General features: G+C 31.2%; 22 non-coding genes across 22 annotated transcripts; 21 read left to right on the top strand and 1 right to left on the bottom strand.

Moving 5' to 3' along the window:
* Positions 1 to 40125: 40125 nt before the first annotated feature.
* On the top strand, positions 40126 to 40198 carry Trnaf-gaa. The gene has a single exon. It is a non-coding gene; the product is annotated as a tRNA-Phe (tRNA).
* An 83-nt stretch (positions 40199 to 40281) lies between these two features.
* On the top strand, positions 40282 to 40354 carry Trnaf-gaa. Its single transcript has one exon. It is a non-coding gene; the product is annotated as a tRNA-Phe (tRNA).
* A 154-nt stretch (positions 40355 to 40508) lies between these two features.
* Trnaf-gaa lies at positions 40509 to 40581 on the top strand. Its single transcript has one exon. It is a non-coding gene; the product is annotated as a tRNA-Phe (tRNA).
* Positions 40582 to 40783: 202 nt separating this feature from the next.
* Trnaf-gaa lies at positions 40784 to 40856 on the top strand. Its single transcript has one exon. It is a non-coding gene; the product is annotated as a tRNA-Phe (tRNA).
* Positions 40857 to 41169: 313 nt separating this feature from the next.
* On the top strand, positions 41170 to 41242 carry Trnaf-gaa. Its single transcript has one exon. It is a non-coding gene; the product is annotated as a tRNA-Phe (tRNA).
* Positions 41243 to 41611: 369 nt separating this feature from the next.
* On the top strand, positions 41612 to 41684 carry Trnaf-gaa. Its single transcript has one exon. It is a non-coding gene; the product is annotated as a tRNA-Phe (tRNA).
* Positions 41685 to 42746: 1062 nt separating this feature from the next.
* On the top strand, positions 42747 to 42819 carry Trnaf-gaa. The gene has a single exon. It is a non-coding gene; the product is annotated as a tRNA-Phe (tRNA).
* Positions 42820 to 43214: 395 nt separating this feature from the next.
* On the top strand, positions 43215 to 43287 carry Trnaf-gaa. The gene has a single exon. It is a non-coding gene; the product is annotated as a tRNA-Phe (tRNA).
* Positions 43288 to 43593: 306 nt separating this feature from the next.
* Positions 43594 to 43666, top strand: Trnaf-gaa. Its single transcript has one exon. It is a non-coding gene; the product is annotated as a tRNA-Phe (tRNA).
* A 639-nt stretch (positions 43667 to 44305) lies between these two features.
* Positions 44306 to 44378, top strand: Trnaf-gaa. Its single transcript has one exon. It is a non-coding gene; the product is annotated as a tRNA-Phe (tRNA).
* Positions 44379 to 44755: 377 nt separating this feature from the next.
* Trnaf-gaa lies at positions 44756 to 44828 on the top strand. The gene has a single exon. It is a non-coding gene; the product is annotated as a tRNA-Phe (tRNA).
* Positions 44829 to 45895: 1067 nt separating this feature from the next.
* Trnaf-gaa lies at positions 45896 to 45968 on the top strand. The gene has a single exon. It is a non-coding gene; the product is annotated as a tRNA-Phe (tRNA).
* Positions 45969 to 46182: 214 nt separating this feature from the next.
* Trnaf-gaa lies at positions 46183 to 46255 on the top strand. The gene has a single exon. It is a non-coding gene; the product is annotated as a tRNA-Phe (tRNA).
* A 362-nt stretch (positions 46256 to 46617) lies between these two features.
* Trnaf-gaa lies at positions 46618 to 46690 on the top strand. The gene has a single exon. It is a non-coding gene; the product is annotated as a tRNA-Phe (tRNA).
* Positions 46691 to 47076: 386 nt separating this feature from the next.
* On the top strand, positions 47077 to 47149 carry Trnaf-gaa. The gene has a single exon. It is a non-coding gene; the product is annotated as a tRNA-Phe (tRNA).
* A 284-nt stretch (positions 47150 to 47433) lies between these two features.
* Positions 47434 to 47506, top strand: Trnaf-gaa. Its single transcript has one exon. It is a non-coding gene; the product is annotated as a tRNA-Phe (tRNA).
* Positions 47507 to 47967: 461 nt separating this feature from the next.
* Positions 47968 to 48040, bottom strand: Trnaf-gaa. Its single transcript has one exon. It is a non-coding gene; the product is annotated as a tRNA-Phe (tRNA).
* A 1734-nt stretch (positions 48041 to 49774) lies between these two features.
* Trnaf-gaa lies at positions 49775 to 49847 on the top strand. The gene has a single exon. It is a non-coding gene; the product is annotated as a tRNA-Phe (tRNA).
* Positions 49848 to 50258: 411 nt separating this feature from the next.
* Trnaf-gaa lies at positions 50259 to 50331 on the top strand. Its single transcript has one exon. It is a non-coding gene; the product is annotated as a tRNA-Phe (tRNA).
* Positions 50332 to 50513: 182 nt separating this feature from the next.
* Trnaf-gaa lies at positions 50514 to 50586 on the top strand. The gene has a single exon. It is a non-coding gene; the product is annotated as a tRNA-Phe (tRNA).
* A 213-nt stretch (positions 50587 to 50799) lies between these two features.
* On the top strand, positions 50800 to 50872 carry Trnaf-gaa. Its single transcript has one exon. It is a non-coding gene; the product is annotated as a tRNA-Phe (tRNA).
* A 381-nt stretch (positions 50873 to 51253) lies between these two features.
* On the top strand, positions 51254 to 51326 carry Trnaf-gaa. Its single transcript has one exon. It is a non-coding gene; the product is annotated as a tRNA-Phe (tRNA).
* Positions 51327 to 64598: the final 13272 nt, after the last annotated feature.

Raw genomic sequence — 64598 nt, 5'->3', positions numbered from 1 at the left:
ATGAGTTTATTAAGCAAAAGTTTTGTTTTAAACACCTGCCTTAAAGTCTGTGTGCATTCAAACTTTTTGTTACTTGATATTCTCCTGTTAACAATACATTTTTTGGCAATTTTCTCATCATTTAACCAAAGATGCTGGGATATTAATGTTTGTGTGACTATGTTGATCATAATGTTTAAATTGTGCAGTCAATTGTTGAAATTTAGGCAATTTTTTCGGGAGGTCAATATAATTTGAGTTTCTTATTTGCTTATTCGTTGTTTTTGTTGTTCTTATTCAGTTTTTGGAAGCTGTGCCATATGTTCTGCTAATGATTTTCTGGGTTGAAAGAATTTTATGAACTGGAAAATGAAGTGTTAAAGTCAAGGATATTATAACACTTGTGGGTGAAAGGATTTATTGGTAGATATTAGTAGATTTTAAAGTGAGCTATACAAATATACATACTTAGATATAATCTTCATCATGTCGATGAAAATTTTATACATAGAGGGAAATATCTGTTATTTTTTTTAAATTAACAGCGATTTCGAATTTTCGAAAATTTTCTATAAAGTACAAATAATTTATGAAAATTTTTTATAAAACAGAAATAGAAAGATTTTCGAAATTAAAAAAATTTTTATAAAATAGAAAGAATATTCGAAAATTTTCTATGAAATAGAAGGGCACATATTTTTATAAAATAAAAAACTTTCTAGAAAAAAGAAAAAATTTTCGAAATTTCAAACATTTTCTATAATATAAAAAGAATTTTTGAAAATTTTCTATAAAAAAGATAATTTAGAAAAATGTTTATAAAATAGAAAGAATTTCACAAGTTTTCTAAAATAAAGAAATAATTTTCGAAATTTCAAAAATTGTCTAAATAGAAAGAAAAATAAATTTCTATAACATAGAAAAAATTTTCATAGAAAATGTTGTATAAAATATAAATATTTTTTAGAAAATTTTCTAAAATAAAAGGAATATAATTTTCTATAAAATAGAATTTTTTTTTTGAAATTTCGACAATGTTCTAGAAAACAGAATAAGCTTTTAAAATTTTCTAGAAATTAGAAACAAATTTTAATATTACCAAAATTTTCTATAAAATAGCAAAAATTTTCGAAATTTCGAAATTTTTTTAAAAATAGAGAAAATAAAAAAAATTCTATAAAATTAAAAAAACAATTAAAAAAATCTATAAAATAGAACAATTTTTCTGTAAAAATATTCTATTAAATAGAAATAGTTTTGAAATTTCAAAAATTTCTTATATAATAGAAATAATTTTTGAAATATCTAAAATTTTCTGTAAAAAATAAAGAAAATTTTCTATAACATTGATAAAATTTTCAAAAAAAAAAAAAAAATATATATATATATTTCTATTTTCTGTAAAAAAGAAAGAAATTTGGACATTTACAATATTTTCTATAAAACTAGCTATACCCAGCGTGCTTTGCTACCATTAAAGCAATATAAATTAAAAAAAACTCTACTTAACAATTTTGAAGATTCCAACTATATAAGTTTTTCAAACGTTAATTAAGATTTTAATGTTGCATATGAAAAACATGAATAATATTATACATATATTGTATTTAATTCATATGGGAGGTACCAAGCCTCCCGTTAAAATTACGCCCATTTTTCTCTAAATGTTAACATGAATGTCAAAGTTCTTCATGTAATATTTGAAGATTCTAGCTAAAATAGTTTCTCAGATATACGAATTTTTCTGTTTAATTCATATGGGGTTCAAAACAAACCCTATTGTGAAAATCCGCCCTTTTTTTCCTAAAATATTCATATGAATATTTAAGTTCTTCGTGCAAAATATTAAGAATCTAGTTCTATTAGTTTCCCAGATATACGAATATACGATATTCCGCTCCCCCCATTGGCTGTCCGCCAATTTATTACCCAAAATGTTTACAAGGATGTTAAAGTTCTTCGTGCTTCGAATTTTTGAATTTTATTCATATGGGAGGTGCCACGCCCCCTGTATCTAGTCCGCCCACTTTTTGTCTTAAATAATCATATTGACACTAATGTGGCTCCGACAAAATTTGAGCAATTTAACTGTTATATTTTCTCAGATATACTGCTTTAATATTTTATTAATATGGAAGGTGTCACGCCCACTATAGCCTTTCCGCCCATTTTGTTCACAAATATTCTTATGGATGTCAAGGTTGTCCGTAAAAATTTTTAGGACTCTAGTTATTGCAGTTTCTAAGATATACATATGTGGGCATGGCTCCTTGCCCACTTGAAATTTTGAGGTAAAAATAGCCTATAGTTCCTTCCAGATATAGAGGAAGACACTGTGAAAATTTAAGAACTATCAGTACAATCGTTTAGCTGCCTATATACATATGTATATATTTTATTAATGAAAAGTTTTCATAAACTAGTCTTAATCCGAATCTGTTTTTCTTTTTTTGGAAATTCTACAGACTTTGTCAATTTATTGTTATATCAAGCTTTAGGGAAAGATAACTCGAAGAATAAAGTAAATATGTCAGATGTTAATTTAAAGTTGACAAAATGGACTTTCCGATGGTATACAACATTTTATAAATAAAGTTGTCTTAGCGCTGTTATAACGTCTTGAAAAGGACCATAAATGGCGATTTTTCAAAGATGTTATGGAGCAAATCTCTAATAGTCATATTCGGACTTAGCACGGCCTTTGAAAGGTCTAACTTGGTTTCAGGTTTTCGACATTTTTCAAATTTTGACGGCCTGTGTAATCAAAAAATAATCCTTTAATTAAAAATAACACATTATTTCAATGTACACAATCAATATTAACCATCTAACCAGTGTAGGACAAATTCAAAACAAGGATAATATTTCATAAAAAAATAAACATGAATTCATTCATAAACGACAAAAAAATCGAAGAATCACACGAAGAAAAAAATGCCCACACAACAACCTGAGAAAGTTGCATGCCACAATATACAAAAGATGAAACAACGAAATATTAAGATGTTTTAACACATAATAAAGATAAACAAAAAAAAATTCTGCATAAACTCATAAATATTAAATATGAAACAAAAGGAAACGAGCAGAGGCTTGTTAAATTAGGCGCCAATTGAACAAACATTTCCCACAACAAGACAACCTAAAATTGTATGAAATGACTCTTAACAGTTAATAAGCAGCAGAGATAACAATGAACAAAAGTAATATAATGAATAAAGGTGGTCATGGTCACGAGAAAAAAACACTTTCACCTTTTAATTTCCCTTCAAGATCATGAACCATGAACTTAAATTGTTTTCAAAATATTGTGTTCCTTTTTTAATGTTGTTTTTGTTTAAATCTCGTGGAGAAATTTGTTCACAAATTGTGTCACAAACAATTCAGCTCACGTTATTTTAGCAAATAAATACCTACAAGTAATTCTTTTAAAAAATACATTTATGATTTGACAAGTCATAAATAAAAAATATATTTTTATTTTCTTTAACTCAAGGATGCATTTATGAATGTATGAGAAATGTTCAAATAAAAGATAAATTATGATATTTTCATTAAAAATGTTAAGAAGAAGAAACATAAAATAATACAAATTGTATTACAAATGATTTTGTTGTGGGCTTATAAACATTTTAAAAAAAAATATTTGTGTGTTGAATCTGGTGTAGTGTATGCAACAAAATACAATAATATATAATGATTTCTTATTTTTTGATATTTACTAGGTGGTATTTGAAGAAAAGAAAAAAAAAATCAATATTAAACTAAAGGCGATTGGTGGCATACAATGTTGTACAATACAATAGTTGCAACTACACTTAGAAAATGAAAGTGAGAAAATTGTAATAATTCATTATTCAAGATGTGTGTCTTTTATTAAGAAATTTAGTTGTATGTGCGACTAGAATGAAATATTCTTTTTGTGTGATCTTTTACGGATTTCAAGATCCTGCTGAAGAATCACGAATATGATATTTGCACTCAAGGGGTTTCGGGTTAATTTTAAGTGATTAATGTTATGAAAACCGTAACAAATCCTTTTCATCAAATTGTATAAAGATCGTTCCAAATTGGAATTATTTGACATGGGGTCGAACTAGAGCACCATATAATCTGGCACTATGGGTGGCCAGTTGCCCGCAGGACTTGTTCTGGCTGGTCAGTTGGTTGGCGTTCCTTCGGGAAGCACGTAGTGACTTAAACCCTAATTCGCGGGGAGAAAATTATGGATTAAGGACTGATATATCCTATGCCATATATGTCTGGATTCTCTCTTCCGTCACTGGGTGATGTGGCAGAGCAACTTATGCTGGATTCCTAAATCCGTTGAGTATCTCTTACTCTTCGCCTTGTAGAGCGCCGTATAGGTTGGAGAATTTTCAGGTTGACCTTTGGTAGTTGCCTGTCATTCCGTAGATCGTTTTTTATGATCTGAGAATGGAACTGATGTAAGTTCGTAAACGATCAGGAAAGACTCATCTGCCCGACAGCAAACTAGTACTGATTTAGTAGACCTTTTACTTCAGGGAAGTTTTAGGTGCTGTTGCCATCTCAACAGGATGCATATTGTTTCATGCTACGCGACTTATGGTTGAGAGCTGCCACTCAACTTGTCGGGGCAATTATTGGGTTCGAATTGACTTTGGAAATTCCTACATCCCTTGTCACATTATCTGACATACAGAGGGATCCTGATTTATTGGCTGAATATTTCGGACTACCAAATACGTATCTAAGTGCTGTCACCGAATCAACAGGGCCATCTCAGTAGTGTGGTTGCGCGGGCTTTAAAAGGTTAACGCACTGGAATGGCTCATTAGATGATGGGGATTGCATTTTAAATAATGCAATCTTTCATGACATCATAAGGGTGGTCACCTTCCGATTGAATTCACCTGATGTTTTTTGGGGTTGTGTCCCCTTCTATTGACTTTATACCGGTGATTGTTTTTTCCTTGTCGGGATTTGCATTGGGATTGATCCCATGCTGTTTTTCATTCCGCAACGGGGCTACTATGGCAAGAGATTAGAAAGCTCGAGTACTTCAATAAAGTGCTTGTACAAGAACCGGCACAAAAATTGCCACCTGAGTTCTTCATAGAAGGCAAGTGTTCACGTTAAGCACTTAGACATCTTTCATTAGTAATCGGAAAAATCGTCCGAAATGATTGCTTTTTTTCTTTTAGCCAATTTTGAATAAAAAACACTAGATTTTGATATAATTGGCCAATTTGAATGGCCCATATAAAAGAAATTTTAAGCAACTATTAAAAATAAACCTTTACTAGTTCTAAACTTTACCAATTTTCATTAAAGAAACAATAATTCCAATAAACATTTTTCACACTGTACAATTCTTCAATCAACTTAGACATCCATCGCCTTTACTGTAAATTTTCCAAAACTTGTTTGGCTTTTTTACCAAGTTAAACTTTTGGAAAATTTTTGAGGTTATTTTCATGACGTTGAAGGAAAAAGCCAACAATAAGCTTAAGAAAAAGAAAACAAAATATTACTATCTACTTTTTTATTTATTTTTTTTTTATTGAGGAAAATTTTCTATTTGCTTTTCACGAAAACTGCAAACAACACCACAAAAAAAAAAGCCAAAAACCCACTCGCGCTGTCACTGTCGCCGCACGATCGTTTTTGACATTAACCTCGCTTTTTAACTTAAATGCACTTACATACATTTATCCCATATACTATACTCGACTACAAACACACCCTGACACTTTTAACAAAAATTCAATGCTGAAGCCAAGGTACCCACCAACAATTGCAATTGCATCAAACACTAGCAGCAGTTGCAGTTACTCGTTGTTGAAAATTTTGTTTGCCATTTTTTTATGGTTTATGTCTGTTTTATGAAATGTGAAAATTATGGATTTTTTACTTTCACCACATGATACCTTTTGAAAACAATCATCTATAGTGTATTTTTATTTTTCATTTATTTATATTTTTTTTGCTTCGTCTTCATATTTCTTTTTCTTTAAATGGCACAAAGTAAAAAAAATATTTGGTATTTTATATAAATATGTATATTATTATTAGTTATCTATTATTTACGAAAGTATAAGTTTGTTTGTTTAAAGTCAGTTGTTTGAAAGACTTGATTTATTTTTATATATCGATCATCATAGTTTGAAATTATTTAAATTATTCAAATCATTGACCTGGCACTTATGTTTTAATTTTGCAAAGAGAGCACCATTAATTCATAGTCATTCCTCTTGAAAATTCGCATATTAATATATTCGATCCCGACTTCACTGGATTCGTGAAAAAATCACCTGAATACTGAATGAAATATAATAAGAGGTCTGAATGTACAAGTAGGTGTATAAATTCCGAACACAGACTTTAGACCGAAAGATTTCGGGTATATTAATTAGACTATAATTTTACTCCTGAAACAAAAGAATATAAGCACTTCAGTTGCGACTAGATTTGTAGAAAAATCTCTTGAAAATATTATTTTTCGAAACTTTTTTGTACTTTCTGCTCTTAGAATTCTAATTTAAATATCCAAGCAACAAGAAGGTCCAACTAATGTTCAACACAATAGTTTGGAAAATGAAATTCGGTAATACAGGTTAGGATGATGCACTAGTTTTACTCAATGAGTCATGATCAGCGCTACGAAGCACAACACCAAGAACATTACTGGACTGGTTTGTAGGTAACTTTGACGATATACTCTATAAGTGGAAGTAGTTATGTTTCTAGAATGCTCCGGAAAACTCCTTCGAAACATTTAAAGTTTGAACCACCCTAATTTTGCATTTGATGACCATCAAATCTGAAGTTCAATAAGACATTCTAAAAATTAAGTTATAGATTGATAATCAAAAAATTCTCCTAAATCGATACCAGGCGAGTTATATGTATACCTGATCCATCACACTGAGTTTCCAAATCAAAATCTAAGTGAAAAAAATGTGTATCTTCTGAATTTAGATATATAATGAGGAGAGCATTTTTAAAATGAACGTTTGAATTACAGAGAGAAGATGTTAGAGCTTAAATAAATTAAATTACACATATGGGCATTTTCATATCAAGTGACCCAACTCAAAAAACCGATTTTGACGAAATTTTCACTCTCTATCGGTCAAGAACTGCCGAACTTAGAGGGGGTCAAAGTTGGACATTTTGATTATACAGGGTTTTATTCAAATGAGTGTAACTTTTCACCTATTGGTTCAAGCAAAAATTGTCCTCAGATATCCAAAAAAATGTTGTTGAATTTTTTTTTTGACATATGCCCCTTGCATCCCACTAAGTGTCCACAAAGCTCTTAAAGGAAATGGTCCAAGCTTTCTTTAGAGTAAAAAAACAAAAACGTCCATTTTGAAAAAAATAAGTTAAATAAAGTTAAAGTTATGTTAAAAAATAATTTTTTGATAGATATCCCGCTTGCATCCCATTATGGGACTATAAAGCCCTTAAAGAAAATTGTCTAAGCTTTCGTTTGAGCAAAAAAAAACGGGAGTTTTTTGAAAAAATTATTTACAAAAAATTTATAATTTTTTTTGGAAGCAATAAAGAAATAGCTATATAAACTGCTGGGACGGACATAGCTTAAACGACTCCGAAAGTGATTCTGAGCCGATTGGTATACTTTATAGGTGTAGGACCTGTATTTTTGGTGTTACAAACATCAGCACAAATGCTGATATTTTATATCAATATAAAGTAAAACTGTCTCAAACCAGCTTCATTTGTCAGTAAGCCTGTCAGTAATCTAATGAATATTTGAAACGGTAAGATTATTAACCATTTTTTTTTTTTGGAAAGTGAACCCCTTTCAAAATTAACTGTTCATATATATTAGTCCATAGATTATCGGACAGCCAATAAAAAAGTCCATAGACTAGTCAGTCTTTTGTCTCACTATGAACTTTTATCTCTATAGAATAGTCTATAAACTAGAGAGTAGAGTAGTTTATAAACAAGAGAACAACCTAGTCTACAGATTTTAAATTGCACTCTTAAGACTTTTAAAGTTATATAAAATTTAAGTGATCGGATAAAACATTTGACCGAAGTGGTTAATACTTCAAACTTTGTGTTAGTTGTACACTCTTTTATATAAAGGAATATATTTAGAATTGTACAAAATGGTGCATTAAACCGTAATTATCTGATTGATCACCACTAATTCAGAGATTTTAAAAATAAAATTTTAAAATGTTGCAGAGCAACACTCAGTTTTTCAGTATGTACTTCAAATTCCACCATGCTATTGGAAAACACTTCCTTTACGAAATTTCTATATGGGAAATATAAAGAATTCGCTGATTCGTCGATGACCGATGTTTATATAATAGTAGAATATCGCATAATAATTCAAAATTTAAAATAGATAGGCCGGTCTCTAAACTCAAAGAATCATATATACAAGGCCTAAAACAAATTTCCATTGATCTTTTTTAGAGTTATATTACCAAAAACGAAAAATATACAAAAGCAATTTAAAACTAGTAAAATATACCTGAGAAGTTCTCGAGTAGTAAGTAACCTTCAAAATGATTACATTCTTTAAGGATAAGCGGCATACTTACTAATGCTATAGTAATGGTGTTGCATTGAAATAAAATTTGAACCTGGTTGTTTTAAAGGTTATTGCTATCGTATCGCTATTTAATGTTAATGGTGTTGCAACAAGATTCGTAAAGTCATAGAAAGAAGTATGAAAACATGCCCACACGCTAAGAAGGTTTAACTTTCTATGCCATTTGTTGGCGGTATATGTGTTTTATTTTGTGATTTTCTTTTTTCTATTTCTATCTACAAGCTTTAAAGGTGGTCCATATTTTCATTGTCAATGTTTGTTGTTGTTGCATGTTTGAGTATTTTGTTTTCTTTCTTAAGTGTCAACACAGTTGTAACTGTGTAAGGTATGTAAGTATGAATAGTAGAATTTGAAGTGTCGGTAATAAGGCAACCAATAAGGGTCACCCAAAATTTGTTATTACTTATCAGTTCTTTGTAGTTTTCCTGAAACTGTCATAAATATTATGACACCTTTGGGCACAAACAACCTCAAACGAAATAAAAAAGAATATTATGACCACACAATTGTTGTACAAAATTGTCAATTGTTGACACTTTAAGTCATACTGCGTTTTTGGTTACTTTTAGTTGTTTGTGTTGTTGTTGTTTTTGTTTTATTGCTTTTTTCATATTTTGTGTTCTTTTGAGATGGTCCTTTGAGATAAGATAAGAACTGGTGAGTAAGAGACCAAGGTGTGATTTAATATTTTGCTAAAATGTATTTAATGTTGCATAAAATTATGATTTTCTTTATCCTTTTTTTCTCTTTATTTTTATGACAACAAAAATATGTTTTATGACTTCAAGGAAAAATGCATGCATTTTATTATTGCTTATTGGTAATAAAATTTAGGAAAGAAAATATTGAAATTATTTATGTGAAAGTGTCAAAACGGGGGGTGTCACAGTTCTAAAGAAAATTTATAAAAATTGGGGTTTCTCATGTTAGCTAAAAGATTTTACGGGTTAAAAATTTTGAAATTTTCAAAACGGGGTGCCTTAATACATGGAAATATTTGACTGTCGGTTATTTTGACATGTTTCGAATTTGGAATAAAATTTTAAAAGATCTCAAAACGGGGTGCCAAATATATTTGATATTATTTTTAAGGTTAAAATGAAGAACTTTTTGTAAAAAATTTTTTACCGTTTTGTTACATTTGGTACATTTACATAAGTCACATGACTCTAGAAGGAAAACAAATTTCCTTTTTTTTTAATTGTTTCAATATATGACCCATATATGTAAGTAAATAAAGTTTTATAATATACATAAACCACTAGGAGTCTCATGTTAATGGTCTAAAAACAATAATAACCTTTCCTTTCACCATCAATAATTTAATATGAGAAATCTCTTGAAATATCCCAATAAATAATAAACCAAAGCACAGATTATTACAATTATGGTTCCTGGTAACAAAACCTCTCAAATAAATGTAACGAAAATAAAACAGATAATCAGTTTCAAAGTGCATGTTGCACTTTTGTTTTACATCATTTTTTTTTCTCTATTTTAAAATAGTGTAAAAAGAAAAATGATAAACCCAATATATGCTACATATGGATCTTATGTTCATTTGTTTTAAACAAATAGTAACAGCAATGCTTTATGGTTATGTTGTATTCGTATCTGGAGAAGCTGCATCAAAAACATGGATCTAAATTGTGTTTCTTTTTTTTATTTTATTTACTTGTATGTATTTTCCTTATTTTATTGTAATAAAACAAAATTCAAAATCAAACAACAACAACAACCACAAATAGTAACAATAATATAAACACTCATCGTAAGTGTTTTACTTTTTTTTGCCTCTTATTGTATGTATTTCATTTCAAACGCGGAAATGTTGCATTTTGCTTTTCAATACTTTTTTGCCTCATACAAAGTGTTGGCAATAAAATTTATAAATATTTAAGCGTTTTTTTTTTGTATTCCTAAAAATGTGTTTTAAACTTTTTTAAAAGCAATAGGGAACAGTTGGCTCATACGAAACTAGGTCCTTTATTTATTTACATAGGTTATAGAGACAGTCGTCTAATGATCCTACTAATTTCGGCCTATAAATTTGTACCTTGGATACCCATGCATCTATGACTGGAATAGAATCAAGGTAACACGAAGCACAAATAAATAAGTCTACAGTCAGAATATATTTTCTGGAAAATTTTGCAAATTTTTCAAAGAAACTGTTTATCTATTTCACTAGTTTAATCTTCTGGCATTCGCATTAATATACTAACCTATCATCTCTGCTATCAGGAATTGGAGAGACTTAATTAAAAACCCTTAAATGACCGCTAAAGGCGAAAAAATGTACCTGGTATATTTTAAGTAGAGATCCAGGTTTGAATGATTCGGTCTCTTGATTTACTGTCAGTACTGATCCCCCGGGGTATGCTAGCTTGAAGAATCTATCATAATTTTGGTGTTATTGCAATCCTGCGGTATAAAGGTGTTACCAATACCTCTATTTTGTCGAGACTATAAACTGGTGGAGTCAAATGCATCCTCGTTCTTTTCTAAGAATGATTTGACCTGGGTCGAACCAGAGAACCACATAATCTGGTACTACAGGGCCTAGTTGCCCGAGGGTTGAGGTCTCTTCGAAGTCCATGTAGTGGATGTAGTTTTAACCCAAAATCGGTGGGAGAGAATGTTGACTTAAGGAATGATATACTTATGCATAAGCTATATACATATGTTTGGATTCTCTCACTGGTTCTGCTGCCATCTCAGCAAATATCACCGGGGGACGTGACAATGCAACTACATATGTGCATCCTAATAACACCCTGAAAACGTTGGGTATCTCTTACCCTTTGCACAGTAGGACCTCAGTGTATGTTTGGTAGTTCCCTGTCATTCCGTATAGGATCTTGATGATCAGAGAATGGAACTGATCTATGTTGGTAAAATTTCAGAAAAGTCTCCCGGGGGACTAGTACTGATTGAGTATGTCAATTAAATTCGGGGAAGTTCTCGGTACAGTTTCCATTTCAATTGGACTCATATTGTGATACATAACGCGACGTATGATTGAGGTTTACCTTTTCCTTTCGGGGCAATTATTGGATTCGGCCGACTTTGGTAATTCCTACATCCTTTGTCATACCATCTTGACATAAAGAGTGATCCAGATTTATTGGTGGTGTATTTTTGTATACAATTCTATTGCCGAATCAACAGAGCCATGTGATATGGTTGCGTGGGCTTGAAAAATATGCTTGAATGGATCATTTTCTGATTCCTGTTTGTCCGTTTCGGATGTCATGCCTGAGATTAGTGTACAACAGTCGCGTTTTTGGATTTGTGGGAATCCCTCTTTATTGGGTATGCATAGAGATCGAGAGGTTGAGAAGATTAGATAGTTCGAGTTGACCTGGGGCGAGTGTTAGAACTTGTTTTTACTTCGAAATTTGTGCATGATTACAGTGGCATGAAGCACAGTCGGAATTTCATCAACATTGTGATCCGTCGCCGTTATAAAATATCACATCCACTCATTGTGGAGTTGTGGAGAGTTTTGAAAGGCAGAAATTGTAAACATGGCCGGCGATAGAGCTCCGCTTTAGGCTACACTTTGTTTAACACTTCGACATCTTGGGGGAACGGCAAAAATGACTACTTCAGAATTTATACTCGTCGTGCCTGATCGAATAAAAATTCGAAGGAACTAATTACGTGTAGGAAACCGCGTTTTCATAATGCACTATAAGGTTTTTACCACCTATGTATATTTTCCATCTAGGTATATTTCTTCGGATCTGCTTTAGTATACATCCTCCTTTCAACCTAACCTAATCTAAAAATTTTACTCTGATTAAATTTATTGTTTTACACAAAATAAAAACGTCTTTAAAAAATCCCATCAACGCTATAAACGCCACATTGATGTAAGTGAATAAGTATAGTTTCTTATATTAAATAAAAATACAAAATACTTTTATATACTTATCTGTATATGTATGTTAGTATCTGTATCTGTACAATTCATATTAAATTTATTTTCATGTGTGATAATCTTATCTCGTTAGACATCTTCATCAGCGCCAGATTACCAACAAATTGTATGTTCATTTTCTTCATCTTCAACTCGTTTTTTTAATATTAACTCTATACTCTCTGTGTTTTATTCTTAAAATCGTATTAGGAATAAACATGTATAAACTGGATACTGACTGAAATACACATGCATCCAAACAAAGATTCAATTTTATTTGTATTGGTTAAAATTTTAAAGCCAGTAAAGTTATAGAATTCAATTTTGAGTGGATTTTAATAATAAAACAAAAGGCTGAAATTTTTGATCTTAGAATGAAAATAACATATCAGATTTTAAACTCTTTTTCTTAAAATTCGAGGCATTATAACAGTGTAAAGTCAAATAAGTTATCGTTCGGTCATTAAATTGCCTAGAAGACGAAATTGCGAAAAGATCGATAGATTATGGGAACTACTTATCTCCCATATTAGAAATTCAGTTTTAGACTCAAAAATCGCTTAAAAACGTTGATATATAAATCATGATTGAGTATGTACTTGATCATCAGATCTTATATAAAATGTCAATAATGTTTTATCAGTATAGAAAATCACAAAAGGTTAATTCTGTATGTATAACAGAACTTTTTTCGATAGTAAGTCCTATATCAAATGGCCATCAGGCCATTCGGACGTTATTGTTAACGAAAGAGATATTGCTATTAAGAACAGGGAACTTGAAGAAGTCAACCTGACAGTTCGAGGCAAGAAAAGCGAATTTTAAAGCATGAGCTACATAATCCCACTTAACCGCATGGCATAATGGAACATTGGTTATGGTATAACCACAGAACGAAAGGGTAATGTGGAGTCTCCTCCATGGGAGTAAGTAGAAATTATATTGAAGGTACCAAAACAGAATAATTTTATTACTTAACCAAACTAAGCAGAGCATATGTGATGGATGATAACTGGAACACTTTGGAAATGATGGTATACCGAGTCATTGTTTTAAGGAATTACCTCTGGGAGTTCCATATTATCTTTATAATATGATATTTAGAGCATTTTCGTCTTAAACTTAACCTAACGATTTTTAAAATTGACCTATAGCCCAATTGGATCTGCCCAATAAACTGAAATTTTAGCTTAAAGACATACCCTATCACCTCTGGCCAAGATGGATACAAATAAAAATTCATGATTTATTTTTGTTTGGAGAACTTAGCAATGAAGTTCTTCGGTGTTTTCTCCTTTATTGTGTGTCGTTGCATTAAGTCTCTGACTGAATGCAACTTCTTGGGAAAATAAAAATTGAAAATGAAACAGAAAATTGGCTTTTTATTTTTATACCGATTTTTTATTTGTCGTTTTTTTTTTTTTGTAAATTTTACGAGTATTTCATTGCAATGACATATGAGTGTTTGTTTTCATGTAGATGTTGTTAGTTGCATGTTGTGTTGTATGTTTGTTTGTTGTGATGACGATGATATGTTGCCGGCAAAAGGCAATAGCACTTTTTATTGTTTGTTGCTGTTGTCATCATCACTTGGTGGTGATATTTACTAAAAAAAAAAGAACACAATCAGAGGAGTATGTTTAGTTTAAAAGCTGTGTATGTTTGACGATCGTTGGCTCCTGTATTTATGGGGGAAAGTAGGCCAATGCGGACAATGTAAAAATATTCAAGTTTTCTAGAAGTCTTTAAGTATTTAGCATTAAATTAAGATGTTTTAAATAAATTCAATAAATTTATTTAAGTTTTGAATAATTTCCTTTGTTCAGATTAAAGAAAATCTTTGAGGATACCTTCCATATTTGTGCAGCATGCACGATTTTTTCTTCTTTAATTCAATTAATTGTATGTTTATGGTGTTTGTTGCTAGTGATTTTTATAAGATTTATCGTATGTCAGTTAAGAGTTTTAATTTATACATTTGTGGCAGCTATGGGAGCTTAATAATGCCTACCAATGTTTTAATTCCAGATGACACATATTATAATATGTATTGTAAATACTCGATGGAACATGTTTTGAACGTGTTTGTAAAACACAACAGAAGATTCAGTTGTTCGAAAGAAATATTTTATGCATATTCATTTACATACTTTTATTTTAATTTATAATTTACTATATGTAATTTCAAACGACGCTATCGAATTTTAGGCGCTACCGAATCAATCCATGAAAATTTGCAAGTTTATGTACATTTTTACAATACTACTACTAATTTAGACGGCCGAATAATAATGCATCTAAATTGAAATTACAGAGAACGTCAATTATAAAGATGAAGTCACACTATTCCCCTAAGGTAGAGTAAAGGTACATAGAGGGAAAAAGAAATGTACACGCCTGGTACCAAATTGATACCAAACTGTTTTTAATTTTTCAATACCATCCGTTTTCAAAGTAAATATGTACATACATACGACAACACTATGTAATGTTGACAACATTGCAACAATTCGTTGTCGAAATCTAAATTTTATACACATCCGTTGTCTAAATGTTAACAAACGTGGTAAGCTTACTACTGACAAACAATCCGTTGCCAATAGTGAGCTTACCAAGTTTGTTAACATTTTGACAGCGGATGTGTATAAAATTTAGATTTCGACAACGAATTGGTGCAATGTTGTCAACATTACATATTGTTGTCGTACGTATGTATATACTTTGACAACGGATGTTATTGAAAACTTATAAACTCTTTGGTGTCAATTTGGTACTAGGCGTGTATATTTCTTTTTCCCAGAAAAAGGTGTATGTTGGATTTTAGATTCACTTAAAGAATTTTCACGGACGTTAAGATATTGAAGATTGTAATATATAAGTCTTACTTTCTTTGTATCTGTAAAACGTGAAGTAGCATTCAATCAATTTAGTCGTGGATTGATTAGAATTGGCATTAAATGATCTAAACTTTTCCTCGAACATTATATAGAAATAGGGATCTAACTTCTCAAAGATTTTAACTAAAGTGAAAATGTGTAAATATATGTATGAATCATTAAAAGATAAGGTCGATATATCAGCTCATCGAGATACTATCTTCAAATATCTGTTTATTACAAACTAATTTCCTAATTGGCGACAAACGAGATCGTGGGAAAGTAATGTTCGAATTGAAAAACTTTTTGTATAACGAAAGAACTTTTGAGGGTTAAGTTCTTCAAAATTAAACATTTTATTATACTCCTTAAATATTGATACATTAGAATAAACTTAATTTCAAGTCTTTGTCAAAAATCCGGTTAGATACATGTAATAACCTCATTACAACAAATCACCGATATAAAATGTTTTCAAACCTTCAAACAATAATAACAAACTTCAAACTAAAACAAAGTAAAAAAAAAACAAAAACATCTCAAGCTCAAATCCAGACAAGTACATGCTCTTAAATACTCTTTTGCAAGTATGTTAAGCTTTAAGAATTACAACAAAAAAAGTCAAATAAAACCAAGCCTCCCCGGAAGATCTTCTTAACCAAATTAAGAGAAACATTAAATGCTAACGAGAGAACGAGTTATAGCGCCCCAAAGAGATTCATATTTTTTAAGGTGCTGAAGGTTGGTTGTTTTCTTAACTGGTTCGTTGGATGGTTGGTTAAATAGTTGGTTGCTTGGTTGGTATGGCTTGTAGCTGACTTCGTTAGTTCGTACGTTTACGATCATACCAACAGACATCCACATCCATCTATCCAATCGATACAGACTTACATACATACGTACAAACTTTTATTTATACGTCACATGTATTTTTTTTTAAGGTGAACGCACTCGCGGATGTTAGTGGGTCACTATTTGTACGGTCATTGACCGTTTGTTCGTTAAGTTTGGTATGGTTGGATTGGTTGTTTCTAAATATATACAATACCACTACAAGTAAACGCCTGGGACTAGTACGTCAACGACAACGATACCGACAGAGATCGAGTTAAATAAAATAACAAAAAAAAAAAGAAAAGAAAAGATGTAGTATGAAGAGGTAAAAGATGAGAAAATACTACTACAATAAGACAACAAGAAAAGCCACACGGTAATGACGACGACGACTACGACAACGATGATCATGATTATGATGATCCACAATATCGTATACATATTGTTATTGTTGCTTCTTCATTTCGGGAACGGGTATATCTGTATAGATAGATGGATGTGTAATTGTGTACGTGTTTGTGTAAGTTGAATTTTTTCCTGGATTTTTCGTTGTAATGCCGAGAGTTTGGAAAAAAAGCAGTGCATGGTTTTGTTTTGGGTTGATGGGTTGGAATGGATGGTTGATGTTTTTTGTTCTTTTATACGAGTATATATGGTATGACTAGTTGTATTAAAGAAAACAGCCACCACCACCAGGCAACCGACCAACCAAACAACGAACGAAACAAACCAAACCAAACCAGCCATTGAGGCAGTCAGCGACACACAGCCAGTTCGTCAGTCGTCATCTCTTGAATGGTTAGGCATGTAAGTCGTTTTGGCTATAGGTTGATCTTATATACATTGAGTACACTGTAATTTTATGCCGCCTTAGGATGGATGCCTTCTTGCTCGCCCGGCTGACTGGCTGACTGCCTAAATGGCTTTTTGCCTGCCTGCTGCTGCTGCCATTCTTGTTGGGTTGTCGTCTTTATAAGTTCTTTTGGTATCAAGTAGAGGATCATCTTTATTGCATGTGATACATTGCTGGGAAAACTCTTGGTATTCTTTTCTTTACATTTCAAAAGACACTGTGCTGCAGCAGAGTTTCTTTTATTTTTTTTATTTCATTATGCATTTTTTGTTGTTATTTTCTTTAAAACTTTTTTGTTACTAGTGATTCAGTGAGCATGCATCATAATGCATTTCCGTGTTTATGGGATTTGTGTTTATTTTGGTTTTGATTTTATGTGTCTTTTCTTGTTGTTTGTAGGTTTTTTTTGAGCAAATATGATAAAGAGTTTAAATTGCTATAAATAGATTGTCTCCTTTTTTATTGGAAATATTAAAAAGATCTTAAAGAGTAGGCCAGATATCGGGGATTTCTAGTTTAAAAAATATCTATTAACACAGGGTTTTCTTAAAATTGTGACTCTGTGTCATTTGTTGGTGTAAGAGCTTACACGATTTCAGAAGAAAATTATGTGCAATCACAACTGAATGCACTTGTATCGAATTTTTGACTAGACAAGGAATATAGAACGATTATTCTATGATCCTTTCATTTAAGAAACGAGGTATATATTCTGTCTAAAATGTGAGCTTAGAGAGTTTATGACCAAAACTGTCCAGACCTCTAGTTTGGTAGTCTGATGTCAATATATTGGGCCATTTCTGATTAGGCTCATTCGAAATATTATTCCGTAAACCCACCTTTTGAGAAAGAAGAATTTAAGGGATGTCTAAAAGCGAAGGGTAGGATGACATCTCCCCTGTCAAAGTTTTAAAGTTTTCTCTCATATCGAAACTGCTGAATGTAGAAAACAACGAACAAATTTTGGAGGTAAGAATTATGTCTAAAATGTGAAATTAGAGAGTTTGTGACCAAATCTATAGAGGAGACATCCAGACCTTTAGTTTGGCAGTCTGATATCATTATTTAGTGCGCATTTTAGATTCGGCAACACAACTAACTTAAAACATTATTACATCAACCATCCTTTTTAGGAAGAAGAAAATAAAGGATGTCTGAAAGAGAGAGGCAGGATGACATCTCCCCTGCTAGAACTCTTAGAACGGAAGGGAAAAGAGACACATGGAATAACTTGCTCCTGTCAGTATTTAAAACAATGAATGCAAAATAAACGAAAGGATATTTTAGTTATAAACTCTGTCAAAAATGTAAAGTTAGAGAATTTGTGACCAAAGCTAAAGAGACATCCAGAAATATAGTTTGCGAGTCTGATATATTAGGCCCATTTCTGATTAGGAAACAAAGATCACTCGAAACCTTATTCTGTCCACGCCTTCTTTTTGAGAAAGAAGGAATGAAATGATGTCTAAAAGCGATGGACAGGATGACACCTCCCCTGTTAAAAGTTTAAGGACGGAAGAGGAGCTGGATACATGCTCCTGTCAGTAACCAAACTAATGACTGAAAAAATCAACGAACCGATCTTGGAGGTAATGTGGTTACTACTTATATTCTAATTGTAGATCACCTTTTACAAATTCTTGTAATAATCATAGTTCATTCTTCTAAATATTTATTTTATATCAATTTTTATTTGTTGTTGTTGTTGTAATGATGATGTCTTTTTTTTTCATTTCAATTCAATACAGTTCAATTTCAATATCATGTCTCAATTACAATTCTAGAAGATCTTAATTTGGTTGTCAAGTGAATGACTGACTGACTGGCTGGCTGAGAGAATGAGTGATCGAGCTAGTGTTTGTGTAAATGAATATCTTTTATCATTCTATTTGTTGTATTTCAATAAAATCGCATTGTCATTGTTCGTGTCTGAACGTGATTTTCACACCTTTTTCGGTTTCTTTCTCTTTGAGACTCTCGGACTCTGATTCTCTGTTAATAGTTGATTTGTTACTTTTTCTTTGAGGTTTTCTTTTTGTAATCATTATCGTATTTTTCTTCCTTTTTTTGGGGGGGTTTTAATAGTGATATGGTGAAATTGTAATATTTGTTTTCTGCTAATTGTTTTTTTATTATTGTTGTTGTTGATAAAATGTCATTGAACTCTTTCTTTTTTGATTTAACGATTTCTTTTAAAGTGTTTGTTGCTTGTTTGGTTGCTACTGTTTTAATGTTTGTTGATAATTTTTTTAATGGAATTAAATGAGATTTTTTATCTTTCAAAATAAATGGAAATGTAATGTTTGACAAATTTAAGAAGATTTTGTTAAATGATTGTTGTTTTTTTTTTTTAAATAAGCCTTTTGAAATTGTTTTAAAAAGAAGTTGCTTTAGTTGGGTAGTCAATTAAAATTATTATGGGAATTAAAATGGATCATGATCACACAATCTTAAAATATAGTTTAGTTGTGTCAACGTAAAGTAATTTCCACAAATTCTTTTTTTTACAGAAAATATTCAAAAAATTCTTAATTTATAAAAAATTTTCCAAAAACTGACAAATTATTGAATTTTATTTATTTCTCTTGAAAAATCATCCAATTATAGCAAATTTTGCAAAAATGTTTCAGCTATAAAAAGTTATTTAATTATAGAAAATATTCGTTATTTGTAAAAAGTATGACAAATTTTCGACAAAAATTTCATTTATAGGAAATTTTTGAAAAATCCAAAATTTTTAGAAAATGTTGGATCAATTTTAAATTTATAAAAAAAAAAAAATAAAAAATATTAATTTTAAGAAAAAATTTTAAACAATTTTCATTTATAGAACAAAAAAAATTTCTCCATTTATAGATAAACAGAAAAATTTTGGAACATTATAGAAATTTTACGAAAAATTCTTTATATAAAGAAAATTTTCCAAACACTATTGCGACAAGTATCAAAGCTTTAGATAAGCAACAATCACTAATATAGGGTGTTTTTAACAGCTGATAGATTATGATACAATGAGTCAAAGAACCATATGATGATTATTTTTTTATTTCTTTTTTGCTAAAAATTCTTTTAATTAATTTCTATTCATAGTAAATATTTTGTTTATCAATATTAATAATCAAATAATTTATGCCATCATTTTTTTTTTCATACAAATTCACACCTCTAATATGGTCAAAAATAGGTTTATTATTCAACATAGTTTTCTTGATTGTATTCTATTCTAATTTATGTTTTGCATACATTTGAAGTCATAATAAATATTAGTTTTTATTTATTTTTTTTGTATTTGCTTTAGAGGTATTTGAACCCTTTTTGCTGGTAAAATTATAAATCAGCTGTGAATTTTCGTCTAGAAATTAAATTTGGCTTAAGTACCCTACAGTATGTGGAGGTGATAATATTAGTTGTAGTCATAGGTAGCACTAGTAAAATATATAATTGTTGCCAAAAATTCAAATGTGTTCAATAAAAGTACTGTGTTGTTTAAAGTGCCTAAAATATTGTCATTATTATGCAATTAGTGAAAGAAATAATAAATATTTCAATAACACTAGTGTACATTACTGTACTATAGGGTATTATCAAGCCAGTTTTTATTTCTTAATGCCAAACAAAATTCCATTAGCTACTGTTCTATTCCTTAAATAACCATCAAATATTATTAAAGTTTTTTTTTATTTTGAGTTGAATGTACCAATTGCGTGAAAGTCTGCCAACAAAAATTAATGAACTCTAAAATTTTAGTTGTTAAAAAAAGAAATCATCTATTAAAAAGTGGAAATTAAAAGAAAGCCAAATCCATGACATGCTGACCATATTAATTTATCTTTTTTTTTGTGATTTTTTATTTGCAATTTTCTAGATGATATTGCTGATTTTATTGCTTATTATGTTGGTGAATATTTATTTAACCCTATACAGAAAAAATAGTTTCACTGTGATTTAATGATTGAAAAATATTACTGTTCTCTTTAAACAATATTTTTATAAAATTCAGAAAATCGCTTCATAGTTAGTAGATTTTTCAAGAATAATCTATAAATTTTATCAAAATTTCCATAAAAATAGAATTTATTGATTTTTTTAAATGGAGTTTTATACGAAATTTTCTATAAATAAAATTTTTCTCACACATTTTCTAAAAATTGAAAATATTCTATAAATAGAAAATTTATCAAAAATTTCCTAAAATTTATAGAAAATTTTGTATAAATAGAGAATTTATCGATTATTTTTGAAAAATTGGAAAATTTTTGTAAAAATGGAAAATTAATCGAAATTTTCTATAAATAAAAAAAGTTATCGAAACTTTTCTATAAATAAAGAATTTATCGAACATTTTCTATAAATAGAGGCGTTATTATTTTTTTTATAAATAGAGAATTTATCGAATATGTTCCATAATTTTCCATAAATATAAAATTTATTGATTTCTTTTTTTAAATGGAGTTTTTATACGAAATTTTAAATAAATAAAATTTTTCTCAAACTTTTTCTATAAATTCGTAGTTTCATTATTTTAAAAATATCAAATTATTGAAAATATTCTATAAATAGAAAATTTATCAAAAATTTCCTTAAATGGCGAATTTATAGAAAATTTTGTATAAATAGAGAATTTATCGATTATTTTTTAAAAATTGGAAATTTTTCAAAAAATTTTGTTAAAATGGAAAATTAATTGAAATTTTCTATAAATAATAAAAGTTATCGAAATTTTTCTATAAATAAAGTATTTATCGAAAATTTTCTACAACATTTTTTTTTTATAAATAGAGAATTTATAGGAAATGTTCTATAATTAAAGAGTTTAAAGTAAATTTTCTAAAAATTGAGAATTTATAGATAATTAACTATGATAAGAGAAGTTTTCTATAAATAGAGACAGTGGGCGTGGCACAACCCATATAAATATATTATAAATTAATATATGTGAACAAATATAACAGCTAGAGTCCTGAAATTTTTTCGAAACCAGTTTAGTATCAAAATGAATTTTTAGGACAAAAAATGGGCGGACTAATAATAGGGGGCGTGGCTCTTTCCATAGGAATACATACTAAAACTCATTTATCTGGAAAACTATTGGAATTATAATCATAAAATTTCCACAAAGACCTTTAACATCCATATGAATATTTAGGAGAAAAATGGGAGGACATTCATATAAATTAAATACAAAAATTCGTATATATGGGAAACTGCCAAGAGTATGGAAAACTGCTAAGAATCTTCAAAAATCGTAAAGTGGGTTTTTATTTATATTGATTTTAGGGTAGCATAGCACACTGGGTATAGGAATTTATCGAAAAATTTCTAAGATAGAGAATATTGCATATTTTTTAAGATAGAGAATATTACATATTTTCTATAAAAGTGAAAGTTACTAAAAATTTTAAAATAGAAATAGATTTTATTTATTTTATGGAATTTATCGAAAATTTCCTATAGATAGAGAATATTGCATATTTACTATAGAAGTAGAATTTACTGAAAATTTATAAAAGATTTTCTAAAATAGAAAATTTGTTGAAAATTTTCTATAATTTTCTAGATTTTATTAAAAATTTCTATATATAGAGAATTTATCAAATATTTTCTATAAATAGAAAATTTTTTATGAGAAAACTCTTGCAGTTTGCAGGCACACAGTGGACAACTATACATATCGCTCACTTAAGGGTTAAAATTACATTCAGCAACATCGGCATATACGAGCAGTACTTCTATGACCATCCGAAAAAAGCAACACTATCTATTCTTCCAGCATTTGATGATGAATTATTGTTGGAAAAAAAAAAATACGAAAAAAAGGGTTACTGAACTTTTGGTCATGTATATCTTTGAGTAAAACTATTGTTTTTTTTTTTTTCATTAAATTTTTTTTTTTGGTATAAATGTACAAATGTGATCTATGTTTATAGTTTTGATTTTTAGTAATTTTTTTATCGTTGTTGGTGTTTTTTTTTGTATCTGGTAGCAGTAGTAGTTATTATATTTCGTAAATTTGTTGCTGTTTATAATGGTAGTTGGTTGGTGTTATTGTTGGTAGTCGGTGGAGCGCGAGATCATTGACACTTTGTCTAAGAATGCATAAAAATGTTTCGGTGTTTTTATTTCTTAACTCATTCGTTTTCAGCTGATTTCGTTTTGTGTTTTTTTTTGGAAGGGGGGGGGGGGGGGGGGGGGGGGGTGAAGAAAAAAAGACACAAGTCGATTTCATTAGAACACGTGAGAAGAATTTATTTTTTTTTTTTGGTGTAGAAAAAAAGGTTTTATTCGTATTTTAAATATTTAATAACAATCAAAGTCAATTTAGTATGCAATTCTTTGAGTGTTATTAAAAACCAATAAATTATTATGATAATAAATTAAAATTAAAGATTTTCAGTATTTGGAGAAAAAAAGTATTTTAAACATGTGTTAATTGGCTCATATGGTTAGATGGGAGTAATGGTATAAAAATGATTTAACCCTTTTATGACTCAAGCTTTGTAAGTAAAATCAATATAAATTTCGTTGGTAGAGGCTTAGTACGGTTATCCTCATGATTTTTACATATTATTAGATATATCTCAAATTAATACAAAATTGATACGAACTCCATGTGGAAACTTCATTTCATCATTTCATAAATCTTATATAAATATCGGTATTGTGATAAAATTCGATATAAAGAAACTTCATAAGAACTCCGAACTCCATACGGGAGCTACTTTCGGAAATCACCTCATAAATCTCGTATAAATAAGGGTATTTACCACAATATCTATTTTATCCAAGTTGTACGAAATTTGAGGACTCTAGATCTTATAGTAACCCAGATAAACCAAATTTTATTTGTGCCACGCCCACTATTGCATGTCCGCCCATCTTCAAATGGGTATCATATTTGGTAGTGTAAAATTTGAGGGCTCTGCAGCTTGCAGATATACGACTTTTAATAGCTATTTCAAGCGTGGGTGTGGCAACCACGCCTTCTTAAAATTTCAAAATAAAAAAATCTTTAATGACTATGTAAATCTATAAAAGAAATAAGAACGTTATTATATCGTAATTAACATATTTATTCCAAGTTCGCTATCATATTCTAAGTCAACAAGCAATGGAATCTAATTCATCGAATTGTTTTTAATAAAATTTCCCACAGTTATTTATTCTAAATAAATATTGAGACACACAGATCAAAGACAATGGCGACAAATAGGCAGGGAACTCAAACAAATAATAAATGTGCTTAATTCTTTGCTGTGACCAAATGTGTGTAGATCGAGCACTTGCTTCACACTTATAAACAAAAATCATATTTATGAATGAATGAACAAATATGACGCTTGATTACAAATATCCAATGATTGACAGACAGTGTGACTTAAACAGCAACAACAACAGCATTTTAAAATAAATATATTGATGTTGTATGTAAAAAGTATTTATAGCATTTAGTTATATTCTTTTAAACATTTATGCAGGCCAATAACCTCCCGAAAAAAAATAAATAAATAAAATTCACATTAATATATTTAACATACTCATATGTGTGTAAATACATACATATATACATATTTGTATATAGAACCACCATATATGTAACTTAAAAGTACCAAGAAACCACAACCGAGAAGGAAGAATCCAACAAATACAAAAAAAATTAAAGAATCAATTTTACATAAAAATAAAATTGTGCGTATACGACGACGTCAAAGTACAAACCAAAAAAAAAAGCTTCAAAATTTCAAACCGAGCTCTGACTGCATTACAGCATGAACCATGATCGTCGTAACCATGAAATTGGTAACATTTGTGGCAATTTGGAAGAGAATGTGTTGTGTTTTTTTTATTTTTAATTTTCCGAAAGAAAGAATATTTTATTACTTGAACACTGAAACAAAGGCCCCCAAAAACAACTGACAATTTATGAGAAACGTTCGTTGATGATTTCTTTGCTCGTTTGCTGAAACAACCAACACTAATCATCCCTTTGGATACCTTCACCTCTTCCTCCTACTATTGCAGAGATTTGCCTTCATTAAAGTTTGTAAATTTAAAATTTTATTAGGTTCAATACTTCATGATGTGCTGTAATCTTTGACTTGGTTTTTTAGTGTGTTTTTGTGGACTGATGTTGCACAGTTGTGTTGTAATATAAGCACTGATTATTTTTATTTTGGACCGTATATTGGTTGGCGTATCATAATGTTCATGAATGTTACGACACGACGGCTATCCAAAATGCAATATACTTATATCAAAGTTAAGTACTTATCCATCCGAGATAGCAGTGTTGAAATCCCCTTACATATAACCAGTCCTGATTTAGAAGTTTAAGTTCTTTTATAATTTAAGAAATGCTCTTTGTGGTTGCTTTTATCCTAATGTTGGAGTTGTCTGAAGTTTCAAATCGCATCTCCGAGGTGTAGGTGCAAATTGGCGACTATGGACTATGGATTATGTCTATTAACAGATTATTGGTAAAACTAGACTCTCCTGGTTTTAAAACTGTTGCGGTAGCGGTAACTGTCGATCATATAGAAACTTTGTATCAAAGGTTAGAACAAGCTCTAAAGATCATTGTGAACGAAACTTGTATTATTCTCCGAAAAATATAAGATCCCTCTTTTTCCTCTACCTCGGCTAAAAAGCGAGGTATTGACCTTTCGTATAGAGCAAATTATTTCGGCATTGTATCCTTATATGGACCCACGTAACATTACCTACCTCCTTGGTCTTCATATACTACAACTGAGTCATCTGGTATCGGTCATTACTGGTCACCGCAAATTTGGTAACCGTGCTAGGCACATTGGTCTTATAATGACTCCTGCAGAAGTTGTCAGAATGAGGATGAACATGAAATGGTAGATCATCTTCTCTGTAACTGTCTAGACATAGAAATGCCGCTTTAGGATCATCCAAACTTTAGGATCATCCTACTTCAACGATCTACCTGATCTATCAAATGCTCTATTCGTACGACTCATTGCATTTTAGAATCTGTCAAATGTGTGTGAACTTCAAATTCTCACTAGGCTAGACGCAATCGTCATACTACGACATTTTCGTCACAACTTTGGACACAAATAATGTTGCATTGACAACCTGTTAAAGCCTAATCTAACACGATAACCGAACTGTGTAAATTATCGATTGTTTGATGAACATCATTCTGAACTTAGGGTATTTTTACTCCATTAAGGACATTTTAATAAAGGTTTTGATAACTAATACAAATCAAAATTAACACATTATTATAGCCACATCTGTAAATTTAAAAGGACTTTCCCCTGTCCCTCAACAACTCTCATTCTATACTGCTCTCCGGTTCTTTCTTTTCCACCAAAAGGCTTAATGTTTCGTTTTTTTTTGTTTTTTCTTTATTAACCTCATTTTCTTTTTTCGTTCTTTCATTGTGTGCATATGTAATGAGCAATGAAACGATGATGATCATTCATCCAATCAACCCAAGTACCTTCTTAAATCACTAAAGTCCAAAATAAACTCAGGTACATTATGTTGAAGAAAAAACTTAATTTCTTATTTTTTTCTGATTTCAAAACGATGGAAGACATTTTTATTTATTTTTTCGTTATTTGTCCCTTGTAATAATATATGAATATTTTCCTTATGTCTTAAGTATTTTTGGTAAATTTCGGTATTTTTGGACAGCTATTTATAGCCGCGGGGTATTTAAGTTTGTAAAAGGTATACTCAAACAAGTACTTTAATGTATTTTTGTTTTGTTTTTGATGTTGTAAGTCTTTCAAGACAACAAAAAAAGCTTGATTCCTGTCTTTTAGTAGGAATACAAATATATAATTATGTACATAATGTATTTTGGGTGAAAATTTTGTAACTGAGAAGTGATAATTTGTTTTTAGATGAAAGAAACTTTAGAATATAAAATATTGTAAGTTTAGCAATTTTTTATCAAGATTTTATTTTATTTTACTCATTATAAGTTTACAGAGAAATATGATAATAACTAATTATGATTTGCATAATATAAAAATTAAAGATCTCTCACGATTTAAATAATAACTTATTTTTAATGTTAACATCAAAAAATAACTCAAGCAACTCTACCAAAAATATGTTCAAGTGGTATTTAGTGGTTCATATGCTTTTGAAACACATTTTGAATAAAAACTTTAAAGCTTACTTTTCACATTTTATATATTTTAAAATAATCTTACTTACAACTTTACAAAAATTAGGCATATCCTTTAGCAAAACAAGGTTGCAATAATAATCAAAGACTTACCTGAAAAGAAAAAGAAATAAATACTTATTAAAATCGTATAGGGAATTAATGGTGTTTACTAAAACATTAACATAAGAATACTATATTTAAGTTAGGATCTTGATTAGGCATTTCAGTCGGACCTTTGTGGATCCTCTGAAGTGTCAAATAGAAATAAATATATATGTATAATACATATAACAAATTATATAATTATTTGCGATAGACGCATCAGCGATAGAGAAGTTCGACCTGACCCTCCAAAAATAAAAATGTTCGATTGTGACTGAAATTTTCAAACCGATGTCTTCGATGAAATTGTGTCTAAACTACTATCCTACTGGATAGTAGTTTAGACACAATTTTTCAACAAGATCGGCCAAGATCTTTCTGAGTTACAGTGGGTCAAATTCTGACAAATTTTGATAAGATTAACATTTGTGCAAATTCCGGATATCGGTTTCAAAAGTGTCTCAACTTTTTTGGCTAAAATTTTCCTTCTAAAAAGCTATGATGTTACAAAACTTTAGAAATATGATGAGTTTTACTTTATTTCATTTAAATTGCAGTTTCGATCACACAGTAAAATACAACCCACACTGAGATTACGCGTCATGACGCTTCAGCAGGTCAATAGATTTAGACATGTTCGCCCTGATAGTGATGTAAACCACTTTTATATATATTTTTAGCCGATACTTGATAAATATGTATTTTATATCTGTATACTCATGTCCAAGAGCTTGCAATTCCTTAACATTTATACTCCAAAGATAACTGATAAATTCTCATTTACTATTTGCACGACCCCATTCGAAAATCATTTGAACTCAGTTCACTTTGCGCAATCTCTAAAGTAAATGAGTAGGTAATAGGTGCTGTCATCTGTATAGAGCCAAAAGTTTAACATAGAAGATCATTAAAAAGAAAATGTCAAATTGCAGAGACAACTAATAGACATCGCTGATAATACCATTAACTAATGTAGAGTGCTTTGAATGAGCATTATCCAAGTATATTTATTACAAGAATACGCATCTCGACGTGCGGGTTGTTATGATTTACACCTATTCTTTATGTATCAAGACCCGCTATTGAAAACTTATCTTGTATGAGATGCACATTCTAGTATTAAATATTCTTTGGTATTATTTATCTTTAATCCGTAATCTTGGATCTCTAGTGCTCGCTCAATCAATGTTCTTGGATTAAGTTGCACATTTTCAGCGGCGATACTCACCTTACCTATCCGGGGTTTATTTTTGTCAAATCTTTATTTCATCAAACTTACTTTTTTCAGCACTCCTTTTGGAAATAGTTTACAATATTTCCCAACGTTGTTCAAGACTTTTGCGCCAATGTTTCGAATAAAACTTCTATCTGAGTTAAAATAAAATATAATTTAGAGAGATACTTGTAATCGAATCTCCCAAGCTCTTTCAAATTCGAGCTGTCTTTGATTACTTTATACTTGTATGAGAATTACATGCAAATTAATTAATTATGATTAATACTTGCAAGTATTAACTTGTCAGATTCGGCATTGATGATATAGAATGATTCCTTTTATAGAACCGGTAAACTTTAAGAAATTCACTTTGGAGGTACTGCACGTTCTCATGCTCCCCATTGCTTCGTCTAAATCTAAATACATACAAGGCTGGCATGATACAAAATTTGGGTTTTTTGAACATATGTCATACTAAAGCCTTTCATATAGATTTATCAAATTTCAAATATGTCTATTATTTTCGATGTGAGATCGATTTTTTGTTATAAATATAAAAACTAAAACTCATGTTTTCACGAATAATAATACAAAGATATTAATCTCTACTATATGAATCTGGTTTAATTTTCAAATCCCTTGTTTTGTTTAAAAGTTATTTATAAAATATGTACTAAAATGTCATTTAACATTCAAATCCATTTTTCTCGAAACGACTTACCGTCGGATTATGCCGACGACTTATCTAAACTAATAATTAAATAATAAGTTTCATTCTCAGACTCTCAAGAACACGCCAAAAATGTTCTCATAATTTCAAGCAATTCCATTTAAGTTCTTGGTAACTAATGTAAACATTTTGTAGGGTATATCAAAGTTCGATACTATCGCATTAAAGAAACATTTATTACAAAGTTTATTATAAGATTTATTACATTAAATTTTCCTTAAACTTACAAGTACAGAAACAAACATAAATATCGTTTTCTTTTACGAATCAAATCAAATAAACTTACATATATACTCAAATAAAGATCCCTACATATGATCATATACCGAATTTACGAGGTAGGTTTGATGAGTCTAAAATAAGGAAATTCTGAGTTAACAATTGCTGATTTTTATTAAGTACTTTTGTTAGTTAAAGATATACAATTTTGCTGTTGTTTTTACATTTACAGACTTTATCAGCTGGGCTAGTGACCTTGTATTCAGTTCAACCTGTTAAGGGTTTTTGAGGTAAAGCATAAAGCAATATACACAGAGACTCCTAGATTTCGCAAGTCACGGACCTACATATATATGTATGTATATCCCTATATGTATGTATATCGTTTAAATCAGTTGCTGCATTTGCTATTCATAGATTTTTGAAATAGCCCACGAACGTCGAACAAACATACATGGACACATACGTACATATTCATAACCAACAATATTTATTTTGAACCAGTTTAGTCACTTTAAATCTGAACGTGTGAGAACTTTGTTAAGCTCGCACGCTCACAATTTGAAATAATAAAATAAAAACAAACAGAAAAGGTAGAAGAAGAAAAAATCAACACACAAACAAACGGCAGCAGCAACAACAACAACAACAGCAGCGTTGTCGACTACGACAACGTAAACGAAATACAAAAACAGAGTGAATAAAAAAAAACAAAGTCACATGTTTGGTTACATGATTACGGATGCAATATCACTTCCGCATTATTCTTGTAGACTCCAATGCATTAAAGCATGTTGCATGATATTGTTGTTGTTGTATTTGTTATTCTCAATGTTGTTGCTGTAGTAGTGTGGCTGTTATTGTAGTTGTTGGTGCATGCTGCAGTTTCTTCGACTTTGGTCGGTCATACCCAGGCACCATCATACATTTACCAACCATGCCACCATAAGCAAAGCAATCCATGCTCTTTGGCTTTAAGTCTCTTTTGTTAAATTTCTGTTCTTGTTGTTGTTGTTGTTGTTGGTTGGCATCAATTGCACTTTGTTGTTGATGTGACGTACTTGATTGCAGACTTACGAGTATGCCTGAATATATGAGTGACACAGCATTGCCAATTTAGCGATTTTCGAGTTAGTTCTGTCGATTTTCTTATGTTTCTCATTTTGGGAGTTTTACTCTGAATTATGGCATTCGAGATCGAATAAGCTTTCCTATAAACAAAAACATCTCTATAACCAAATTAAGGTAAAACATGGCCAACAATGTTTTAACCCAGAAACCAAGAAAGTACTGGGCTGCGCTGAATCAAAATCTCAGAATCCACAAGATCAGGTTTTTGATATATTGTGTCCTAAGGTTTACTAAAAATCAATTTTTTATTTCTTGAGACTTTATAATAGCAAAACCAAACTTATTTGTTTATTAGATATTAAAATACTGACCACAAATTTAAAAATAGTTTACCACACTGGTAAAAAATGTTTGTAGAGTAAATTTAAGTTTTTTTTATTTTATTTTTTGTTAGTATTTTATTTGTGAGTAATAAATACACGTAGGTACTCACCGCATAAACTTGTTTTAACCACATTTATTTAATTTAATTGTTTTTTTTTTTTATTTATATCCAAAGAATTTTTCGATTTAAAGAGAATCCGATATTAATAAACAGCTGATTCAGTGGAAATAAAGAGAAATACTTGATAAAGAGAATAATTGTTCAGATTGTTTTATTTATTATTGGAGTTGAGTTTGTTTTTTACAGAGTCTTCTGTGAAAAGATCTTTTGTTGTTGCCATCATCGTTGGGTGACCTGGTTTAAACTTTGCTCAAGGGAGTTTTAATTATACTAGGAATTTATATTCTAAGGAAGTGCATTTATATACATAAGATTAAAGTTACAAGTAGCTTAAAATGTTCTTTCCTAGATAAAAAAAATTCGAAAAAAATCCTTAAATCTTTTTAGAACATCTAGTGGGATGTTTTCTAGATGGTAGCTTTTATTTGGAAACATTTGTACAATATAAATATTTATTGTCCAATTTTTCAGACAACATAAGGATTCCACGCCAAAAGAACTGATCATCTTTTGAGGCCAAAAACGTATAAAACCAACTTCAGATAACCTGTTCTAAAGTGAAGCATATTCCCGAACAAGGAGCGTGAGAGTGAAAGAGAATTCTGCATTAATTGAAACTAATAGTAGTCGGATGTAGAGTGCTACGAATAATTATAGTCTGCGGGGACTACAAACTGGTGAAGTTTAATGTATCATTAGGACTTTCCTGGGAATGCTTTGACTAGGGATCGAATCATGGTGTCTTATAATCTGGCTATAAAACCTGTAGCACACAGAGCAGAGTTTCGAACTTTATCTTGTCTTGGTTAATGGGGAGGTACCTTCGGGATGCACGGATGTTGGTTAAAAGACTGATACACGTTAAAGTCTATAAATCGGAATAAGTTCGGCGATGTTGCCGAGACAACAGATACCCGCAAAGGAGTGACTGTGGGACTAAGCATTAGAATTGAGTTGGTGTCAAGTGTATATGATACGAGATGGATATAGGGATATGCGGGCCTCACCCACCCGTGTACCTAGGGTGAGTGTGTCGGATGAATAAGAATGGATCGATGTAAGGTATTTTATACAAGTGATACCATTGAATTTTCCTCCCTTGTCGGGATTTACCACAATGTGTTGTCTGGGAGTAAGAACAAGTTCTTGGCTTATTTGATGTATGCGTATTTCTAGATGCTGTTACCGAATCAACAGAGGCCATTTCATCTGCGTGTTTGTAACCGGAAGTGATGTTTTTGCATCTCGGAAGTTAAGCAACGGAGCAGCAGTGGTAAGATATTATAAAGCTAGAGTACTTGAGCAAAGTGCTTGTACATGGATCGGCGTGTAAGAAGCACAAAGGGGCGGTGATGAGTCGTCTGAAAATCTCACCCTTTGGATTTAAAAGTACCACAGTGAAATAAGACCAACACTGCAGGTGTCCACGTAGTACACTTCGACTTCTATGCGTTCATATCTTAGCGTTTTTAGACCACTGTCCACTTCAAACGAATCAGTTGTATTCGATTCATGTTCCCTATAAAAATCATTCAGATTTCAGCAGCTTATAATAGATAGGGTCCATTTGGTTCCACCTAATATAGAGCATTACCTTAGCGATGTTTCGTTCTCTATATGGGAAGGTTTTCTGTCAACTCTTATCAAAGCATTTCCGGGAATCAACTTATATTTATAGCACAACATTGAGTCTGTTGACAATTATTAAGGTGCTGGGAATCTTTGTTATAATTTGGGATTTTGAGTTCAAACGCCAATATATGATACATGAAAATCCATAAGTTAAGTCGCCGAAGAAGACTTGCAAAATTTCTTATTGTTGGCTTTTGAAGTTCGTTGTCTCTCAGATTAACTCCAACTTTTACATAAGTGCTTTTACATGATAATATTTTATATTTACATATTTTTCTACTAAAACTACAAGAAAAGCTTTAGTATAAGCAACCATTTAACTTGATAAACTCATGAAATATTGCCACAATTTTACTATTAATTTCAAAGATAATCTGCTATAAACAAAATTCTCAGCACCTTAATATTATTAAATGTTTTTACCATTAAAATGTCGTTAAAACTGATTAAAATTTTAAACTTAAATAAACCAGAAACATGATTATCTCACTGGCCCAAGTGGAGCTACTTTATAAGCAAATGGACACATATAAACTTAAGACAAAAGGGAAACAGAACAACCAGGCTGTAAACAGAAAAAAAACTAAATAAAATGCAAACATGATCGTCAGTTAAACATGGACAGTCAAAAAATTATAAAAAAAAACCGACTAACAATTATCCATCCAGCTAACCGACTGTCTAGAAGTATTACCACGCCATAAACTTGGCTAAGAACTCAATAAAGAAGAAAGATATAAAACCGATGCAACAGTTAGTAAAAAAAATAAAAAAAAAAGAACTAACATGATCCGCAAAAGAAGTAATCAACAATAATCAATTGAGGGGTGTAGACTTTCTTCTGAACAATTCATAACAATTTAAATTTTATTGACATGATATTTCTGCTACGCTCTGCTCCACTACATGTCACTCCATGACAATTTGCCTTGCGTAAACATTGTAACTTAACATGGGACATTGTAGCACACGGATACATAATGCGAAAACAAAAAAAAAAAAAAAAACCGAAAGAAAACAATTCAAAAATTCATGAGCCGATGAAATTTTGGTCTTTAACAAGAATTTTTATTTCAAAAAATTTGTCATGATTTTATTTTCATTTTATTTGTATGTTTATGCACTAGGGTGATCGACACGATTTTTCAAACGGGTTTAAAACCGTTTTTTTCTGCTTTACCAGTGTCGGTTTTTTCTTAATGTTGATTTTTCGAATATCGAATAACCCGGTTTTTTCACTTTTTAAAAACCGGTTTCGAATACTTTTATTTGCTTTGTATTCAAAGATTATTTAAATGAAGTTTTTAAGTAAATAATAATACAGCCCGTCTAAATTTTAAAAATATTTGAGTCGAGGAACTAGCGTATATTTTTCTAAAGCTTCTTTGTTAAACTTTTTTGATTTTCCTAATTAATTAAACAAATTTATTTGTAAAATTTATAACTGTTTGATAAAATTTTATCTATCTTAAGATTATATTCCAATTACAATAATTAATTTACGGCTGAAATTTTATGGAAGTGTTGGAATGGCTATGCAAATTTCCTAAACAGGGCTTTTAAATTAAGCTAGGATTACATAGTACCTTATGTTTAACAGAAGTGTCCCACTTTTTTTCCTAATTTTTTTATATTAAAGATATAATGTAAATCAGACGACTAGATCTAAAGTTATAATCTTTTAAACTGTTAAAAATCATTTCGGGCCATGTTTTATTAATCAAATTTAAACATAAACATTAAGTTTTTCAAATTAAAATATATTTTTTTATTTATAATGAAAAACCGGTTAACCGGTTTTTTCTGAATTTGAAAAATATCAACCGGTTTTTTTTAAATGTCAACTATTCGAAAACCGGTTTTTGGAAAATGTCGAATAATCGATCACCCTATTATGCACATACGGAGTATGTTTGTATGAAAGTTTCTTTTTGTTCTTTAGAACTTTTGCAGCATGAGAAGAAGTCATGCACCATATAATAAAATACAGATAATGTCTTTTGTGCCTCGCATGCATTTCGTATAATAACAATAAAATAAAATAACAAATTACATGCAACACTGGTTACACGATCTATCTGTATTTAGGTATTTTTTTGGTTTGTTTGTATTTCTTGTTTGCTTATATGAGTGTTACTGGATAAAAGATTAACTTTTTTTATTTGTTTTTGGTATAACTACACTTAAGTAAGGTTTTGAACACGGTTTCATGATACATATTTGTTTGGTGTTTTACTCATATTACTTCCTGTTTACTTTGCTTGGGCTAAATGTGGACAGATTTAGGTAATGCATTGACCACTACTGAGCTTGTATATGATTTTTGAGTGATCTAATAATGTTAATCTAAGTAAATACACAAATTTTCAGCGTAAAAAAGATCTTTAACCCTTGATTTAAAAATATTAAATTGGGAAAATGCATAGATAGGAAACTCTACGTACATATTTTGCTTCCCACCACCGATTGCTTACCAAAGCTTATGGTGAATGTGTTCTATTGGTTTCAACTTGAAAGAGATATTTATGAAATTCAGAAAAGGAGATTTTGACACGGAAGGCAAAGATCTCCAAGGCTGGTAAAAAAAGTTGGAAGAAGTGGAGGCATTACTCCATGAATATTTCTGTCAAAATCAACAAGAGTATGCAAGAGAGCCAGCAGCTATTTCAAAATGTTTGAGAGTAGCAGAATTTATTCAGAAGAAGGGAAATTGGGTACCACACGTATTGAAGTCGAGTGATATTGAAAGACGATTTTGCATATCCGAAAAACTGCTTAAACGCTATTGAATAAAATATGTTTTACACCAAATCATTATTTGAGATGAAAAATGGATACATGGCGCCAATGCTGTGTACTTAGTGGCAGTATATCTATTATGATCCGCAGAAATCTGGCCAGATCAAAAAATCTAGAAACCTCGACTTAAATCATTTGTAAATTTGAATTTTTTATTTTCTTTGGATAATTTTGCATTTCTTTATGATTTTATGAAAATGTTGTTAACAAACAAGCAAAAATCGCCATGTTCACTAACATACTATTTATGAACGTTTCGTATTCTGAATGAAAACGGTTTGTGAAAATAATCATATTCGATAACTACAATTTATTTCAAAATTCATTCCAGTTATGAATTATTTCATCTGTGATTCCATCATGGCAACACTTCATTACTGAATGATTTGGGGAAAAAATCATATTCGATTCATGCAATTTATTTGAAATTTCATTTGAATAACATGTTGTTAAAAACAAGAAAGAGGTGATTGGAAAGTTTTGCCTCTTCTGCCTTATATTTCAGCCTGGTACGAGGATAGCCATACTGGATATAGACCAGTTCTGCGGCGTCCCCTTAGCGACCATTAAGAAACAAATACACAACATTTGTTTTAGTTCAGCTCAAGAGCGTTGGTCTCAAGAACATACTTGCTCGATCGCTAAGATGCTATTGCCATATATGGATCATCATAAAACATTTTATATATTTGGGCTTAGCCGAATACATCTGAGTGCTTTGTTATCATTTCTTACCGGTCATTCCAAGTTCGGAAACCATGCAAGACGTATTGGTCTTCCATACAATGACTTTTGTAGGAGCTGTCAAAATGAAGAGAAGGAGGAGACAATTATTCATCTTCTGTGTGATTGCCAGGCCCTTGAATCGATTCGTCATTAGACAATTGGGTCGCCATACTTTTCTGATCTATCAGATCTGCCAACTGTTCAACCTGAACGTATTCTTGAATTCCTAAAATTGTCGAAGTGCACTATGTTCTTCACTTCTTTATGGGCTCGTTGGCATCTTTATTCATCACTACTTTCAAATATTATCTTTACTTCCTCCAAATCTTGTTTCTTTCCAGACGTTACGTTACGTGAGTATAGCTTTACAGGGACCTAATTGGACCCATGACAGTATACAGTCTGCAGAACCTAACCTAACCTAATTCACAAATAACGATCGTCACTTTAGAACAGGGTATCCGAAATTGCATTGATTTGTTCCTATCCATAAATAATGCTCTTCACTTTGGAACAGGGTATCCAAAATTGGCCTGATTCGTCTCAAAAATTGAGCAATTATTTAGGCGCGGAATCCATGTGTTGCCAGGAAGAAGGTAGGCTGAAAAAAATCATGCATTTTTAAAAACACACCAGAGGTGTAATTTTGTGAAATTTTGACACTTTTAAAAAGTTATATTGTGACACTTTTGGAATACTTAATTAGGTTTTCATAAATAATCGCCAATTTCCCGTATAGAATTGCTCCTCACTTTGGTTTATGTTGAGTGTTCTTTTTTTAAACACATATGGTAAATCATGTTGTGTAAAACATCAGAGGACACTATTAAAGGACACCTTAGATACTAATACATATTGTAAATAATTAGGCCTACTAACACTTTTTAAGTGTTTCAAACTATTTAAACACAATAAGTTACAAACTCATTTAAATAAGTTACCATTAAAAAAATATCAACTTGTAAACATGACCAAAATAATCCTAATTGAACATAAATCAATAAAATTTAATAATAATCTTTAATAAAAAAACCACTAATCATAATCAAGTCAAATACGAAACACAAAACTATAAAAGAGCAATAGAAAAAAAACGCCAAACAACAATAAAGCTAAATTTGGTCAACGTAACACATCGAAATGTATACAAGTCCATTAGAAGTTCATTAGCCAGTTTATGAGCAATTTATAGTCAGTCACCAACTATGGCAACAATGTAATAATAATTAAATAAAGACGAGAAGACAAGCTAAGCCAGACCATGTCAGCCTGGGCTAGGCCAAGAAAAAGAAGAAGTATTGAAAACAAACAAAAAAAAAAAAAGCCGCATCATCATAATCATTGTTGGAGAACATAAAACTAGAAACAAAAATAAATAAACATACTGACAGCTCAGCTCAAAGTGGGACTCGATATAAATACTTTTTAAAATTCTTTTAAGTTGTTTTCCGGCTCCCCTCCAACCAATGGGAAATTTATAAACAAGACATCAGATCTTAAGAAAGAACTTAAGAGCATTTAAGCCGGTTTAGGTCCACATTACTCTTAAGTTAAAAATCTCTTAATTGATAAAAAAAACTCTCTTTTGGGCTCTCCAGCAAATGTATTTGTTGACTGCCTTTGTTAACGTAAAAAAAAAACGAAATAAACAAAAATAAAAACAACAATCACTGAATCGTGCAGCTCAGACAATCTGGGTCACAATTTGCCATTGAACCGGTGACGTCACAAGAGGGCAATGACCGTATAGCACCATCATCATCACCAACAACATTAACAACAGCAGCAGCAGCAACAACAGCAGCTGAGACAGCAGTAGTAGTAGTAGTAGTCGTCTATCTAAGCAGCAGCAACAGCTTTTAAGCAGCCACAAACCGTGATCACGGTAGTACGAGTCTTACCAAACAAACATTGGTTTTTAACTTTATCTGTGTTGTGTTTTGTATTTATTTTTGTTATTGTTGCTATTTGGTGTAAGTATTTGTTCCTCCACTACCACAACTCAGATCCATCGCTCGTTTAGTCACAACTGACTACTAAAACAAACGAGAAGATCATTTTACACAGATCTACGAATCATACATACAGCACGGATCAGTTTAGTTTTGTGCATAGTTTCGTTAGAGAAATAGTACTAGAAAAGTACTTTTTTTTACTTGAAAGGTAGTATTATTATTATTAAGTAATGTACATATAAATATTATATAAAATAATATAATTGGCTGATCTTATAAATATAAACGTTTTTGGTTTAGGTTGTATGTAACTCGAAAATGTCTAAAGTGATATCCGAAACACCTGAACCAGATTGCCTACAGGGATACCAGATAATTTTAACATAATTTAGAACTATGCTGATATCAAAGTGATAATCAAAAATTCTTTCAGAATATCTAGGTTTTCAAGAAGGTATAGAGACCGATTAAAAGGTTGCCCTCGAATATGACAGCGGTGAGTTTGTGTTCATTTAAACACTTTACAAGAAGTAGTTATTTAATGGCTATTCTCAAATGACGTATTAAATCGGTGGGTTATTAAGGCCTATAGCTGGTGTGTTCTTGATATTGTAGAAAAACTTATAGAGGGAATAACGAGCCAGCGAGTTTTATCAAATTGAACTTCGGGTCTGATTAAACGATTTTCAAGAATACGTCTAGAGTCCCTATTGAATAGCTATTCTCGAAATAGAGCATTAAATCGTCATATTTTCGAATATATAAGATCTGAACTACTTGCGAGAGCATTACCTAACCCCATTTTTTGTGGAATTGTGGAACTTAAGATCAAGCTTTTATGGTCAATGAGTACTAATCGTATAAGAAATAAAATCCATATCTTATCAGGGAAACGGTAAAAACATTTCTATATACAAATCTAATATGTGTATGATCTAATCATACTACTACTAATATACATACATTCATATTTATAGTAAATGTTTTTTAAAAAAATCTATGGTTGTCTCTTCGGAATGTTAAGAAAGATCAAATCCCCTGCATACCTTCAAAAGTACAATAGTACCAAAAACTGATCATACCCATTGCATATCCCAGATCAGCGCACTGATCAAATGCATTTACTACATGAGAGTATTGAAGCTTCATTTCTGGTTTTTCATTTGTTTTGAGTTTAAGTTTGAATTTTTATTTAATTTTATTTATATTTTTCCGTAGTTTTTTTTTTTGTTATTGTGATTATTCAAGTATTTTCTGTTCAAGAGATTTGTTTGCTAGATGGATGGTTGGTTGGTTAGTTTGTCTGTCTGTCTACATTGAGATTTGACCACATTCATAAGTACGTTTATGGGACTGTGTATTATTACCTCCACCACTTCTACTCTGTCGATACTGACTGACGTCTGCATTCATGCAGTAAATACGAGTACAAGTTTGAAAAAAAAATACAGAATATGTAAGAAAACTTTGTTAGCATTTTCTTAGTCTCATTTTGAATGAATTTAAATGTTCCTGAATTATTTTTGTTTGTTTATTTTTCCGCTTTTAGATTAAAATAAACAAGTTGGAATTCTTGTAATAGAGCAGATATTAATTGAGGTTTTATTGATTTTGAAAACGTTGTTATAATTGATCCTTTACATTTCTTACTTCCTTGAATGGAAGAAAAATTACTAGATAATTTTTCAAGATATTAGCAAAATAAGTAATAATTAAGATGTTGTTAGTAGTTTTGTTTAAATAAATATGTTTTCTAGTATAAGTATCTTATAATAATAGAATATCCAAAAAGAAACCTACTTTGTACTTAAAATTTAGTTTTATTCCTTCCGGCGAAATAAATGCAATTTAAAAGCGAAATTTGGGAATTATAAATCCGATGGATTCTCTAAAAATAAAGTGACCTGCAAAAGAAACACAATTTTTAATGCATAGAAAAAAAATTGTACCTATAGGAATCGAACTATATGCCGAAATAGCTCAGTTGGGAGAGCGTTAGACTGAAGATCTAAAGGTCCCCGGTTCAATCCCGGGTTTCGGCATAAAAATAACTTTTTGTCATTTGATTTCTTTTAATATACGGTATACAGTAAAAACTTCGAAAATTATTTATTGGAAGTCGGAAGCCGAAATAGCTCAGTTGGGAGAGCGTTAGACTGAAGATCTAAAGGTCCCCGGTTCAATCCCGGGTTTCGGCAAAAACAAACTTTTTGATGAATAAAAATCAAAAAAGTTTTTTTTTAATTCCATATATGAATCCTTTAACCTGAAATCCTTTATTCAAAAAACATAATTTGCATATTTTATGCAATCTGGATAATACGATTTATTTTAAAAACAACAACCGTGCATGCCGAAATAGCTCAGTTGGGAGAGCGTTAGACTGAAGATCTAAAGGTCCCCGGTTCAATCCCGGGTTTCGGCAGAAACTCAAACTTTTTTAATCAAAAATTTAATTTCTTCTACATAAATTAGACTGAAGATCTAAAGGTCCCCGGTTCAATCCCGGGTTTCGGGATTTTTTTTTAATAAAAAATTTAATTTCTTCTACATAAATTGGGCCAATTAATTGCACTTTTTACTGTACGCTTTCTTACACAACTGACCTAAAACGAATGATTATATAAGCCGAAATAGCTCAGTTGGGAGAGCGTTAGACTGAAGATCTAAAGGTCCCCGGTTCAATCCCGGGTTTCGGCAAAATCTGATATTTTTGATAGAAAATTTAAAAATTTTGCTTATTTGCTTTCATTTCATTATAAAGATTTTTGTCCTTATGAACCCGTGTCGATAATAATAAATAAATGAAATAATTGCTCAGGTTGGAAAACCGCTGAAGATCTAGGAGTTTCAGGTAAAATGTTGGATTTCGGCACAATTAAAATTTGTATGAATCTGTTATGGAATTTGATATTATGAAACCATTTCCTTTTATAGATAAAGAACAGCAAGTCAAAGAATTATAATTACTTTTCCCATTTTTGTACTTAATTTCTTTCAGGAACTTTGGCATGCCGAAATAGCTCAGTTGGGAGAGCGTTAGACTGAAGATCTAAAGGTCCCCGGTTCAATCCCGGGTTTCGGCACAATACGAACTTTTTAGTTTTAACTGTGTACTACACCTATTGAATTTCTGGTGCATTTATTAGAAATCTTTACATATTTCTATCGAATAAAGTTATGCACATGAGAAGCTTCTATACTGAATGTTAATTCCGGATTTCGGTATAAATTCAATATAAATAAAAACTAAAATTATGCATATGAGAAGATATACTCCGACTCTTAAGTCCGGATTTGAGTATAAACTGCGACAAATGGTTCAAACACGTTATCAATTCATCATACACAATTTTTTTGTGGAAACTAGTTTCAAATACATACATATATGAAGTTTTAATGGGACTTACTTATTTTTATCTGCATATTTAAATTTCAATAAGTTTCGTTTATGGGCCGAAATAGCTCAGTTGGGAGAGCGTTAGACTGAAGATCTAAAGGTCCCCGGTTCAATCCCGGGTTTCGGCATAATCTGACTTTTTAAAACAAAATTGTCAACGCATTTAAATTCTGATGGAAAAAATTAGGATTACGGCGGGCGGGGGTAGGGTAATAAAATAAATAAAAAAATAATGCTTCAATAATACATAACTTAAAATCCTTTGTATGCAAAATCTGCAATAAAATGTGCATATCAATTATCCAACTATCATTCGAGATTTTACTATATGCATATATATATGTATAAGTGATCTACACAGAGGGAAAAAGAAATATACACGTTTGGTACCAAATTGACACCAAAGAGTTTATAATTTGTCAATAAACATAAGTTTTAAAAGTATAAACATACGTACGACAACACTATGTAATTTTGACAACGCAAAGTTGTCAACATTGCAACAATTCGTTGTCGAAATCTAAATTTTATACACATCCGTTGTCTAAACGTGGTAAGCTCACTATTGGCAACGGATTGTTTGTCAATAATGAGCTTACCGCGTTTGTTAACATTTAGACAACGAATGTGTATAAAATTTAGATTTCGACAAGGAATTCTTGCAATGTTGTTAACATTACATAATGTTGTTGTACGATGTATATACTTTGACAACGGATGTTATTGAAAAATTATAAACAGTTTGGTGTCAATTTGGTACCAGTTTAGTTTTGGACAAAAAAGTGGTCATCTAAACAGATTGAACTTTCAAATGACAAAACAAATTTTATAAATAAAGATATTTTAGCGCTGTTATGGCTGAAACCTTTTTAACTCCCGGAAAAACGTGATATATTTTTTCGACGTTCTTTTATATACACTATTTGAAATTTGTAAAAATGGTATAAAAGTTATTACCCTAATACACATAGGAATCATAACAGATTCAATTCCAGATTCAATCATAACAGATTCAATTCCGATATTTCAACACGATATTTTGTACTTTTAGTTGATTATATAGCATATCTGGATGGACAATGCTTGTCAATGTTTTTAGATACATAATATACTTATATTTTTTATTTAGGTGCAATTGCATTTAAAATATGCATTTTTGACAACACATTTTCCAGGCGGAAAGTGCACATGCCGAAATAGCTCAGTTGGGAGAGCGTTAGACTGAAGATCTAAAGGTCCCCGGTTCAATCCCGGGTTTCGGCAATTTATAGATTTTTATGTACATCTCATGCATATGTATGTTATACATACAAGCCAGCGAAAATGCATACATAGGATGACATAATGTTATATGAATTTTAGCAACCCAAAAATAAATATTTGTATGTATATTGCAAATCCCAGCTTGATCAATATATGTTTGTATGCATATAGTTGAAATTAAATGTAGTTAAGATCTAAAAGAAAGAAACATTACTTATGCAATCTAAAGTCAATTTATTTAAATATTCCATCTAAGTTCTTATCTAAAGTTTGACCTTACACACCAGTTTTTATTTTATTATTAACGTAAAAAATAAATGTATGTCTAAATTTGGAAATAGAAATAACCTATAACATCCTTTAGAAGTTCCAAGTTTAAATTAATTTGATTATAAGCCGAAATAGCTCAGTTGGGAGAGCGTTAGACTGAAGATCTAAAGGTCCCCGGTTCAATCCCGGGTTTCGGCAAATCTTGCCTTTTTATAAACTTCTGATTAAAGTTAGAATTATCTAAATTATCGTCGGGTTAAAAATTGCGAATGTATAAAAAATTACATCCGAATTATGACCCTATTATATAAAATTTCATTGAAGCGCAAATCCCGCTTTCACTAAAATATGAGGCTGACTTAGTTGGAAAATGATAGCCAGATTGAAAGTAAATCGTATTATCCAGTATTTTGCAAATTGACGCATTCAATATACCCAAATATCAAGTCCAGTAAAATATAACTATGTAGGTCTATCAAAGTGATTAACCTAGTTTATCCTTAAGCCGAAATAGCTCAGTTGGGAGAGCGTTAGACTGAAGATCTAAAGGTCCCCGGTTCAATCCCGGGTTTCGGCAAATCTTGCCTTTTTATAAACTTTTGATTAAAGTTAGAATTATCTAAATAAGTCGTCGGGTTTAAAATTGCAAATATATAAAAAATGCATACGATTTAATCCTCTATTATATGAAAATTTAATGAAGTGCAATTCCCGCTTTCAGGAAAATGTGAGGCTAACATAGTTGGAAAAGATTAGCCAGATTGCAAGTAAATCGTATTATCCTGTAATTTGCAAATTGACGCATTCAATCTGTCAAAATATCAAGTTCAGTAAAATATAACTATCAAGGCTTAAAGATGTCTGAAACGCGACTAGTTAAAACTAGATTTCGTTAGTAATTTCTAACATAGAATAAATATAACCACATTTCAAAGATGTAGAAGCTACGGAACGAACTACGGGAGTGAAGAATTCAGATCCTTGTTAATGTGACCTTGAAAATAGGTTTAAAACAAATAAGGCTTTCAGTCTTATCTGCGCGAAATTATATAAATTTGTGAACTTGTTTAATCTTTATCGAAACGCTGACCTTTAAAATCTATTGTTAATAAATTAAATAGAGAAAGTACATATTCAGTGAAGAAATTAATAAATAAATACTTGCAGTCCAAAAGTTGAAACAGCTGCAAGTTTAAACTATTTTGTCTAGTCATAAGCCGAAATAGCTCAGTTGGGAGAGCGTTAGACTGAAGATCTAAAGGTCCCCGGTTCAATCCCGGGTTTCGGCAAACTTAAGCTTTTTATGAACTTCTAATTGATATGGATAACAACACATAAAAGGGCAGTGCTTTTTGAACAGGACATCCATATTCGTTATTCTAATGCATAAATTACAGCTTAAAGTTCTGGTGTACATATGAAAAGGAAGATCCGGGTTAAAGCACGACTTTCTATGATATTTAAAGCGCAAATCCCGGAAAATATATAATTGACGTCGATTTGTTAATCGTTGAATGTAGAAACAAAATAGAAAGATACAAAATATCAAACTGTAAATTTTATAATTTTGCAAACTAAAAAACGAAATATTTATTTCGACAAACATTCGTTTAAACCTATCTTTATAAAGTAGCAAGTTTAAAATCCTATATTGATGCAGATATAAGCCGAAATAGCTCAGTTGGGAGAGCGTTAGACTGAAGATCTAAAGGTCCCCGGTTCAATCCCGGGTTTCGGCAAATTTAAGCTTTTTTGAACCTGTAATTGATATAAAATCGATGCACTCAATGAGGAAAAATGCATTCAAGAAGACTTCAAATCAGGTGCATAACAAGATAGAGTTGAAGGGGATTGGGTTTAGTTTTCAGTGAAATTTATTTATATATAAAATGTAAATAAAGTGTATTTTGTCTTTAATTTAAGTCAACATTTCTCTAAAAAAGTAGCAATTTTAAAATCCTTAATTGACCTAAATTTAAGCCGAAATAGCTCAGTTGGGAGAGCGTTAGACTGAAGATCTAATGGACCACGTTTCGGCAAAAATTACCCTTTTATAAACTTCAAATTCATATGGAATAAGTACTATAGGAGAATCTATAATAGTAGGACAACTAAGTTGTATAAAAATTCCCATAAAAATTGTTTCCGATTTACAAAATTTGATAGAAACCGTGTTTGTACGAAATTACATTAAAGTGCAATTCTGGTTTCACGGATGTGAGACAATAAACTTAGTTGCAGTAAGAACAAACTTCTCTATGTGTAACATATGTATTAAAAATTCCATATAAATGTATTCCACAGGACAAATTCGTTATACTGGTGCTCAACAAAATGTAGTTGATATTCCGGTTATGCATATAAGAATATTTGAGTATAGTCTTGAGTAAAATTTATTTAAATATGAAATTTCAGTTGTAATTCAGGACTGAGTTGGGGAACAACTCTCGCGTCATCGCCATTATTTCATTAGGACGGTTAGCTTATGTTTATTGCCAAGCTTTCGACAAAGTTGAGTTTCACTCACACCAATTGAATGCGTTACTCCGTATAACTGTTTCCTAGTAATGCGTTATTGGCATTAAATGCGCGCTTTAGAATTACTTACCTCGTTTGATTCAATTGGTGGAGACGAAATAATACTTTTGATTAATTTATTGTTCGAGACTCTATTTTCGTGGCATTTTGAGTGTTTAATACACCGCCAACAAATTTTGCCAATTAAAAATGTATTTTATTCAATAATTTATAATATAAATCCTCTATTTTCGACCAAGCTTAAGATCCTTAAATAACCTAAATATAAGCCGAAATAGCTCAGTTGGGAGAGCGTTAGACTGAAGATCTAAAGGTCCCCGGTTCAATCCCGGGTTTCGGCAAAACTTTGCTTTTTATAAACTTATGATCCATAAATACTATGGAGGAATCCATAAAGTAAAAGTATATATAAGATATTTCAAAATGAAGAGACTGCGATTTTATGAAACCGGTATAGTACAATCCCGGTTTTACGGCGATTAATACCTTTTTTATTTAGAAAATATTCTGGTAATTACGACTGTAAAGTTGCTAGATTTATTCTCCTAATTATAAGCCGAAATAGCTCAGTTGGGAGAGCGTTAGACTGAAGATCTAAAGGTCCCCGGTTCAATCCCGGGTTTCGGCAGAACTCAGCTTTTTATAAACTTCTGATTCATGTAAAATAAATACTGGGAAGAAAATCTTAATGTAGCACAATAAAGTTGCCTTAAAAATTTCAAATTAATAAAAGCGCAGCAGCAGAACTACGATATTCAAAATTCCCATATATGAGAAATTGGATCCGATTTTAATAATATAGAGAAGCCTTGATTGTATGAAATTACTATGAAAAGTGCAATCCCGATTCCACAATTTGGTAAATTGAGGCCTACAATGTTATCTACGTCAATCTACCGTATCTCAAATTTTAGCTCTTAAATTTTTTTTAAATTCAGGCAAATATTACTGGGTATATGAAAGTTATTAAATTTATTTAACTAATCATAAGCCGAAATAGCTCAGTTGGGAGAGCGTTAGACTGAAGATCTAAAGGTCCCCGGTTCAATCCCGGGTTTCGGCATAAAATACGTTTTTATAATAACGATATAAAATCTATATGTATGTCCACTCCTAAGGACTTATCTTAAATATCAATGCAGCACTCATATATATGCATATTGTTCTGTAATGAAATTGCAGTATATATCAGGATTCCTGGATATAATAAATCGCAAATTACCTAAATATCAACGCATTTATATATGCATATTCTACTGCAATGAAATTATATACATATATCCGGGTTCCTGGATATAAGAAATCGCGAAAACTAGAAAATTGAAATCCAACTTAACATTCTGGGGTGTGGGCCTTTGACGTTCAAGATATTTTTGTGACCAATACATTTTTCATTAAAAATATTATCAAATTATTGCCACTTTGAAGTCCTTGTTATTTCATTTGTAGGCCGAAATAGCTCAGTTGGGAGAGCGTTAGACTGAAGATCTAAAGGTCCCCGATTCAATCCCGGGTTTCGGCATAATATACATTTTTTAATACCGATTTATAATCTATATACATATGTACATAAGTGCACTACAAAAGGGCTTATCTTAAATATCAATGCACTCATGTACATACATGTGTTTATTCTGCTACAATGAAATTGCTGTATATATCCGTATTCCTGAATATGAGAAGTCGCAAAAACTAGAAATTTCAAATCCAACTAAGAATTTTGAAGTTCAAAATATCATTGTGATTTTTGTTTTAAACTATTATCAAATTACTGACACTTTGAAGTCCTTGCTACTTCATTTGTAAGCCGAAATAGCTCAGTTGGGAGAGCGTTAGACTGAAGATCTAAAGGTCCCCGGTTCAATCCCGGGTTTCGGCATAATAAACTTTTTACCACACCTATACATATGATTTTAAGAACAACTACAAGCTTGATTTATACAAATAACTATGTAAAAATAAAAAATATGTATATATATATATTTGCCGAAACCCGAGATCTTCAGTCTAACGCTCTCCCAACTGAGCTATTTCGGCTTCTGATTAATGCAATAAAATAATGCAGCAGCGTAACATTTTTTAGTAAATTTTGGTTAAAAATGTCCTAATATACGTATCTATATTTTATAACTTAATCTTATTTACGGCTATAAACACAGATTTCGATAGGTCAAATATTTGATAAGGATTTTGACTTCCTCAGATAACATTGCATTTCATTGATTTTCATTTTTTATCAGTATTTTCTCAAGGTTATATTTTTTGAAATCGGGAATTTTGAATTTGTTAGAAATGTGTACCAGTTGCCTCATTTGGAATGAATACAAAAAGTTTATTTAATGCCGAAACCCGGGATTGAACCGGGGACCTTTAGATCTTCAGTCTAACGCTCTCCCAACTGAGCTATTTCGGCTTATAAAACGGTGATAAAGTAGTTTTAAATTAAAAACTTTTTTTAATTAGCTATTTGCATACCCAGTTAGATGAGCTTTAGATATAAGTTAACAAAGTCCCGGGTTCTATTCTGGGTTTCGACTATCAGTTTTACTTTATTTGAAAGAACTTATGCAGAAAGTGTGCCAAATTAGAATTAACAGAAAACACCTTGTATACATATACAATAAATGATATTCTACTGACCACAATTTAATGATGGATGGACTACCGTATAATCCTTTAACACCTTTTCGGGATTATTCCTCAATTCAAAATAGTTTCTTTAGCAAAGTATGGATTTAATTAAAACTCTAAGAACGACGCATGGATAACGTACACCTTGAATTATTGGAAGCAAATAAAATACATTCGCTAAGCGTAAGAATTGAAATGGCATTATTTTACCTGCCGACCAAAGGAAAGAGACCCAAAGAACAATGGTAAGAGAAATAGTTCAATGGGACAAACAACAAAAATAGTTATTAAGATAGATGACAACAATAAAGGTATTAAGGTGGACAATTGTCAGTAGCTGAACAATTGTAAACAATTTGTATGAATGGTTGATTAAACGTTTTGGTCGCATGCTCTTCAAATGCAATTTATGAATTATTGTATTTGTATGTACATATATAGTCATTTTTGTCTGGCCAGCAATCAAAGAAGACCTATAATATTTACGTGCGTCTGGCTGTTCGTCCGTCTGTCAGTCAGTCAACTATTCATCTATCTTGGCATTGATGTTCCCATTTGAATTGGCTATTCTTCATGTGTTTCGATATGTTTAGTTTTCATTTATGCATAATTTAGTATTTTAAATTGTATTGTTTGCGTATTATTTTAGAAAATGTGCAACATACTCATATGCATTATGAATATATGTCAGCACCACACTACAACACACAATCAATTTGGATTTACCTTTCCTACTTCTTTCTTTTAATTCTCTGTCTGCTGGAATTGATTGTTATTTGCATTATATTTGTTATTTTGTTGGAATAATATGTTTGTGGATTTTCTTTTTTGTATTGGCCATTTGTTTGTATGCTTGAATGGTCATTTTACATTAAGGCCTATTAATATTGGCCATGTGTTTCGTCGTGTCATCTATTTAAAATTGTATGGGATTATAGTTGACAGTTGACCAGATTTGCCATTGACACGTGAATAAATTGCTGAAACGGATGAATGTATGTTTCAATTAAACGAATTACGAGCATGTGGTATTTATTAAAATACATATTAGAATTTTGATTTAGCTTCTAGCAACAAATGAAAGAAGAATACCGCTGGAGTTCTGAAGAAACCTAAATTGCTTTCTTACTATGTAAGTTGGAACAAAATCCATATGTTGGATTATGTTGGATATCCAACATAACCAACATAATTTGTTGTAATCAGTTTCATTATAAATAGTTTTTGTTTGGCAAACCGATCGACTAAGAAACGCTTGTTTGTTCCATATATTTTAAAAAGTTAAATTCGCTATAAAACCTAAAATTCTATTACTTCTCTACTACTTCTAAGTAAGTATGTGATCAGTCAGATACATAGAGAATATTTGGTGTACTACGAGAATTAGTGATAGATAGACAGTTGTTCTTTGATTTAGTATAATACATATCAGATATCAGATATGTATTATATATCGTGAAATATATTTGTTATTATGTATTTGTATAACACATCTATAATTCCTGGAAAAATATATGCCGAAATAGCTCAGTTGGGAGAGCGTTAGACTGAAGATCTAAAGGTCCCCGGTTCAATCCCGGGTTTCGGCAAAATAAATCTTTTATTTTAAAGTTTTATTCTTAATTGGCACTAGTCCACCGAAAAGGCAACAAAAATGTGCTTTACGTGAGGTTTTTCTTTTGTTTGGTGTTTTGTTTTAACTTAAAGGTCCCCTCTTCAATACCGAGTTTAGGTTTAACGATGAGAAACAAATACATATATTAGAACAACTCTACGAAAAAGGAACAAATATGGATCTTTCTTTTTAGTGCTATTTGGTTGTATTTTTATCCTAATTGACAACAAAATTCTATTTTATTTGAGAAAAATAATTGACCCGATTACTTTATGTTTATGTCGTCTGATTGAAATGATATAACTAGCGTTATCCTTTTAATATCTTCCTATTCTACTACAGTAAATGACCAATACATGAAACCACAAACACCGTGGTATTATGTGCCGAAATAGCTCAGTTGGGAGAGCGTTAGACTGAAGATCTAAAGGTCCCCGGTTCAATCCCGGGTTTCGGCAGAATATAACTCTTTTGTAATTATTTTATAATATAGCAAATATAGTAAGGGTATTCACTATTTTCAGTAGTTGATAAATATGTAATATCATATGGGCATATCAAATGTAGATTATTTTTTTTAAAAAAGACCAAATTAATTAGATTTATTTAAAAAGGCTACTATGCTCATTCAAATTTATCTGCCGAAATAGCTCAGTTGGGAGAGCGTTAGACTGAAGATCTAAAGGTCCCCGGTTCAATCCCGGGTTTCGGCAAATACAACTTTTTGCCTTTAATAGCATTAATAATATTAGTATTCTTATAATATTAGTAGTATTTTTTTTTCACATTAAAAATTAGCTGCCACGGAAACATTTAGAAATGTGCCGCTGGGACTGACTAGGAAAGGAAACAAAAATTTTAAAAAAATATAATATTATTTTAATATTTTTTTTTATAATTCATTTCAGACTATATATCAAGAACCTGCCGAAATAGCTCAGTTGGGAGAGCGTTAGACTGAAGATCTAAAGGTCCCCGGTTCAATCCCGGGTTTCGGCATAGTTTGACCTTTTTGTTGAAATCATTAAATTAAATAATTAAAAAAATATATATTAATAAAAAACTAGATAAATAAATTACAATTAAAAATTAATAAAAAAAAATAAAAAGGTAAATTTTCTCCCTCACCTATTCATACTTTATAAAAGATTTAAACAAAATTCAATGTTGTTTACGAAAACCACATGCATGACAACTAAAAAAATATATCAACGAAAACTTGTTGAGTTTGTACATGAGTTTGAATAAATAAATTATTCAAAACCATAAACAGTATTAATCTTATCGCTAAAAATAACTAAAAATGTTATTATTAGAAATTTATTGTCTGTTAGAGAGTTACTATAAAAATAGAATGTTTTAGGCACTTTACCGTTATGTGCCGAAATAGCTCAGTTGGGAGAGCGTTAGACTGAAGATCTAAAGGTCCCCGGTTCAATCCCGGGTTTCGGCAATGAGATATTTTTTGTTTTTTAATTATTTTTTTTTAATTTGTATAAAATATATAAGTTCTAATATTCAAAGTTTTATTTTAAGACAAACCAAAATTGTATATTATATTTCATACTTAGTTCAAGCGAACCAGCGATATATTAATGTGTATTATAAATTTTTTGGTTTTGTTCGATCATGTTTATATATCATCACATTATTATGCATATAATACACATATTCTATCCTATAATCGGTTGGAACGTCATGCCCACTTTCCACCCACTTTTTAAAAAACGATTTTGCCACGAAAATGTACCGATATTCATAAAAGAAAGTTATTTTTATACAAAAAAATGTGCTGACATGTCATAATGACAATATAACACACATAAAGTTTATGGACACTGACACTTTAAATGTATTGTATGTAATGTATGTATTGTAATATTTGATTAGGATATCATGTTGGTATATGTTGCAATTTTGATTCCTTTGCTCATGTATTCACAAAATTCGGGTATTAATTGGCCGCCCCTTATCATGTGATAGAATAGAAGGTTGTAACACCTTTAATCCGTGGCGTGGTTAGTCCGCCATTTTGCTAAATTTGATTGAAAATTTTGATCAAAGAATCCACATCTAATTTATGGATGTGTTGTACAATATTACCCAATATTGCTTTTAATTTATAACTGTCCAAATCATAGTCGGTCTTTGTTTGATTACGTCTTTAAGATCTAGTTGAAATACCTCTGATGTTCTTGATCCTAGTAAGACTATCTCTCATTCATTTAATATATCTATTTTAAACAAGTAAGAAATTATAGTCGGGCAAGGCCGGCCAATTAATACCCTACACCTGTTACAAAAATAAAATGTGATTTAATTTTCATAATAAAGCATTTAAGTTGAATTGTACTTTGCATTGGATATACTTAAGCCATTTATTGTTGAATAAAATTGTGGACATTTAAGTCAAATTTTGAAGGGAGCTTTGTATAGGGGCTATGGTCAAATGAGACCCTATAATTATAAAATCCATGAGAGTCATCAAGGCTAGTATAGAACTTAGTTTTGCAGCTTTTTGTCGAGATACGAGTATATTAAACATAATTATGAACTTCGGCGGGTTCAGTTGTATGGGGGCTAGGTGAAATAATGGACCGATGCCCGGTATCATAGAAGATCATGTGTCAAATTTCATTGAATTATTTTTAAAATTGCGACCTGTAGTTTGATTACAAGGTTTACAGGCCCTATTCGGGGGCTTGGTGAAATAATGGACCGATCTTAACCATTTTCAATAGGCTTCGTCCCTGTGACAATAGAAGATCACGTACCAAATTTCATTTAATTATCTTCTAAATTGCGACCTGTAGTTTGACTACAAGGTTTACATGGACGGACGGACATAGCTACATCGACTCAGAAAATGATTCTAAGCCGATTGGTTTACTTTAAGGTGGGTATAGTACCAATATTATTGTGCGTTACAAACATCAGCACAAACCCAACTAAAGCGGTGTAGTGTTTAAAACCCCAACAAAAATAAAGCGAAGTACTTCCGAAAGAATAACATTTATCACCACTTCAAAAGTAGCAATTAGTGAATTTTTTACCTTCTGAATAGGGTATAAAAACCCCAGCAAAAATAAAACGAAGTACTTCCAAAAGAATAACATTTATTTCCACTTCAAAAGTAGCAATTAGTGATTTTTTTACCTTGTGTGGAAGTGATGTTTAATGACTTCTAAAGAAGCGAAAATAATTCTATTTTTTTAAGATGAAGATATTTTTTTGTTCTTACATTTTTATGTATGAATGTATCTATTAATTACCCTTATTAATTTTAAAATTATTAGTTGTATTCTATAGTAATACAAATTCACTTCCGAATAACTTTCAAAAAAAGAGCATAAAAATTATTTCTTGAGAATAACTTCAGAAGTAGTGGATTTAGAATCAATTAAAAAGGACATCCCTCCTATGACATGCCTGTGTTAAAATCATCACTTCTTCAGGTCTTTTTCAGTACTTCCATTAAGTAAATTCTACTTTTTTTTCGCTGCTTTGGAAGTGCTTTTTTTGCTGGGAACTAAATCAATTTTAGCATATCTTTACAAACTTTTCATATATTAATATCAGACTTCCTTTCTTAATTTCTTTAATATGATGTTTCATGCAATTGTCGATTCTAAAACATATTTTCTTTAAAATTCGATTAAATGTTGATTTAACTTAAACATTAATTTAAAAAACATCCGGCTTTTAAAGAAAGGACCTCTTTAGGAAATATAATAGAAAATCAAACAAGCTGAATTTTTTTTTTTTAAAAAAACCAACAGTAGACAATACAAAAGAGTCCATTAACATGTCCTCCTAGTTCGTTTTTTTATAACTGAGGGTAACCACAACATTATATGAGGGGGACAAAATACCAAGAAAAAAACCACATGCCAGCACATTAACACAAAACAAGGAAGTCCTTAAAAAAATCATGCATATGCGCAAAAAAATAAGGCACCCTCACTTTCAGTAGTTAAAGACGATCTTATTTTTTTTTAATTCGAATAAAATAACATTTACGCGATAATATCACCATATGTATGCATAAAAAAGTTAAACCTCAATAAAGAAACAAAAGAATTTTTAAGCAAAAAAAAACTATATAAAAGTGAAAGAACAAGATCCTTTCACTTTCAACATCTTGTGGCATGCGTTCTATTTCATTCATCAAATTTTTTATGAATCTTTTTTTTACTACTTTTTTGTTATTGTCTTTTGTCTACGACACTCCAACTGATGTTACACAAGATGTTGAACAATCATTTAAGGGTGCCTTAATACTTAAACAGTAGATTAATAACAAAAAAAACAGGAGCCTGCCAGCCACCACACATTTTCACTTTCATTCATTGTTTGATAAAAAAAAGTGAAAAAATACCTTTAAGATCATAAGGTATTCCCTTACATTTTTTTCTTTCAAAAAAGATTAGAAGCTACATGAAAAAATCTTCATATCAATCATAGAAACAGCGGAAGAAAGGCGCGTCAGCTTGTTTTTTAAAGGTCTTGGATTTTTTTTTATAAAAAAAACTCTTGATTTCTTTATGCCGATTATTTAGTACTTAGTGGTTATAAATTGTAGCCATTTAAAAACTATTTAGAATATTCATTCATTATTTTTTTATTATATTTCGTTTGTTTTGTTAAATTTACAATCTGTGAGGATTAATGCTGTCATATGGCATGTGGATCGTGTCAGCCGTTTATTATATTTTTTTATGTTTTATCTTCTCGTTTTTAAAGATTTTATGGCATAAAAATAGCACGAGCTGTTTAAAATAAAAAAAGTTTTATTGCAGATGATAACATTTAAACTTTTTGTGAAAATTTGACTGTAGGAAATCTTTTTTATTTGGGCCACACTTTAGTAAAATGAAATTGATGAAAAATTATTGAGCCATGAAATAAACAAGGCTATAGACTATCTCGGATATGGAAATGTTTATTTCAATGGTTTTACGCAATAGCATGTAGGGTAAAACGCGGCGCATAGAACATCGTAAAATATTCTTCAAAACTTCCTTTTTTAATAGTTCCATGATCGAATGCCTATCTAAGTATCTATGTGACTGAACTTCTTTACAGCCCCCCGGGCATGTTTCCTTGATGATAGACCGCATCTTGGTGTATTGCAATACGGGGGTAGATAGGTGCTACCAATACCTCTAGTCTGCCGGGACTATAAATTGGTGTTTACAATTTACTGCCTGTCTAACCAGAGCACCACATAATCTACGGGTGGCCAGTTGCCCACAGGACTTGTCCTGGCTGGTCAGTTGGTTGAGGTTCCTTCGGGATCCACGTTGTGGCTGTGGTTGAAACCTAAATCGCAGGAAGAGGGTGCTTGGTTAAAAGACTGATACACGGTGAAATATAATTTTCAAGATACATTTCTGTTATCGCTCCCAGATGCTAGGAACGGTACAAACTACAGAGCATGACTGTGGATTAATAAAATGTTGGATAATGCAAAGATTGGACATACGGGATGTGGAGTTTCTGGTGTACTGTTTTGATGGATGGAGTGATTTGATCGTTTATGATGTGCTATGATTTAGCTGGATGGAGGAGGAGTGTGGTGTAAACTGTCACTGACCTTTCTTTAATTTATCGGCGATTTTCCTTTCATGGTTGAGTTTGTTCTATAACATGCTCAACTTATCACAGTGGGTCTTTGTGGCCTACCTACTTGTGGACTACCAATTACGTCCCCTGACAAACGCAAAACCATTCGACGCAACAAAAGCTGAATTAAAAATATGGATGAGAGAATCCCATAAGGCCTCTTGGAATAATGAAACGGTGGGTAGAACCACAAAGATTTTATGGGGTGACCCTGATGAGAGCAAGACGAGAAATCTTCTCAAAATGAGCAAGTCTGAGGTTAGTATGATGGTACGTATTCTCAGACACACAGGATTACGAGCACATCTATACAAAATTGGACGTGCGAATTCAGACGAATGTAGAGCATGTGGAGAGGACAGTGAAACTCTGGAGCACTTTCTTTGCCATTGTCAGGCATTCGTCGAAGTTAGATCCAAGTATCTTGGAAGTGATGTTATTCCGGAAATAACATTCTTAACCAACACCGATTGGAAGATTCTTAGGAATTACGTCCAGGAAACTGAGTTTCTGAACATGGAAAAATAATACATTCAGTGAACAATTTATTTATTTTTTTTTTTCTTGAATTGGAGCGCACAACAGGCCCGACAGTGGCCTAGGTGTATTTCTTCGGATTTGATGGATTTGTAATTACGTCCCCTAGGTGCTGTTGCCGAATCAACAGAGCCATCTCAGTAGTGTGGTTGAGCGACATAGTATAAGATTTTACCTTGTCGTGGTTAGATTGTGCTTGCTCATGACACCTGTTCTTCCTCAACGGGACTACTATGGCAAGAGATTAGATAGCTCGAACACTGGATCAAAGTGCTTGTACATGGGCCGGCTTTAGCCATGTACAGAAATTGCCACCTGATTTCTTCATTGAAGATTGAAGGGGCGGTGGTGAGTCGTCACGAAGTGGTTGATAAAGACCACCGTGAGATAGGCCAACACGGCAGGTACTCACGTAAAGCATTTCGACTTCAATATACCTTTTTACAAACATTCGTGATCAGGACTGTCTTAAAAATCAGTCTCGCTATATTCATTAAAGTATCATCGCAGGGTTGATTTCTATACGTACATAAACGAAAGTATAAAGATGAGGCCGACTCAGACCTTAATAAAAGTCCTGTAATAAAGCATAAAAGTTCAAGTGAAATGTTAGTGTAAGTATAAGTGTAAGTGATTACTTGATATTAGCACATAAACTACAAGAATGTTTAAGTGCTTAACGTGAACACCTACCTTGACGGCCCTATTTCACGGTGGTCTTTTTCATCCACTGGGTGGACTTGGACTTTTTTAATTTTTTACTTATATTATTTTTTTTCCTTTTTCCTCATTTTTATATTTTGTATGAAAAATTTTGGGATTTGGAAGGTGGGAGGTTGGTTAATTTCCCTTTTTCCCCTTGTGGATCGGCGCCAGGTCCCGGCAGACTAGAGGTATTGGTAGTCCCTCTTTTTCCCGGGATATTGCAATAACGCCAGGATAGAGATTTCACCAAGGTAATATGCTCCCGGGGGGACTTGAACTACAAGCGGGTATCACCGTAGTTAACCTAAGAATACAATTTCTATGGACACATGTCTGCTTTTGGAGGAGATGATTGAGATTCGCTGAAATGAATGGTGTTAATGGATGTTGAGATATTGGATGTGGCGACAAAGGAAGCATCCAAAAAGTTGGCAGACTGTAGCCCAAGACAAGGGTAGAAATCTTGAATGGACAAAATCCATTTTCGAACAAAAGTGATAGTTTCCTCTCTCCAAGTCAGGAGTACGAAATAACAGTAATACTTATTAAGCGTCAAAATAAGGAAATTGAAGAAGAAATGTGAACCCAGGTTTAGAATATCTCTTCAACTAAAATTTTACACATTAAAAAACACAAGGAGGTATCTGAGGGTTGTGCAAATTAATTTGCATCATTGCGGAACGGTAACGGAGTATTTGTTGGAAAAAATTTCATAGTATCAATGTGACAGTGTCCATGAGCAAGGTGTCATTATCCAAAAAAAAAACTTTGTTTACCGGCTTCGCAAAACGAAATTTCACAGAATAAAATCCCTGCACCCTGCCAAATACCGCCTATTAAAGATATTTTTTTAAGGGATAAGGTTGTCTACGTCTTAACTTTAAAACAATTACTCCAATACATTTCTATTTTAAAAGTACCACGGACTTTAGGACATTAGACATTATGACATGCCACCATGGAGGTGCTTCTAATGCCTCTAGTCTAGTTCAAGTTATTCCCCTTGTATACTTTTGACTCGGTGTTTGACCAGAGAACCATATAATAAGGTACTACGAGAGTCGGTGGCCCGCCAGAGTCATTAATATTTCAGCATAAGTTCGGTGCTGTTGTCATGCAATAGAATACCTCAGAGGAGCGACTTGGGTGGAGCAATCAAAAAATTATCATAATTTATATATTAAAGGATAGCATACATACTGGAGAATACATATGTATATATGAGTGTCCCATGTGTGTATATGGAGAAATAAAAATCCCTCATAGAGTATAGAAAAAACGCGCGCATAATACTTTCACTTTTGAGTGGATAGTTCCATTCTATTCAGTTACATATGAATCTAAATATATACATATGTATGTATAAAGGGAGGTGGTAAAAGGGGGGAAGCTAACAAAAGAAAAATAATAATGATATTCCCCACCATATACAAAATGTATACACAAGTAAATAAGTGTGTATTAACATACATATGTACATATGTATGTATATACAATGTACATACAAACATACATATGTGCATATAATAATATTAGTAATTGTATATGGAGACAACCTTCTTCATTTTCTGTAGTAGTTATTGTTGTCTATGGGTATGGGTTGTATTAGAAAATATTTGATAGTTTTATGATAGTTGCACGTAACGAACTAAAATTTCTGCTTACCTAATACTTAGTTATGGTAATATATTAGTTTTGAAACAATATTATAGTTTTAGTAACTATTTATAGTTATAGTTTATGTTAGTCGAACAAGTGGTTGAACAGAAAGTGGATAGACACAAGCTCATTTACCCGAAAAAGTCAGAGAAGAGATACAAGAGAAAATGGTAAACAATATGTATGTATGTACTTTTGGTAAGGGTAGTAAATTAATGCTGGTGTATTTGGGTGGAAATAGATAACATGTGTTAGTGGAATAATAAATAGTACACAAGTTGATTTCTATACTAAATTGAAATGTAACTATTAGATATGTATGTATCATATATAAAATACATTAGAATTACATTTCTACATTTCTAACGCATGTATGTATACGAAATATGGATCTTCTCCATGTTAAGGTATAGGGGAGCATAATTCATAGTAGTGCGGGCTCCATTATATTTTAGTTTTTTTTTATTAAAGCCTGTAACATTTTAACGCTTCTAAAAACGTGAACCGATTCGAAGCAATATACATATTTTATCTTTGAATTGTAAAGCAAATGTAAATTTTTAATTAACACAGGCCAACGAAATCAAGGTTGTATAAACTTTGAAATCAATTCGACTGATTTTAATGTAACTTAAAGTTTGACTGAATACTCTCCCAGAGGTAAGGTTTACATCATATGGGTACCAGCCCACTCGGGAGTAGTCGGCAACGAAAGAGCGAATGTAATAGCTTTAAAGGGAAGGGAGCTCGAGGCAGTTAACCTGACAAACGCCAAACCATTCGACGCAACAAAAGCTGAACTAAAAATATGGGTGAGAGAAAACAACATAAGGCCTCTTGGAATAATGAAACAGTGGGTAGAACCACGAAGAACCTATGGGGTGACCCTGATGAGAGCAAGACGAAAAAACTCCTCAAAATGAGCAAGTCTGAAGTTAGTATGATGCACAGTGGTATAGGAAAAAAAAGAGGGAAATAATTCGGTAACTTCTAAACGGTTAATCCGATTTTGATGAAATTTGGTATGCACAAAGAGGAGGTGCTGTCGAGTTTAGGTTTTGAATTTGGACCTTATAGGCCAACCAGGGGCCCGGCGGGGGGTCCTCAAATTAGGACACCTCGGCTATGTTAAATTTTTAAAACGATCCTATTTCTTCATTTGAGTTCCGATTTATAGAATTTTCTTATTAGAAATCCCGGAATTCGCAAAAAAGTTTTAAAAAATCCCAAAAATGGGATTTTTTGATTTTTTGCCTATTATATCCATACCAGGGGCGGGGTTATCGAAACCCGTTACAAAATGATTAAGAACATATTGGGTGATATAAAACAGGTCACTATAATTTGATATCGACTATGCGATTTGAGAATTTTTGCTCAAAATTGAATTTTCCGTAAAAAATAGGGTTTTTTTGGATGGACCTGGACCCCTCGGTATCAAAATTTTTTAGGTTTTGTTTCATTTATCGTATTTTATGTAAAGTCAGCTTTCCAAAAAGTATAAATTCTATATACATCTTCTTAGAAACTTTTTAGATAACTTAAAAAGAAAAAGATACATTTTTCCCAAAAAAAATGACAAAAAATCGCCTTTTTTTAATTTTTTAAATTAAAATGCCTATAACTTTGGACTCAGTCATGATTTTTACATAAATCTTTCACTGCTTGATATATAAACTTGTTGTCAAGCGAATAAAAAAAATGGCGAAAATCGGGAATATTTGGACCCGCTATTATCAAAAAAACTAAAGTAAGGACGGTAAAAATTGTAAAATTTTAATTTTCAAATGCGAATATCTCCTAAACTATAAGAGATAATTTACTGCTACGACGACATTTTTTATAATGCTCAATGAGGAGATTCTATATACGAAATTTTTTTAAATCGGAACTCAAATGAAGAAATAGGATCGTTTTAAAAATTTAACATAGCCGAGGTGTCCTAATTTGAGGACCCCCCGCCGGACCCCTGGTTGGCCTATAAGGTCCAAATTCAAAACCTAAACTCGACAGCAGCTCCTCTTTGTGCATACCAAATTTCATCAAAATCGGATTAACCGTTTAGAAGTTACCGAATTATTTCCCTCTTTTTTTTTTCCTATACCACTGTGTGATGGTACGTATTCTAAGTGGACACACAGGATTACGAGGACATCTATGCAAAATTGGACGTGCGGATTCAGACGAATGTAGAGCATGTGGAGAGGACAGTGAAACTCTGGAGCACTTTCTTTGCCACTGCCAGGCATTCGTCGAAGTTAGATTCAAGTATCTTGAAAGTGATGTTATTCCGGAAATAACATTCCTAACACTGATTGGAAGATTATCAGGAATTACGTTCAGGAAACTGAGTTTCTGAACACTGAAAAATAATTCATTCAGTGAACTTTTTGTTGTTTTCATGATAAGGCCCAATAGTGGCCTAGGTGTATTTCTACCTACCTACCTACCTACCTAATTGAATATTTGAGATACAAGTGTTCAGTCACGGGGACTAAAATATCAAAATGTGGAAAATTGGTGTGTGATATGTCTTTTTTTTTTGTCATTTTCGGGATCAACACACTAAATAATAATGGGATTAGTGAAAATTATTTACTTTTAGCCTGTTTAATCTCAAGAATTTCGACCTATGCTTTGATCACAACATACAAGGTTAAAGGCGTACTGAGATGACGTACGGTACTCACTCCATTAAACGTAGTTTCTGTTCTTTTGATTAAGAATGAATGAGGACGATTATGGCTCTATTCTAGAGAGACCAAATTTTTAAACTCAATGAATTGAAATTGAACAAGCATAACAAATATGCCACCCTCGGAAATCGCTTACATTAAAGCATAGTTTTCTGTAGCAATATTATAATCATTTACAAACACGTGTGGCGAAAATTAATACATTAAAATATAATAGACAAAATAAATGCATTGGAAAAAGTTTAAACTTAACAACCTTTCATAAAGTTCTGTTGACCATGTCATAATTTGTGAACAAATGTCAACGTGCTGAACTCCTGGTATAAATAAAATAATGAAAAAAAAAACATATAAATTTAAATTTATGTCACAAAACTGGTTTAAATATGAACACATCTCCAATAAGTTGGAGTAGCTATGTTAGAGAGAAGAAATTCCTTTAATAAACATTTGTCTTTGACAATAAGGTGAATTTGTAGGTAAATGCTGTTAAAAGAAAAACTATCTATTACACCTGAGAATTTGAACTGAAAATGACTTTAGGTGTTTAACCAATCAATATAAGATAAAGGTATTTTGATAAAGATTGCATAATTTACCTGTATCGAATAGGCCAACAGGATTTTAAGCAATAAACCACAATTACAATTATTTTTCAAAAATAAAATCCTACAGGACGTGAAAATATGTTCCCTACTACCCCAAATGTAAATGAAAACAAAATTGTTTAAATACATATGGTTTGTAAAAAATACACTTGTACAAGCATTTCCGTTTATTTTTTTTAACAAACAATTCACCCTTATTTCACTTCCTTCACCCCTTGTCTATTTCACAGCATATTCTCATTTTCCAAACTTTTATTATTTTTAAGTCAAATTCCATCACATGACATCCATTTCTATTAGTTTTATTTGCATATGTTTGTTTTTTTCTTTCCTCTAATGACAAATTTTCTCGTGTTAGAAATTTCTAATCACAATTCGTGCTAGGAATTTTGTTATTAGAAACTAACAGGAGCCCAACATTTAGCGCAGGCTCTCAGTGGCATTAGAAATTTTTTGAAAAATATTTGTTGGCTACATAAGGAATGTCAAGAATTTAGCGTGCAACAAAAAAAAAAAAAAAAGAAGAGCTTTACATGCGCAATTGCCACCCACACAAATATTTACATCACAACGTGTTGAATACACCAAAAATAAGGGTGATTTTTTATACGTTTGGTATCCTAGGGTATGTGTGTATCCTAGAGTAGAGTATCACATGTTGTAAGTGAAAATTTGGACTATTTTAAGAGATGCGAACGTGAATGCCTGTTAACAATTCCGGCAATTTTACATGATATTACATATCTTACAATTACAGATATTTTACATGAACTTATTTGTAACATGATGTAAAATTTTGTGGATATAATTGTGTTGTTGTGTCACAAGGGAATGTTATTAAGATTTTATGTGTAATAGAAGAAACAGAAAAGTTTCTAAACATCATATTTGAATTAAGGAAGTTTTTCAAAAGTGCCTCCTAATAAGAGCCTTAAGATAGAGTAAATTTAAAAATGCCAGTATAGTTTCTTAAAATTAAAGACTATTTTATTTGTATTTATATCGTGTCAAGACATGTTCGATATCTTATATTCCACATGTGTTTGTGTAAAACCACCTTAGCTACATCTCAATTCAAGTTTGATACGCAATCAGGGGAATATGAACTTCCTTATGAGCTATAAGCTGATCAAAGATTAACTCGTTACACTTCCCCAAATGCTCTTAAGGTGGAATAGGGCGGGAGTTATTAATCTTCTTAAATAATTGTTTTATACGCCTAGGGATTTAGTTCTTGAATTCTGAATTATTGGCTATCTCTTTATTGTTTTAGTTCTTGAACTATCGTAAGACGGTTTTTCGATTTTGAAAATTTTAGGTACTTCAGATAAACAGAGGGAAAAAGAAATATACACGGCTGGTACCAAAATGATACCAAACTGTTTATAATTTTTCAATACCATCCGTTGTCAAAGTATATACATACGTAGGACAACACTATTTAATGTTGACAACATTGCAACAATTCATTGTCCAAATCTAAATTTTATACACATCCGTTCTCTAAATGTTAACAAACGTGGTAAGCTCACTATTTACAAACAATCCGTTGCTAACCACGTTTGTTAACATTTAGACAACGGATGTGTATAAAATTTAGATTTCGACAACGAATTTATGTCGTACGTATGTATATACTTTGACAACGGATGTTATTGAAAAATTATAATCTCTTTGGTGTCAATTTGGTACCATTGTATATTTCCTTTTCCCTCTGTTTAGATAAAGGAGATCTATTACATACTTTACACACTATCTGGAATATCAATGCAGGGGGATTAATTGGTATCTTTTAATAATTTAACTACTAAAATTATATACATTATTTTATTGCTAAGTCATTTTTCTGTTGAGAAAAGAATGAGGTTTTACTTTTTTTATCAGAAATATATCAAAACATTTTCAAAGTTTTTGAATTTCTCTGGAGTCATTATTGATGGAATTAATAGCAAAGCTTAGTACAATCGGGTACACACAAAGATTGGGACAATGGACAAATTGTTATAAACATTAAAGAACCTTTAAGGTTGTATTGCAAACTTAGTCTTTCGATATGATGTGACATCTCTTCCCGAAGCGGAGTCGATTAAGCTGTGCCCGTCTATCTGACTGCTCATCAAGAATCCAAGATATCTTCGGGATACAAATCTTACTACATATGCTTTCGAGAAGTTTACATTTTAAAATCAGCAATATCATGCACACATAAAGAAAACAAAAACTTGCAGTTTTATAGGTTTTATGTTGTTGTTGTACTAAGGACGGTAGTCAGGAATGGAAGATTTTGTATGATTAAAAAAAAAGTAAATTTTAAAAAATTTTAATTAATTTTTAAAATATTAAAAACGAAATAAAATTTAAGAAATATACAAAAAATAATTTAATTTAATAAAAATTTGGGATTATTATATAAATTCTAAAATTCCTTATTACGATATTTTTTTAAAAAAGCGATCTTAAAATAAAAAATCTGCAAAAATTTAAAAAGCTAAGTTTTAATACTTTTTGCTATTTATTACTTTTGGTTTATTACAGTATATATGCATTTTATATAATATATTTCTACAAATTAACTTCCCTCCGATGACCTAAATAAATAGCTTTTAAAGAAAAACCACCACCAAAATCGGGAAATGGCAAAAATAAGCAATTTTAACAAAAGTTACCCCTACTAATTCCAACAGTTGGGAGCATAGAATTCTTAGAACGTTTCAAAAGTTACAAGAAGCCTTTTAAAGGGTAAAAAATGCATGCAACCCTTAATGTTAAACGATTGAGGGTTAAAATCTTTGGGGGTAGTTTGGAGCACCATGTAAAGAATAAACGTTTTAGAAAAAGTGAAAAAAGCAAGAATAAAAGAAACGTTTTAAAACCCCACATGAAATTTTTTACACT

The sequence above is a fragment of the Lucilia sericata genome, unplaced genomic scaffold (genome assembly GCF_015586225.1).
Source record: "Lucilia sericata isolate MDLA Ls3-8-SP2 unplaced genomic scaffold, ASM1558622v1 Contig000015F_arrow, whole genome shotgun sequence".
NCBI lineage: Eukaryota > Metazoa > Arthropoda > Insecta > Diptera > Calliphoridae > Lucilia > Lucilia sericata.
Note: the sequence above shows the minus strand (reverse complement) of the source record. Positions and strands in the feature narration are given on the sequence as shown.